Raw genomic sequence first — 72,089 nt, forward strand, 5'->3', positions numbered from 1 at the left:
CCTTACACCGGATGAAGAACCAAAGAGATAATAAATTGAAGCGATCTTTTAGTGGGAGTACGCCCGCCAAAACCTCGAGACTCATGGTATGCGTTGAGGGCATACATCCCAACGCAATACGCAATACGCAATACGCAATACGCAATACGCAATACGCAATACGTAGATAAAGATACTAAATTCGCTCGAGTTTAATGAGGTGTGTTTTGGCAGCTGATTGAAAACAGAAACTGCCATACTCCATCACTGAGAGAATAGTTGTTCGATACAACATTATAAGATCTTCTGGATTGGCTCCCCACCGGGTGCCGGTAATTGTACGGAGAAAGTTTATTCTTTGTTGGCCTTTTTTACTCAGATACCTATTATGGGCCCCCAAGTACATTTGTAGTCGAACCAGATCCCAATATACTTGAATGACATAGCATGAGTGATCGGTTTACCCAAAAGTTGAAGCTTTGGTTTTGCTGGTCTATGCTTCCTAGAAAAAACCACCATCTCTGTTTTCTCCGTGGAGAATTCGATCCCTAGCCCAATGGCCCAGGTTGAAAAATTGTTCAAAGTATCTTGTAAGGGTTCTTGCAGGTCGGATTCGTTTGATCCTACGACAGACACCACTCCATCATCTGCAAGTTGTCTTAGGCTGCAACTTTGTGTAAGGCAGTTGTCGATGTCGCTTACATAGAAGTTGTAAAAAAGGGGGCTTAAACATGAGCCCTGGGGGAGGCCCATGTAAGAGAACCTCACTGCCGATTCGCCATGAGAAAAGTTCAAATGTAAGTTATATAACATATTATTCAATAGAGGCGGCAGACCCCGAGAGTGTAATTTGTCTGACAAAACCTCTTTTGAAACAGAATCAAAGGCCCGCTTTATGTCCAAGAATACTGAAGCCATTTGTTTTTTTTTTTCGGCGTAAGCCATTTGAATTTCTGAAGAAAGCAACGCAAGACAATCATTCGTCCCCTTGCCCCTGCGGAACCGATATTTTGTATCTGAGAGTAAGCCATTCGTTTCAACCCGACGATCAAGGCGAAACAAGATCATTTTCTCCATCAATTTCCGTATACAAGACAGCATTGCTATTGGGCGGTACGAATTGAAGTCGGACGCGGGTTTTCCGGGTTTTTAAATAGCTATAACTCGTACTTGTCTCCAATCATCTGGAACAATATTATGCTCCAGAAGCCGATTGAATAAATTCAACAAGCGATGTTTCGCCACATCAGGGAGGTTTTTCAGCAAGTTGAACTTAATTCGATCCAATCCTGGAGCAGAATTATTACAAGAAAGGAGAGCAAGAGAGAATTCTACCATCGAAAACTCGGAATCAAGATCGCACCTATCTTGTGGTATATCTCGAACAATTTTTTGCACAGGAGCGGAATCGGGACAAACCTTCCGTGCAAAATTAAAAATCCATCGATGTGAATATTCTTCGCTTTCATTCGTTGAAGAGCGATTTCTCATGTTTCGAGCCACTTTCCATATTTTTTTCATTGACGTTTCTCGTGACAAACCTCCCACGAAATTTCGCCAATAAGCACGTTTTTTCCTTTGATCAAATTTTTGAACTGATTCTCAAGGGCTAAATACATTTGAAAATTTTAAGGGGTCCCACGTTTCCGAAAAGCTTTAAATGCATTCGATTTTTCTACATATAACTTGGAAAATTGGCTATCCCACCATAGATTGGGAGGCCTTCGGCGAATGATGGAACCTGGGATGGGTTTCGTTTGAGCGCGAACTGCGCTGTCATAGATCAAACGAGAAAGGAAGTTATACTCCTTCAATGGAGGAAAGTACTCTCTGGAATTGATGGCTAGAGCAATCGCGTCCGAATATTTTTTCCAGTCAATGTGTCTTGTGAGGATATATGCCATGTTTATAAATTCAGAAGAATTCGACCCAATGGTGATGGTAACCTTGATTGGCAAGTGATTACTACCGTTGGGGTCCTGGATTACATTCCACTTGCAATCTAACGATAGTGAATTCGAGCAAAGCGAGAGGTCAAGAGCACTTGGGTTAGCAGGAGGTTTAGGTACACGTGTTGTTTCCCCAGTGCTCAAAACGGTCATATTGAAGCTGTTACAAAGGTCATATATCAACGATGAACGATTGTCGTCATACTGTTCACCCCAGGCAGTTCTGTGGGAGTTGAAGTCTTGCAAGATCAATCGTGGCTCAGGAAGGAGTGAGCACAAGTCAACAAGTTGTTTGCGGCTAACCGCAGCTTTCGGAGGCCAATACAAGCTGACAATACAGAGGTCTTTGCCTCTGATGTTTGCATGACAAGCAACAGCTTCGATCCCTCCAATAGGTGGTAGGACAATTCGAAAAAATGAGTGGCACTTATTGATCCCCAATAGCACCCCTCCGTATCTGTCATCACGGTCCAAGCGTATAATATTGGAATCGTGGAAATTACTCACACTTCACATAATCTTTTTGTGTCTATCATCATTGTCACGGATAGTTGCGTGTAAACTCCGTGAAGTGAAAGTGTTCATTCCCGTCTATAAGAGACATGTCGGTAGCATAGTTTTGGGCGTTTGAACGTTATGTCGGTTGCATAATTTCGAACGGTTGAACGTTATGTAGGTAAAATTAATACAGTATATGAGATTATATTCCATTTAACCACATTTCGCAAAACATTAATAAATAATAAGCAATCACTGAAGGACGATAATTTGACAGATTCATAGGACGAAATCGCATGTTTCCGTAAGTGTGAATGATTTTTGACGTAGAACTACGCCTTTCATTAAGGGTGCCAAATCAGAAAACAGGTCACGTTTTTATGAGATAAAGTTAACGTTAATAACTATTTTTTGCCGCGAACGGATTTTGTCGATTTACTTACCCAACGAATCAGAAATTCCCTAAGATTCGTTTGATGTGCTATACATTACAATCCTCTGATGTGTAAATGGTTAAAATTCATGAAAAGTATAAGCGTGTCCATTTTCCCATACATTTGTTCTGCTGATTTGTGAACTTTTCTACCCGTGCCGCCAATGACGAGCAACTTATCGTCGGGCAACGAAGGGGAAATAGCAAGATATAAAGTTTCCGTGAACAAAGGAAAAGAGGAAGAACGAAGGGGAATGTTTGGCTAGAGTATAAACAGTGGATCTCGTTGAGGCAAGCTGAGTAGAGGCGAATGAACTGCGAAGTTTAAAGCCTCTCAAAAACAAAGAAAGAAAAAGCAAGCTTTCAGTATCGTTCTAGATACGAAGCAATGAATATCGCAAGGAAGAACACTTGTTTTGCGCCATCACATGTCTTCGTTTCGGATTGAGCTGTGGACGCGACCAAATTACTCACTCGCTGATGTCTCTGGCATTGCAATCATTGCATCAAACTGACGCCATTGCATTAATGTTTTGAGCAACACAATTGTGTGGGGAATCATCAAGCTAGTCTATCGTCGGCTCACCAAGAAAATAAATGTTCTGTAATTTAGCCTGTGATTTGGCTAAGTTAATCTAGACCGGCAATATCAACAGAAAGGGCTTTTGTTGAGAAGAGCGCAAAACGGAAATGTTTGAATATTTAGTTTCTTCAAGCCATCGATATATGGATGTTTGTGTGTATATTTGCGTGCTTCATAACCCATACGTATAAATAGTGACTCTTCGCTACGCTAAAACAGAGATTACTGATTGTTGAGATTAACAGAAAGAGTTTGTTTCATTTATTTAGTCACCAAGAAAGTAAATGTCGTTCTAGAATTTTGTATGTGATTGGGTTTCGCTTGCCAGTAGCAAAACTTTCTCCGCTAAGGATAACAGCTGCGCTCAAGATAAGCATGAGAAAGTAATGCAACTTCGAGACCAGTAATATTAACAGAAGCGTTTCTTTTGAGAATAGCGCAAAATTATGAGAAGTGTTTATATTTCTAGTAGCTTCAAACCACCTATGTATGGCTCTGTATGCATGCTATGACGAACGTTTGGTTGACGTTGTACGAACGCTGCCTAAAGGTGCGATTCCACAGAGGCAATACTAAATAAAATGTAGCATGGTAATTGATACCTGCAAGTATTGTCATTGGTGTTGTTTCCATGCGGTGTCAAGAATATATTGATGTAGTTATGAGATGTGGAATAATGGTGTTGATGCAACAAATATACAATCGCTCGTAGCCGAGTGTATGTCAATTGCGAAAAAGGCCACCGGAATAGCGTTCGAGGGAAAATATATATATATATATATAAAATAATAGCGTAGTTCTACGTCAACAATGCGGTTGTATCATGGACACATCATTCTAATAAAAGCTTTATCAGTTTTGAAACAGTTTGAAAGAAAAAACAAAAAATTGACTCCATCCAAAATTGATCAGTTCTGACAATCAATGAACATTTGGAGTGCTTCGGGTGAATTTTTTCTCTGTTTGTGATTGAAAAACAAATACTATCACACAATAAATTGCATTGATATCCGCGAAAAGTTGAGAAGTGTGCTGTTATCAAATTTGATACAGATACACTGGAAGCGTGAGGTCCAAGGAAAGCGCGAATAAACGACCGGTAAACTTTCAGGGATTGAACGAGAGTAATATACACTTGTGCTTCTTCAAATAATTCAAAGCTAATTCTATTTGCAATCATACAGATGTGGCTTATATATCAAAACAAAACAATAGGGAATAAGCAGAAGGCACAGAATTCCAGCAAAGATACAGAAGGGAGAGATAGAGCAAAGATAACAATTTGCCAATTATTATTTTATTGGTGGACACAGTCCATTTCTTCTACTGCTGCTGCGAGTAGGGTAGCGTCGCTCATTCTGGTGCGAACATAATCCGCCCACCAAATTACGAGTAGGAATTTCCGACCCGTTTTGTCCTGGCAAGTACTCGTCACTGTCGAGAGGGATTCGTCGCAACTTCCTGACGTCTCGGCGGAAGGTGTTGTTGCCCGTTTTAATCGAGACAACTCGGACGAGTCCATCGCTCCCGGGGAAAATCTCCAGAATACGTCCCAGGGGCCACTGCTGCGGTTTCTCGTGGTCGTCAACGAGTAGTACGAAGTCACCTACGGCATCATTGTGGGACGATGCTTGCCATTTCACCATCCTTTGGAGCGACAGTACATACTCGGATTGCCATCGTGCTCGGAATTCCTGGGCGAGACGCTGAACATAGTTCCACCTCGAAAGCGCGCTCATCTGCTGCTCGAGATGGTTGACCTCTGGGAGAGCGTCGAGAGGACGCCCGATTAGGAAGTGTGCGGGTATAAGAGGTTGAGGATCGGAAGAGTTGTTCGAAAGGGCACAAATTGGACGAGAATTCATGCAGGCAGCAACCTGGGCGAGAAGAGTGCTTAATTCTTCGAAGGTGTAAATATAGTTACCTCCAGTCTTGCTGAGAAACCCTTTCGCAACCTTGATACCAGCTTCCCATAGCCCGCCGTGGTGGGGAGATCGAGCGGGTATGAAGAGCCATTGTATTCGTTTGTTGGTGAGGAAATCGTTGACCTCATCGCTGTGTTTGACAAAGTCGATCTGCTGGTAGAGTTCTCGAAGTTTCTTCGCCGCTGCTCGGAGATTCGTAGCGTTGTCAGAGTACATTTTGCTTGGTACTTCATACCGACTAGTAAATCGTGTGAAGGCGGCGAGAAAATCTGATGCACTTAGGTCCGAGACTGCCTCCAGATGCACTGCTCTCGTCCCAAAGCAGACGAGGAGCGCAATGTATCCCTTCGATGGTACTGCACCTCGGCGTCGACGTCTTACAAGGTTCACCGGACCGGCGTAATCAACACCAGTGATGGTAAATGGTGGAAATGGTTTCAAACGGTCCACTGGATACTGTCCCATCTGTTGAGTGATACGTGCTGGCAGGGCTCGACTGCAGATCACACAATCACGACACACCTTACGAGCAGCACTAATACCTCGCAGTATCCAGAACCGTGTGCGACAAGCTGCTAACAACGACTGAGGACCACAATGCAGATGCTCTTGGTGCTCGTGTAGCAGGATGAGTGACGTCAAGATCGAATGTCGAGGCAGCAAGATTGGATGTTTGTTGTCGTAACTAAAATCCGATTGCTGTAGCCTTCCGCCCACCCTGGCGACACCGTTTTCGTCCAGAAACGCAATAGTAGCTTCAGATTAGGATAAAATCTTTTCATCATTTCATTTCATCTGAAGAGAGTCGAGAGAAGTTCCGGAACTCAGGGTACCTAAAACGAAGCATTCGGGCGGTCGTACGCAATAGTAGCTTCAGATTAGGATAAAATCTTTTTATCATTTCGTCCATAAATCGATTTTCGTACACTGCGATGCAAGTCATTGCAGTAACTCGCTGCTCTCTTTCTATTTGTCGTTGTTCATCAGTGTCGAGATCGTCGGTTATAGTTGATGATTCACTGTCCATATACGATGGTTCCCAGGCGGGCCCATGCCACCAGAGAGGGTTCACCTGAAGCTGATCAGGAAATGTGCCCCGCGAGATCAGATCTGCGGGATTGAGAAAGGTGCCTATGTGGCACCAATTGATGGACGGCACATGGGTAGAAATCTCCGCCACTCGATTTGCCACAAAGGTCTTCCACCTTGCAGCACCACCGGTCAGCCATGCCAGGACCACTTTTGAATCGGAGAATGCACGAATCTCGTAGAAATCAGTAGGGAAGACAGCTGTTCTCACGTTGGAGATCAAACGAGCGAGAATAACCGCTGCACACAATTCCAGTCGTGGTGTAGTTGTTCTACCGTTACCGATGGGTGCCAGTTTAGAGACGAGACCAGTTCCGTACGCTGATCACTCTTCGGGGAATCTGAAAAGAGTTGAGAGACGAAAACTTTTGCACCAATACAAACCAATCATTGGTTAACTCACCGGGGGGAGTTGCGTCCCAGGCCACCTTCAGTTCCCACATGCGTTGCATCACCTCCTCGATGAGAATTTTCACCTCCAAGTCAGCTTCGGGAACGCCTTCCAAGACTGCTTCGCTGTTCGAGGCCCATTTCCGCAGGTGGAATCCACCGGCTGCAAATATTTCGGTGAGCTGCTCTCGTACTTCTTTGGCTTCTTCTTCGGACTCTGCACCGGTAAGGACGTCATCGACGTAGATGCCCTTCTTCGCCTTGCCAACAGCCACTGGGTATATTTGCTGGTAGGAATCGAGGAGTTGATCGATGCATTTCGTGGGTAAGTAAGAAGCGCTTTTAGTCCCAAAGGTGACTGTATTTAGGCGATACTCCCTCAAGGTCTCGTCCTTAGTCCATCTCCACAAAACTTTGAGAAAGTCACGATCGAGTTCGTTTAACCAGACCATTCGATACATTTGCTTTACATCACCAGCGAGTACGATTGGTGGGAAGCGGAATCTGATCAAAATATTGACCAACGAATCTTGAATAACTGGGCCACACATAAGCACATCGTTCAAAGAGAGACCGCTGGTGGTCTTTGCAGACGCATCGACAACGACTCGATATTTAGTAGTTGAGCTCGTTGTTTTGACCACGCAGTGGTGTGGGAGATACACCGATTTGTTGGAAGTAGAAGTATCATCAACGAGAGACATGTGGCCGAGATCGATGTACTCACGCATGAACGCGTGGTACTCATTTTTGAGTTGTGGGTTGCGGTCAAGTTTTCTTTCGATGTGGTGGAATCTTTTTTCCGCAATTTGCCTTGACTCCCCTAGCTGGTTGGGATCGTGCAAGAAAGGAAGACGGACAACAAACTTGCCTGATTCATTTCGGTAGGTATATTCTGCAAAGTGTTGTTCGCATCGTTGCTCTTCTTCGGTGAGATGTTTAGATGCGACGGCATACTCCTCGAGTTCCCAGAACTTGCGTAGCTGCTGAGAGAGATCGTCTTCGGTAGAAGCCAATAGGCAAGTCGACACTTGAGAACCTCTCGATGTGTTCGGCTCTTGATAACGACCAGCAACCACCCAGCCGAGTTTGGTGTTTTGCAGTGTTGATAAGCTGCCGTCGGCACTGATAGCAATTTTGCCAGGCTCGAGAAGTTGGGAGAAAAGTTCGACACCCAGTAATACTTCTACCTTACCCGGGCGGTGGAAGAGGGGATCGGCCAGGTGTATCGATCCAGGCATAGACCAATCGTCGATATTCGCCGGTTTGCCGGGCAACATTCTGGTGATTTTTTCCAATACCACACATGATACAGAGGTGCGGTAATCCGAGCAACGAGAGGAGATGATGATTTCGGCACACTTGTCAGCGTGCGCGAGAGTGGAAGAAATGCCTTCGAGATCCATGTCGGCTGCTATCGTTTTGAGGCCAAGTTGTTTACAGAAGCTATCACTAATGAAACTGACTTGGGACGCGCAATCCAATACGGCACGGCAGGCGTGTGGGCGTCCGTGGACATCCAAGACGTTGATGGCGACGGTTGCAAGCAGAACGTAGGATGTATCGAGGCAGGATGGTGAGTCGAGGGCCGAAATCAAGGACTGAGCTGATGTCCCTGGATTTGCTTGGGCCGTGACTGAATATGTTGGGAATGATGGTGGGCTTGCTGATGACGACGCCGGGTGTAGCAAGGTGTGGTGAGGTAAGCCACATTTCCTACACGTACCTGATTTGCAGCTCTCACCGGGGTGTACTTTCAGGCAATTATTGCACAGTTTTTTCCTGTTGACGTGCGAAAGTCGTTCATTGTGGCTCATATGAAGGAACTTTCCACATTGGTAAAGATGGTGGTTTTGTTTGCTGCACACGTTGCAATACGGAGGGTTCGTGGCAACGAATGCGGTGCCACCTCTCGATTGAGGATGAGGCTTTGAAGGTTCTTTGAAGGATACACTAGTTTTCGGCTTGGCTGGTTGTGCTGATTGAAGAGCAAAACTGCGTGACTCGACGAATTTCAGGAAACACTCCAGCGTAATTTCTGCCTCTTCCATTTCGGCAATCTTTTGACACCACAACTGTTTCGTATCTTGATCCACCTTTTCGCTTAGGATGAATAGGAGCCACGTGTTGCGGTCTTCTCTGTACATCGCGTTGAGAGCACGAATAACCTCATCTGACACGTCATGTAGCGATCGTAGACCATGTGCAGAGGATGACGTCAGCGTTGGCTGCGCCAAGAATCGCTTGATGTGCTGATTGGCGATCTCACGTGGTTTGTCATACCTGGCTTTCAGTTTTTGCAGCGCCGGTTGGTAATTAGCGTCCTCTATTTTCAGAGGCGAAATCAAGGAAGCAGCTTCACCAGCGAGGTTCGTCTTTAGAAAATACAGTCTTCTTCAGCGTTGGATTTTTGTGAACCAAGCTGTCGAACAGGTCAAAAAACGATTGCCACTCCAGGTAATTACCGCTAAAGACGGGCATATTCATCCGAGGCAACTTCAGGTCCGAAAGTGGGGAGGTAGCAGCAGTGACGCCAGAAGAGATGGATGGGGTGGCCATATTGATCGACATCATGCGGAGAAACTCGGTCTGTTGGTCGGCGAGCTATTTTATGACGTCATGCTGCGAAGATGATGATGTAGCCACGTGCTCTCGATTCTTCACCGCCTTTAGAAGCTTCGACAAAGGGTTCTTAAGCGAAATATAACACCTTTCGAAATCTCCTTGTCGATGCACGGCATCTTCGTAGGCTTTGTCGTCTTCACAATGGTCTAGTCTGCACGTCCACTTCTTCAGCCACTTCTGGCTTAATTTTTGCCACTACGTTGGAAATCCGCTTAATTCGTGGTTCAAGCGACTTACGTTCACGGAATAATTTATCCATCTTTATGGATTTCGCGCACTGTTTGCTCAAAAAGTCACTTATCTTTTAGTTCTCACACTATTGTTCTGCACGGCGATGCCAATCGGCAGAAGCACTCGGGGCCTGTATGGCGGCGACGGGGCCGATTCACGGGCACTCGCGGTCACAGAAGGCACGGATCGCGGCGAAGTTTTCGCAATCCGGTTCGAAGGACCATATGGAAGCGTGAGGTCCAAGAAAAGCGCGAATAAACGACCGGTAAACTTTCAGGGATTGAACGAGAGTAATATACACTTGTGCTTCTTCAAATAATTCAAAGCTAATTCTATTTGCGATCATAAAGTCTGCTTCATTTAATATTGGAAAAAATTCTTTTGCTCATTGTGGCGCTCCTAGTGGACGGATTTGGAAACTTTTTTCACCCACGTGTCGGGAAATTCATTACCTTTCACCATGTATTTATGTCATAACACCAAACGATAGCATTTTGTAAACAACCGCCATGGAAGCCGAACGGAGAGATAAAATTGTGCACAGTTTTCTTGAAAATCCATTGTTGTCGGCTTCTAAGCTAGCTAAACAGCTTGAAATGCCCAGAAATACCGTATGGCGTGTTATCAAGCAGTACAAGGAAACATTGACGACGGCTCGGAAGCCGCATTCGAAGCGTCGGAGTGGAACTGTCGGCCGGAAACTGCGTGGGAAAGTCATCAAGGCCGTCAAGAGGAATCCCAATCTTTCAGACCACGATTTGGCCAATAAGTTCCAGGCCGCTCACAGTACGGTGCGACGAATTCGTCTCCGGGAAGGAATAAGGTCATTCCGAGCCAGCAAACAGCCAAATCGGACGCTGAAGCAGAACAATGTGGCAAGAATCCGTGCACGAAAGCTGTACGACCAAGTGCTGACCAAGTTCGACGGATGTATTCTGATGGACGATGAGACCTACGTGAAGGCGGACTTTGGGCAAATCCCAGGTCAAAAATTTTATTTGGCGACGGCTCGGGGGGATGTACCTGCAAAATTTAAGTTCGTGTTTGCGGATAAATTCGCCCGCAAGTACATGATTTGGCAGGGGATATGCAGTTGTGGACAGAAAACCAAAGTCTTTCTCACTGACAAGACAATGACATCAGAAGTCTACAAAAAAGAGTGCCTACAGAAACGGATTCTGCCGTTTATTCGTGCCCACGACCGTCCAGTAATGTTTTGGCCGGACCTCGCAAGCTGCCATTACAGCAAAACGGTTATGGAATGGTACGCAACGAACGGGGTCAGCGTAATACCGAAGGACCTCAACCCCCCAAACTGCCCCCAGTTCCGGCCGATAGAGAAATACTGGGCAATCACGAAGCGGAGGCTTAAGGCAAAGGGAAAACTTGTTAGGAACATGACTCAAATGAAGAACTGGTGGAATCAAATCGCCAAAACGGTGGACGAAAAGGGTGTGCGCCGCCTAATGTGCCGTATTACGGGAAAAGTACGAGAATTTCTTCGAAACAGCAATGAATAATTTTTTAAATTTTTTTATGAAAGAGTAAAGAAAATGCTACATTTGTATGAAAAACAAATAATGAATTCGTTAATAAATGACTAAAATACACGCAATTGTTTGTGTTCCAATATTAAATGAAGCAGACTTTACAGATGTGGCTTATACAGGGTGGGCCATTTAAAGTGGAAGGATTTGTTTTTGCAATAGCAAAGTAAAGAAGTGGAATTTTAAAATTTTTTTTTTGAAATTCATTTATTTTGGTCCAAGGAGATTTGTTCTAACTACTTTTTGATTATGATATCTCGTAAATGACCGCCTCTGGCCTTGACCGCAAAATGTGCCCTTTTTTCGGCATTTTCCATTACTTTGCCCAATGTTTCGGCCGATATGGCAGCAATTTCTTGTCGGATATTGTCTTTCAGCGCAGCCAGGGTCCTTGGTTTACCAGTGTATACCTTGGATTTTAAATATCCCCATAAAAAAGTCAGGAGGCGTCAAATCAGGTGATCTCGGTGGCCAGTCATAATCGCCGTTTTTCGATATTAATCTTCCGGGGAACATTTCGCGCAATAATTTGGTCGTGGCAGCCGCTGTATGGCATGTAGCGCCGTCCTGTTGGAACCAGTAATTGTCCAATTCATTTTTACGAACAAATGGCAATAAAAAATCGGTTATCATTGTCCGATAACGCTCCCCATTCACGATTACCGTTGCTCCATTTTCGTTTTCAAAGAAGTACGGGCCGATGACTTTATCGGCATAGATGCCACACCACACAGTAACTTTTTGGTCGTAAAGAGGTTGCGTTTCGATGAATTAAGGGTTTTCAGTAGCATAAAACCGACAATTTTGTTTATTCACTCCTCCATTCAAGTTGAAATGCGCCTCATCAGACATTATGATTTTTTGCCAAAAGCCACGTTCATTTTGGCCATTTCGATGGTCCATTTCGCAAAATCAAGTCGACGTGGTAAGTCAGATGGGTTAAGTTGTTGAGCCATTTGAATTTTATACGGAAACATTTTCAAATCAACACGAATTATGCGTCGGAGAGTGGTTCGAGCGATGCCTAACTCTTGCGAACGATGGCGACCTGATGTCGATGGAGTCTCTGCAACACTGGCTCGAACGGCATCAATATTCTCGTCGAAACGTCTTGGTCGTTGTCTGGACAGATGACTGGCATTACCAACACTACCAGACGATATAAATTTGGCATATAATCAACGTATAGTGTTGTCTCCAGGCGATGTTTTAACTTTATTTTTATTTTTCCACGCACGTTTAGTTAACACAATTGAGAAGTTATTTTGAATGTACAGCTGAACAATTTCAGCGCGTTGTTTAGGTGTGTATTGTTTCATGGTTAAAATTGTACTGAAATGACGCTTCCAACGCGGTATGACATTTGTTAATCTGACATCTCTGTCAAAAGTTATGGGGTTGCCAGATGCTTTAAATGGTCCACCCTGTATATCAAAACAAAACAATAGGGAATAAGCAGAAGGCACAGAATTTCAGCAAAGATACGGAAGGGAGAGATAGAGCAAAGATAACAATTTGCCAATTATTCTTTTGTTGGTGGACACAGTCCATTTCTTCTACTGCTGCTGCGAGTAGGGTAGCGTCACTCATTCTGGTGCGAACATACACTATTACATATATTTAAATCGATTGGAAAAATCTGAATGAGCAGGGATTCCCTCCAAATTTAACAACACAAGCGAAACATAACTGCTGAGACTGCTGCACACGGAATCAATAATCCTTGCTATTATCCATTGACCAGTGTGTCTTTTTCCGAGTTTTCCTCCGTTGCTGCGTGTATTTATGCAAATACGGCGCCGAATAGTAATCCAGCCTTTGTGCGTTATCCTTGACAGAACGCCAAATCGGAACTCGAAATTATCTTCTTTCCGTTCTTTTTTGTGTGGTTTGATGTTTTTTCCACGTCCACTCCCGTTTCCACCCGTCCACCGTTGTCGTCTTGCAAGGCCGTATGATATTCATAATTTACTGATACCATGAAAAAGGTAGCGGCTGTTCGGAAAGTATTCAGAACCTTAAAAAAACTTCCGAGCGAAGCAAGGAAACGAGCCACGCGCAAAAAAAAAGAAAGGACAGAATGGAGCTTTCACTACAATTTGCAAAACCAGCATCAAAGCAAACAAAACTGATTTCCGGAAACGAATTTTCCACCGGCCTCCGCAAAATTTGTGGAAACTCTGTGTATTGGTTTTTGTTCCAGGATTCTTATTCTCTGGCGCGGAGCTCATTTCTCATCGCACTTCCTGCAAAGTAAATGGTTTCCAATTTCTGAACGGGCGCAAGAGTAATAGGGTAGGCAATCTCTATAAAATTAAAAACTTTTCCTGCGCGCTCATTGCAAGGGAAGCTAATATAACCGACCCCCCCACCCTTTCTTCCCATTAATCCAAGCCTCAGATGGCACAAAAAAAAGTTTTTCTCTGGTGCTGATGCAGCTCACTCGGTGGTCAATTCTATGGTGTAACATCCGGTGGAATCTATTTGGACCGAACATTCGTTTTGTGGGGGAATGAATTTTCTATGGATGCTACGGAGGCACTTCGGTAGGGTAGTTCCGTTATTGGGAAAACATATTTTAAATCGTTTTTCATGAATTCAATTATTGTGAGTGTTTTGTATCTGTATTTCGTCGTGGTGCATTTGTGCATTTATGCATTTATCACTTCCGTGGAAATTTTCCGTCCACTGAAACGAGTGGTTATAACAGTAATAGTTCCAAAATATTTTCGATTATAGCGCTGAGAGCTTCCAGTCTGATGATCGCTACTGAATAGATAGGTAATGGTATTCTAATGTTCTGCTTTCAGAAGGTTCCAACCACCCTTGTTGCTACTGATTGAATTCTAGCCAATGCTCAAATTATATCTCTCTAGTTTCTTTCAATTTTCAATTGCTTAAACTCAATCGAACTATTTATTCGGTAGTGGAACTTGAATGTTCTAAACTTTCGATATACAGCCTAGATCACTAACAAAGAAATCTCGAAGGCTCTGCATTCCTTCGACTTATTCTTCCAGTTTGAATTGTACAAAGTTATTGGTAACTTTATAATTGCAGGAAAGTAAAGATCAGGATTTTTACAATTGCATTGCACATGCAATTATTTCTCGATTTCAAACACAAGTTCCCTCCAGTGATTTTGAACAAGTCAACAAATTTCACCAACGTAAAAATAATGTTTTGTGTAAAATTAAAAGCCATCTTTATTCTTCTTTTCGGATTACTTTGAATCAATGTCTGAGGAAAACTTGCTGCAATGCCAACAATGCAAAAGTTTGATAAACAAAATGGCAATAATTGCTCTGTGCTTGACAGGCTTGCTCAACTTTTTCTTCTTGTATTTTCTTTTTCATCTTTCGACTTGTCGCTTTAATGAGACGTGCTGTTTTATCAAACTTGTTCGTACATCGAATGTCCATTTAAGATTTTTTTTTTGGGTTCGGTCGGCTCTTTCTCTTACACCCAATCACAAATACACGCAATAATGCTTCCGGAAAATAAATTAAAAGAGATTTTTACAATTTCGTCGGGTTCATACTTGTAACGATGCCCAGCAACACCGATTCATGAGATGCTTTTTTTTAGAGATTTACACTGTGCCAGCTCCAATCTTCGTCCGTGATAAATAATTCATTTAATGGGGGTCTGCTTGAATTGAAAATTCAAATGATCCCATCCAAACGAACGGCGTTGTATTGTACTCGGAACATAATATGGCATTATCTGTGGACAATATGTATGCACTTGTTGTCGTAGAGACACTACTAGAATGGAGTGATGTTTTGCATGTGCGACAGAATGACAACCTAAGTAATGGGGTTTTGTTCCCCCATTATGACATTGTGGCGTACTGCTATGATATTTTCATGGGAGAATTAAAACAGTAAAATTAGATTTTAACACGTTACGTGCCATTTTTTGAAGTTGTACCATTCAGGGCGCGTGGGGCGTATACGTAGTGTTCTCCGATAATCACTCGATTAATCGAATAGTTTCTACAACAATCGATTATTTATCGAACGAATACTGTGCAACCAATAATCGAAGCAAACGAATAATTTACGTCGATTAAATCGATCCAAATTCAGAGAAAAAACACCGGAACGTCTCTGCAGTTTTAACATATTAAGGACCGCTCACGAGTTTTCTCGTGTTTCGCGTTCCGTCTGTTACGGATGGATAACGAAATAACCCGTGTTTTCCACACGCTGTTTTAGATGTCACCTACTTTGATACATTGAGTTCTTATATTTAAATAAAATTTTATGATAATGATTATAAAACATTTTTTTCATAAATAACAAAGTTATTATTGTTTTAGAACGTACAAGTTTGCCTCCAAAACGTGCGGTTTCATGCGTGTGTTTTACAGATTTCTTTGCGGTCCTTAATATGTTAAATGTTTTAGAGGTGTTTTGATTATACAGGTCGGACTCGATTATCCGGAGAGTCGATTATCCGGGATTCGATTATCCGGAATTTTAGACTCGATTATCCGGAGTATTTTATTTTTGACTTTCATATTAAATAGCTAATATGGGTATCAAACGAAAGGGCTCGACTAGTAAAATACAGTTATTTATGAAAAAGTCAAATTCAAGATGGCGGCCACTACAAAATAGCGGATTTCATACTTTCTCAGAACCCCATCAACATAGGTATCAAATGAAAGGGCTTGACTAGTAGAATACAGTTATTAATGAAAAAATGCAAATTCAAGAAGACGGCCACTACAAAATGGCGGATTACATATTTTCTCAGAACCCCATCAATATGGGTATCAAATGAAAGGGCTTGACTAATAGAATACAGTTATTGATGGAAAATGCAAATTGAAGATGGCGGATTTCATATTTTCTCAGAACCCCATCAACATGGGTATCAAATGAAAGGGCTTGACTGGTAGAAAACAGTAGATCTTGAAAAATCCAAATCTAAGATGAGTTCCCAATTAAACAATTACTTTTTAATGGTTCCATTCAGCTTGCCCTCTTTGTATTTATGTTTGAGTGTTTGTAGAATTGTCCCACATTAATAGAAAATTGACCTCGTTCCTGTTGACTGATTGATCCAAAATTTGGAACATACCTTTAATTCTACTGTCATTATAAAACTGCGTATTCCATGATCTTGAAAAATTCATTTTGGCCGCTGCTAAAAATGGCTGAATGACTTGACTTGGGGAATACACTACACTATGAACAACATAAACTCGAAAAAACCGTTCAAAAAATTATTATTTTCAAAATTTTTATTTCTTACCTATTTTTCTTCGGAATATTTTCATGATGTACTGTATTCTATTAGTCAAATCATTTCATTTGATACCGATATTGAGGGGATTGCAAAAAATCCAAAGTAGACCATTTAGTGGCGGCGATCTTTTTGAATTTATGTTGTTTATTATGTTTCGTGTTCTCCAAGACAAGTCATTCAGCCTTCTTTTAGCGACGGCCAAATTACATTTTTCAAGATCATGGAATACGCAGTTTTATAATGACAGTAGAATAAAAAGTGTCTTCCAAATTTCAGATCAATCAGTGAACAAGAACGGGGTCAATTTTCTATTAATGTGGGGCAACCCTACAAACATTCAAACATAAATACAAACAGGGCAAGCTTGGTTTCATACAGAAAAAAGCAATTAGTTGTTTGGGGACTGCGGTCATCTTGGAATTGGGTTTTTCACAAACTGCTATGTTCTACTAGTCGAGAACTTACTTTTGATATCTATATTGATGAGGTTTTGGAAAAAATATATATGGCTCCATTTTGTGATGGCGGCCAATGCATTTTCCATGAATAACTGTATTTTATTAGTCAATCCCTTTCATTTAATATACATATTGATGGGGTTCTAAGAAAATGTGTAATCCACCATTTTTTACATTTTTCATGAATAACTGTGTTCTACTGGTCAAGCCCTTTCATTCGATACCCATACTGATGGGGTTTTGGGAAAACCCATATTGATGGGATTTTGAGAAAATATGTACATAATACGCCATTTTGTAGCGGCCGCCATCTTGTCTTTTCAAGATCATAGAATACGCAGTATTATAATGACACCAGAGAAAAAAATGTGTTCTAAATTTCAGATCAATCGGTAAACAGGAAGGGGGCTACATTTCCATTAATGTGGTACAGCGCTACAGACAAAGCTACAAAGTCACAAACATACAAACGTGTCAACCTTGATAAAACCAGTTTAATAAATAAGTGCAAATCATAATTATATCATGTTAACCGAGAGAAAATTCGTTTTTATGATTCGATTATCCGGAGTGAAAAAAAAATCAATACTCCGGATAATCGAGTCCGACCTGTATTGAATTCACAATGTAATGGTCTACATGTTTTTGTCAGTGGACTTTTGGTTTGTCATTCATAACTTGTGTCATCAACTTTTCAGTTCAGAATGTTCTTTTGGAATGTGGTTAAAAATTAAATGTGAGTGAAAAAAAAAATATTGCTGGGCAGCAAATAAGAAACCGCATTGTTTTACTTTTTTTCAACCATTTGATACATTCTCCCTCTCCCCTATTCTCCTACAACAGGTTAGCTCAGATAAGAAAAAAAAATGAGCAGTGGGGTAGGGCGGGGCTAGTTGTTCATTTTTTTAATAAATTTGGCTATAACTTTATAGTACGAAGTTTTGCGTTAGAATGTTATGTACCACAATGAAGCTTACCTTTCACCCTTTCAACAAAAAATAACCGCAGAATCAGTTATTTGACTTTTTCTTTATGTAACGTCTTTATATTTCAGAAAAAATTGACCAACTAACCTTACACACGGGGTAAGTTGGTCAATAATAGGCATGTTCTTTTGGAGCAAATAAGCAGCGTTTTTCCATTAGAAGTTTCCTTCATTATAAATTAATTAATTAAATCAAAACAAAAACAGTTAACAAATATCATGTAGTCAAGTAAAAAAAAAACAAATTAATAAAAATTTCAAATTCTCATCGTTGTTGGAAATTAGTCAGGCAAACTTTTCTAGCGATTTCGTCTCTCTTCCACTTTGTGGCGCACCAGAGATGCCAGGTTTGGATACATGTCTTCATTTTGAAGACATTTGATTATATGTGAAGACATTTCAGTATGAGAGCGTACGTGTATTTTTAAAAGATCTTATTCCATGAAATTCTAACTATTGGCCGAAAATATCGTCAAAAAAAGTAGGGCTTTAGTCTAAGCGAACGAAGCGGTCTGAATACTTATTGTCTCTAGAAGACATTACTTCATTTGCGCTGGGCCTATACTATCCAATAGATTAACCTAAACCTTTCAAACGATCACTTCACAAATCGAAGGTTTTCCGGTTACATACCTTTTCTACAATTAATTTCATGGATATGGTTTGAGTTACAAGCAAAACTTCAAAGCTGAAATAAACAAATAGTTATCACAGTTCCGTTTTTGTGTGAAGAACTTTGTAACGATTCTGAGAGAGCAGAATCGGTGATGTGATTATTAGCACGTCACTTGCTTGGACTGTTGTATCCTGTCGTTAGGAACACAATGCACGAGGATAACGAGGAAGTAATCATGACGGTGATGGTAAGCCAAATCCCACTGTTCCCGATCCATCTCCTTATCCTTACATTTCATAACTCAAAGTTTACAGTCCTATCCCTACATCAGCTATCATTTGTAAAATGGCTCTCCTCGTCGAAAGCCCGAAAACGACAGCCATGACGGGGCGAAGAGTCCTGATGGTGGATACGCGACGAGTGACTAGTTCTTCTGGATTGAGCCGTAAGGGAGTCAACACGTTAATCGACATCCTCATTTGATTAGTTTGTCGAAATTTACCTTCTCCAATCCAATTAGTTTATTAGAATCATCAATTTTATAATAAATAATCACTGAATTCAACTACGCTTTATATCTGCCGAATAAATCCAGTTACAACTTTTCTCCGATATTATGGTGAAAACATTTGAAGACATTTGGAAAAAATTACCTGGCATCCCTGCTGCGTACAACCGGTTTCTTGCTTGCATTTGTTTTGATGACATTTGCACCGTTAGCCCCAAAGTATATTGAAATAGCCTTCAGGTATGCTACATTACTCGATGCATTATTGTGAGTTCTGATATTCAATGTGAGCGTTTATTATTTTTAATGTAAATTTTAAAGTTTGTACGGTGGATGGTATCAGGCTGTCTCGTATCAAATACTCTGGGTTTAGCAGAAAAACATATGCTTTTTATATTTGTTTACAGCTTGCGTAATGAAACGCGGCATACCTGAAAATTTTATATGCATTGCTCTCAAACGGGCAATTTATGTGACCAACTAACCCCTCTATCGCTTTTCGGCCTAAAGGCTAAGATCAAAGTGTAAAACTAGCCCCTCTATATATGAAAAAGTATATTCATGAGAATTCAATGAAAATAATTTTAAAAGCGATTTCCATGAACATTTAAAACTAATAGGGGAGGTGGGGGTAAAACGAACATGTTATGAAGAACTTCAATTATATCTTTGGAAACTCATGTTTCCCAAAACTTTGATGCAGTTTCTTGCAATTCAATATACTGTTTTTTCAAATGTTCAAATATTTTACAGAAAAGTGTTTTTCAATGTTTTTTACTGAAATTATGATGGACATATAGTGGGGGTAATATGGACAGGTTTGTAATATATGAAGCGTAGAGGGTTATCGATCGCGATAGGAATAATTTTATTCAACCAAGGTCTGAACTCATCACGAATGTCCTAAGAAGTGATATCGTGCATTTCAACAGTATAAACGGACAGACCCTCAACTATTTTGCTTTTGGTTTCAGTCAGCTTCTAAACAGTCCACAGTTGATTTCCATTTATAGACGCAGGAATAGGAATCCTTAGGAATAGATTAAACAGACTTTTCACAGTCCATCTCACTCCCACTGGCAACTGTCCGTTTTACCCCATCAGTACAATTATTTCAATAATTTATCTTTTCCACTCAAAAATGAATTTACTTTTCCGTACATCCATAATATCGCTTCTCTGTTAACTCACAAACCGAAATATAACCATCAGCGAGTTGAATTTTGATAATAAACCACTCAAAATGCTTAATATCGAAAACGCAAAAATTACATTCGCACGCGGAATAATGTATGACTTTCAGTTTTCGTTTCCCTGTTCCACATTTGATTAGTATTCGTTACCATAGGGTGGCTTAAATATTATAGAATAACTTGTAGAAGGTGTTCTCATTAACAGAAATTTGAAATTCAAAATGTAACTATACAAATCAACCACCTGTCCATTTTACCTCCACTGTCCGCATTACTCGCGGTTCCCCTACATACAATAAACTTTTGTTTTACGTTAGAACCGATTTTTTATGACTATTTACCATTTTCAGAACCAATTTTATAATGCGCAAACAGAGAATGATTTTTGGAAAAATTGGTTATGATCAGCAGCACTAAGCGATACTGCGACGTAAAGGTCATCATGTACCTTTATGCTGCTTTGTTCAAATGTAAGAAATTACACATACGGAAGAAATCTGTACCAATCTGTACTTTTTGACGAAAATATGTACTACAGAATACAAAATCAGTACCAAAAATAACGAAAAAATCTGTACCTTCCAGATAAATATGTGTGGCAACACTCTTGTGCTCGTTCGTCAAGATGCCTCCTTCTTTGTTCCTGCACATTTAGTTTTTAATTTTAAATCTTCCCGCTGTACTTTTTTTTTTGTTTTTAAGTAGGTCATCATTAAGACAATTTTAAACGCGAACTTTTTAGTCATTTAGTCTGTCTACAGCGTCATTGAGAACAAGTTAACTTTTTTTGCTCGACGATTTTTGATATGGATTGGGGTTTTGTTGTCGGAATCTGCATTGGGAATTCTTTCCGAAGGAACAAAAGGTCAATAAAGTATACTATCTTGGCGTTATGAGGCGCTCGAAAGAGAAAATTGGTTGGAAACAGTCAGATTTGTGGAAGGGTAACACATAGATTTTGTACCACGATAAGATAATGCGCCAGCTCATCGATCGATAATTGTGAAGAAATTTTCGACCAAAAATAAACACGAATGTGATTGAACAAGCAGCGTACTTCCCCGTGTAACCACTCCGGGGGACCCGTTTTGACAGAATTGAAGACATTAAACGAATGCGCTTCGTGAACAAAAGTAAATTCTTGAATACAACTAAAAAAATGATTCGATTAATGTTTTGTTCGTTGGAAAAACTATATTCGTTCAGAAAGAGCCTGTTCTGGAGGTGATAATACTAATTTTGATGACAAATAAAGCATTTTCTTCAAAAATATAAATTTCCGGTATATATTTGACGATTGTGCCCCATTTACTCGAAAGATATTCACCCGAATTACAATCACCCGAATGTAACAAATACCCGAATGCGACAGGTACCCGAATGGAACATCTACCCGAATGGACATTACAGCTATATTTTATTAGAAGCTTTTTTTCATATTTAATCCTGATGAGCGTTATTAAAATGATAATATTTATACATTGACTGGTATCCAAAAACAAAAACGAGAGAAAGCGGCGTTGTATACTGTATTTTCCAAAGTTATGAAAAAGGTATATATTTTCATAAAATTCTATAAATATAGTCATAAAATTACTGATTTTGTATGTCTTTCAAATTCGAATATACACAATATCCAGCCATTTTGGTCACGTAGCTCATACACGTGGAAGAAAATCATCAGTTTCAAGCAGTCGACATGAAATTCATAGAATGAGATATTGAAATTTGTTAAAAATGAAAAAAAAGACAGATAATTTCATCATGAAATGATAAATTCATGATAAAAATTTCTCTGCGGTGATAAATACGTAGGTACCATTTTTTTCCTGTGAACTCTTTCAAATTTTCATGGCATTTATGCTTTATATTTTTTATGTTAAAATTACCTGCTTAGTTTTCCAAATATTCTATAACCCGTGCTCATTTCCAAATGTTCTCTTACCCTAAAAAGAAATACGGAAAGATGGCGGCATATCAGTTGTGCCTACACTAATTTATAAACATGACACAGTGAAGTCAACATCATTTACAAATTCCCTCATTACAATCTATCATTTTACTTTGCATTTTTGTTGCTCTTTCATGTTGTTTTGATTTAATCTTATTTATCAACAGGAGATTCATAATCTGATCTGTCGGAATTTTTTCTTCCACATTCGGGTAAATGTTGCATTCAGGTATTTGTCGCATTTGGGTAAATGTTCATTCGGGTATTCGTCATATTCGGGTGAATGTCCATTCAGATATATGTTGCATTCGGGTATTTGTCACATTCGGGGTAATGTCATTCGGGCATGTGTTACATTCGGGTAAATGTACTTCGGGTAAACGTGTTTCTGATGAATGATATTCGGGTGAATGGGACACAACCATATTTGACAGAATGTATTAATTCCGAAGGGGAATTTTTCATTTTTACACTTTCCCCTCATTGAATACTACACAAATTCTCTCCTCCGAGGTTCAGTTGTACAATCGACAAACATGAATTTAAACAAACATTGATTAAATACACAACGTAATCTGTTCCCAACGAACTTTGACAATTATAAGGTATGCTATAAAGGTCCTCGCGTTAGTATTAGTAAATAGCATGCAAAACAGCGTACAGTTTAGGAGGAATTCTAAACAATATTTTATTTGACTTTGTCTCCGAGTTTAATTTTGTGAAAAAAAACATACAGAAAACGGGATTATATCAACGAAATTCCTACGAAAATACACATGTGTGAGTAATTTACGTGTACGATACAAAACATCTAGCTCACCTGTAGTATATGTCAAACCACGTTGATATGTACCAGACGAAGAGGATCACATAGTCTCACATGTTGCTCACGTGATCATCATCGTGTCACATGTTTGGTACCAAAGTGCTGCTAACCACGTCCAACCATCCACAAACGAAGACCATGATGACCAGCAGTATGAATAACGAAACCCATATAAAAATGATGAATTGCAGACTCAACACATGCCGTTTCCACACTCTTAATACCTTAACTTGTTCCGTCTAGCATCATTTATGTCACCATAGCAACATCCCCATCAAATGAACGAGGGAGGTAGTTCAACTTGCTTCCACCCAATTTATTGTTCCGTTTCCATGTGAGAAAAAAATCGAAAAAATGTAACACCCTCAAGAGAGCATCAATCTAGGATCGTCTTATGAAAACATTAACAAAAATGCTGTGTGGTTTATGTTTTCAATTGTACTGTGCAACAATTTGCAACAAAACATTAAATTTCTGATCTATACATATTCAATCATAGCATTAATGCCGGTTAACCGGTTGACTTTTAGTTAGTGTGACGATCGGTCAGTATCATTTATCGCGTGATATTAGAAGTATGCATGTTTCTTAAATGCATTGTTGGATTTTCTGCCGAAAATTTATGAATACAAATGCAATCGTGAAATGCATTCTTTCACCGGTTATCACCTTACAACTTTACAGATTTAATGGAAGAACCATTAAACAACAAACTGCGGTGAAAAGCTACCGTTATTGAAGCACAAGCAATCGCATTCCCCGGCAGAGAAAACAGGATTTTGGCTCATTGAAGGACAAAAAAATGCGTTACCACCTTGATAATGGAATATAATTTAAACGCAGTCAAACTGTATATGTGTGCACAGCTTTATATACACATTGTGTATGGTATTTTTAAGTCAGTTCGAATATTACAAAAAAAACCGTTAAACGGTTCAACTGATAGGTGAAATGCGGTTAAAGTGAACAGGGGTGGTAAAATGAACCGGTGCTTGAAGTTCAATAATTTAACTAAAACCAATTGATATTTCTTGATTATTCTATTCTTAGAACACATGAAGCTTTTTAAGACACTCTGTTATACACGAAACTGTCAAATGTTGAAAATGCTAAATAAAGCAAAAATTTCACTCACTGTAGCCATTCGGATGTGCTTTTGCACGCATCGTATTTAAGGAATTATTTTATCCCACCTGATATCTGCGACAAATCATCACTTTGAACGACTGTTCACATATTCCAGAAGTCCAGATTTCAGCGATTAATTTGTATTCGAAATTACTTTGTTGATTGGGGTAAAATGAGCCACCTCTGGATAACGACCTACAATGTTATGTTTTCTAAAGCTGATATCACCATTTGATTTCAATTACATGAAAATTGCAATTGCGACACTGGGTGAATAAGCTTGTTTCATACATTTACCCACTATTTCAATAATGGTTTAAACAAATTTAGATAAAAAGCAACGCACAAATCTATCCCTTTTAACATTATATGTGTAATTTTTTCATTTTACCACCAACATTTTTGATTCTTTCCAATCGCACACAAAACATATGTTCGATTTAACGCATTTTTCTTTTAATAAAAATGTACTTCTTTTTATATTTTTTGTTGTAAAAATCGTTCGATATCTTGAACACACTCAGACTAGAATATTCTTCGAAAAACGGGCATTGTAGTGGTATGTAAACGGTGTAAAAGGGCATATTCCTTAGGGTGTTAATTTTATCACCTTTTCCCCTATACCTATTCAAGTCAAATATTTATTAGCCAAAATCGAATTGCTTACCGCAAAAGGAAGAAAGAGAATATATACGAAATGCGCCAATTCAACGGAACCACTCCCGGTGAAAGGAAGAGATGACAAAATTCATCGAAACCAGTTTTCGTGTTGCACTCACAATCCAATATTATGTATTCCAAGTTCATGAACAACCTTAACATCGTACACCTAAAAAAATATTATGTAGTAAGAGTATCACTGCTTTCACAAAATTGTCCCGTTCTGGATAAGCATATTTCGGTTATTATCGTTCGCGTCGCTGTGCGGGAAAGATCACTGTGAAAATTCGTTGCGATACCGGACTACGAATATTAAGTTTTGACGATGAAAAATTTTCGAATTATTGCACCAAATTTCATCATATTGCTGATATTTCTCCACTGTCGAGCTGTGAGCACCAGAACCACATCAACAAATCATCCGCCTAGTTTTACACCTACAACCGGTAGACCCACTTCAACAAATCCGCGCGATTTCACATCAACACCTAGATGGAAAACTACAACTACGCCGGGTTTCGCAACAACACCTAGATGGAAAACTACAACTACGCCTGGTTTTACATCTACAACTGAAGGAACCACTTCGACCACTCCATTTGAGTTTACATCCACCACTACTGGAGAAATAACTTCAACAACTACACCTGATTTTACATCGACAACTGAAGAAACCACTTCTACAACTCCGTTTGATACTACATCGACTATTGAAGGAACCACTTCTACAACTCCATTTGATACTACATCGACTACTGAAGGAACAACTTCAACAACTCCATTTGATACTACATCTACGACTGAAGGAACTACTTTTACAACTCCATCATCTACGACTGAAGGAACTACTTTTACAACTCCATTTGATACTACATCTACGACTGAAGGAACTACTTCTACAACTCCATTTGATACTACATCGACTACTGAAGGAACCACTTCTACAACTCCATTTGATACTACATCGGCTACTGAAGGAACAACTTCAACAACTCCATTTGAAACTACATCTACGACTGAAGGAACTACTTCTACAACTCCATTTGATACTACATCGACTACTGAAGGAACAACTTCAACAACTCCATTTGATACAACATCTACGACTGAAGGAACCACTTCTACAACTCCATTTGATACTACATCGACTACTGAAGGAACCACTTCTACAACTCCATTTGATACTACATCGACTACTGAAGGAACAACTTCAACAACTCCATTTGACACTACATCTACGACTGAAGGAACTACTTCTACAACTCCATTTGATACTACATCGACTACTGAAGGAACAACTTCAACAACTCCATTTGATACTACATCTACGACTGAAGGAACAACTTCATCAGCTACGCCTGGTACGACATCAACAACCGTCAGCCCATCGTCCTCGAGCACCTTCCCAACGTTATTCCCATCTTTCCCACCTCAGACGACGATTGGCAGTTTACCAAGAACAACAGGTCCATTCACCTTATTTCCAACCGGCTTTGTACGAACCACTACGGTTTCAACATCGTCGCGTCCGTCTCTGGTGTTACAGTCTGTCAGTCTTAATAATATTGGCTACTCAAAGTTTCCACACGCACAAAAAAATGAAAATCCTCTAGGTGAGAACTTCTGGTCCTCATTGGGTATGCAATTGTCCAATCGTTCCCATCATTTGTGATTTGTCTCATAACTAGTAGACTTCAATAAAAGTGATTCAATGAAAGTGATCGAAATAATATTAACATTTAATTATAGAGCATGTTTACAATTATCACTAGCTATCAGAACAATGGTGTTTTGTTTTCAAATGGATTGTACAATCAATCTCAAAATTTAATGAGGAATTGCGATAAAAACAGTCAAAAATAAATCTCCTGCTGAGAAAATAAGAAGGTACTTCTCATTCAAAAAATACTTCCAACAGTAATGCAATTATCAACAACCATGATCGGCATTATCCCGAATAAAACTCATCTCTGCATCTTTTTTTATCTTTTGTTATATTTTGCTGCATTCGAATTTCAAAAGAAAACTCTTGGAAATGTACAGGCTCCTCTCGAGAAAGATAAAGTTTCAGAACAAATTGATTGTATATGTAGATGTGTGTTTGTGATTTCGGAGACGCGAATCGTGGCTGAACGATGTCAGTCTACCGTCGGAAAAAAAAAGTTGCATTCGAAGTGAATAGAATACCAGTTATAATACTTCTCGCTTTTTTCATGTAGTGGTAGGCAAAGAAAAAAATAGCAAAAAATAGTTTTAAGTCATCCGCGATGACAGTTGACCGTGTTTTGAAAATGAGCTTCTTTGTATCGGGGAGCAATATGGCGATGTAATGTACCTGATATTCTATTCACGTTGCGTTGTATACGAGTGTAAATCGCTGTGTAAAAGTCTAAAAGTATTCGTATATACGTGCTCACATGTGTATACATCGATGCGTTTGCGTGGTTATATTGTTATTTATGTAGGGTGTTTGGTGTACATTTTTAAAAATTGACCCGCATATTCTTCCATATTCCGTTTCTTGTTGTATTTTATGTTCCTTGACGAACACGTTTAATGGAATGTAGTGACATCCATGACGAAATTTTTTTCGGAAATTCCGAGTTCTAAACCACACTTAGTGGTAAACGCCACACTCTAATGTGACCTGTACTGATTAGCTCTTCTCAGGCAGTGTTGTAAACGGTCGACATTTTTGGTAATCATCACATACTGCACTTGCGCGAAAGTTACGGCTCAATATGTACTGTAAACGTAACCAAGAATGCATGCAATGCAATGCTCCAACAGTCACATCAGATATAGATGCACAGCCGCAAACACGACCATTAGTTGAACGTCAAGAATTTTCGGTGGAAAGGAAGACGAATCTTGCGCAAAAATTTGAACATTGCCCAACTCAAGACTGAACGAGAATTTCGATCTCTGACAAGAACACACCGATCGCAGATTTTTCGATTGCGTAATGCTTTCTTTCAAAAATCACGGAGCTCTGGATATATATCGGTGATATCCTAATTAACCGCCTCGTGATTCGCCATCCGCAGTGGTTGGCCGTCAATTATACTGTGACACCGATAACTCTTCAGCCTTCGAAGTTTGTTGGGACTGTCTTAATTATGAAACAACGTTAACTGAATACTTTTCTCAAGAAGTCAGGTTCTAGCGTCTAGAGTTTTTCTCTACTCTAAAAACGACTGCATTGTGAGCTACTTTTTCTTGGAATCCAACAACTTTCACAACTACACACAACTGCACTTATCTGAGCCGTGGTTAGATGAGTGCTTATTTTACATCAGACCAGCAGACCCAACAATCTACGTTCCGCCCTAATTGATTGTTTGAAATAAATAATTGCGAATATTCACGTTCTCTTACTAAACGAACGTTCGTGGAATTAATCCCGGGAGTATTATTGTTTAATTTTCATATCGGCCTTTCTCAAGGCTAGATGCAATTTCATTCGCATTCATTTTAAACAGTAGAAGTAGAAGTTGTACAGTAGAAGAAAACAACCCATCAATTAATTCGTAACGACAAAGTTGAACTGTCGACATACACAGTAATGTGAAGGAATTACCTCTATCAGATTAGCAAGCCGGAAACAGTTTAAAATTGTTGAAGATGAAATGAAAACTTTCAAATTATGTTATTTGAATGCTTAAAACACGTAGTCCTCACATCTACGTAATCATTTTCCTGTAAATTTCCTAATACTTTTACCAAAACTCGTTGTTATAATATATTCGTCAATCGCAAAAAACATGTTATTCCATTACATAGAACACATATTTGTTACGGGAGAATGATCTTTCATTCGTAATTTTTATTTCCAACGTGTGTTATTTCATTTGAAAATTCATTACCATTATCCAACGGAACACGAAGTTCAATGTTGTCTAACTGAATTTCAATTACACTAACAACGCCTGAATTCAATTTTTCTGAATTTTCCCCTTTTCCTTTAATTTTTTTTCTCGCTGTAAAATTTTTCTATAGGTGGAGACGAACACAACAAAATAAAAACGGCTCTCATCGAACGATCCGTCCTCGAGTTTTGAACTTAGCAACACATTTGGCGATTCATTTTTATTTATATAGATGACTGAATATAACAAGAACGCGAAGAAAGTCATCGATTGCTGCGATCAAATTAGTTACGTTGCAACTTCAATACTTCTACTCAGCGCTGCTACCGTACAGACATAGAAGTCATTTCGCCAAGAGGCAAGCCAGTATTCTTTCAGTTGGGAAATAAACATAGTTGAATCTGCTTCAGATCATTGCGAAGATGAAAGATTTATTTTCCATTGTGCTTCTCATATCCAGTATCTCTAAAATATTTATTTTTTGCATCTTCCTGGCCGACTAATTTTAACTTTTACTTTGATATAGTTCCGTTAACTGAATATTTGCAATGGTGCTTAGTTCTAAATTTCATTCAAGAGCTTGTTCCAGAGGCTTGACGATTGTCATATGCTTGCTAGTCAGAATGAAGTCATCAACTTAAACTTCTTTTCGTTACAAACAAGAATCTGAGTCACCTTGTTGAGAACCGACTTGCTATAGCGTCCCATAAAGTCGATATCGTTCACGAGCACGATACTTCACGAGCATGTAACATCCTTCATATCATTTGCAGACTTTGTTTTTCATACCCAATTAACTGCGGATCCAGAAAGCAGCCTCATGAAAGGGATTATGCGTGTTGCATGACAGCCATACCTCACTCCGCTGCAATGGACATCAGGATGCAAAAGGTAGTTTGACGATCCAAAGGGCCAAAAACCTCATCATAGTCGATTCTAAATCCTTGAGCGCCTAGCTTCGTCTTGTGACGTATCTTTTCTGGTCCCGTTTCAACTAGAAGACTAACCCTTTCGTCGCCCCGTCACCCAGATATGGGTGACACTTTCCTCGTTCAAATTTAATAGGATTTCCAAAAGGAATTTGACAGCATAGGCTCCTAAATGTAACTATAGAATATGTAGAAAAATAATAAAATCATAATCATATTAATATAATGATTATACTATACTTTTTATCAATTGATAGTACAGAAGGTTTGTATTGGAGTTTTTTGCGAAACCCGTATAATATGACTTTGGCATGTTCTATTGTTGTCAATTTGTCTTCAAATAGAGAAAAATTTCACTAGATCATGTAAAAGTTGTCTACAAACTATATTCGGTCTTCATTTAATAAATCATCCGCATTTGGGCCACGCGAGAAACTCAAAAAGAGCGCGTTGGGCGACGAACGTGCTCACGGGTCTTCAGGAACAACATATTTTTCAACGGAATGATTTATCAGGTTCCACGGCCCGCTTCTTAGCTTTTGGAAATGGGCAATTGCCTCATTGAACATTTTTAATACCTCCAGAATCAGTAAACCAGCAACATTTGCATTTGTAGCATTTGAAAAATCGAACATTTTTCGAGGGTGAAGTAGTCACTCGCACATAGATTTATGCGTTCTTGTCCAAATTTGTTTAAATCATTACTGAAGTAATAGAGTTGTGATTTAAATTTTCTCATAAGTACAAAACCGTAGTGAGAAACACAAAACGTTTCGAATAATTAGACTTACTATTGGTTGAGGTGGCATACTGTTCCAGCGTGTGAGTCACAAACGGGACCCCTTCAAGAGCAGAAGGTGATAAGGTTTATCAGCTCCAGTAAACAGAACATTGTAAGCCACAACCACCATTTTACCACCATACAAAATGTTCCACAATATCGTAGGTGCTATGAATTCGGAACTGTTAACCCATTAACCCATCTGAGACACGATGAGTAATTTTGATAAATTTTCATATTTTTGGAAAGCAACCATATGGTAATGTTTTGCACCAAATGCTTAATTCATTAGCTACCACTCACAATCAATTTCGTTCAACTTTGTTCAACCAATAAGGGCAATCAATTCGGTTTAAAGCGAGTATGTGTGAGAGGTATTTTCAATTTCATAGTTGTTTAGATCGGAAGACGAAATATTTTTTCATTTAGCTTGGCATTCCCAATTGTGAATGTTTGTCAGTAAATTCATTCGAAATTGTACAAAATGCCATCACCTTGAAATTATTGAAAATTGAAAATTAAAAATGTTATTTTTCATAATTCCAAATCGAAAATTTCTTAAATGAAATGAATTTTCCACCTATTACGCTTTACAGTTTCCATGAAACGAACATAATGCAGAAAATTGCAATGGGTATTATTATTGGAGCAAAAGCAATCGCATTCCTTTATTGAACTTATTGAAAGACAAAAAAAATGCGTTGCAAACTGTACATGTATACATAACATAGCTATGGACACACAATGTATTTCTTCTATCATTTCGAATATTAAAACACCATACATCATCTCATCTCATACATCCAATTTAGGTCAAAGTTTCAATAGCCCAAATCGAGTTCCTTGTCGCAAACAGAGAAAAGAGAATGTATGCGAAATGTACCAATCCAATTCAACGGGATATCTGGTGCACTCTGCAACAGAACGTATCATCAGAAGAGCTATACCAAGAACCACTCCCAGTGAAAGGAGAAGATGGTAAAATTCAACAAAACCAGTTTCCGACCTGCACTCGCATTGCAATATTATGTATTCCAAGTTCATGGACTACCTTAACACCGAACACGTAAGGAATTATCATCTTTCGTAAAAGCACATGAATGTGTGAGACTTTCACAAAATTGTCCCGTTCTGAATGAGCATATTTCGGTTATTATCGATCGCGTCGTTGTGCAGGAAAGATCACTGGGAAAATTCGTTGCTACACCGAACTCTGTATATTCAGTTGAGTGCTGAAAAAATTAAGAATGGTGGCACCAAATTTCATCATTTTGCTGATATTTTTCCGTTGGCGAGCAGTGATTAGCAGTTCAGTACCAGCGTATGGCTTTGAGAAATATGAATTGGGATACTACAGGTACGGCCCGGGTGTACACAATGTGTTCACGTACATTCCCAAACCGAGAGGTACAACGACATTGACAACAGTAGCAGGCTCCACATCCACAATCGGTGGAACCACTTCAACAACTGCGAGTGGATCGACATCAACAACCGAAGGAACAACTTCAACAACAGTATCTGGTTCAACATCCACAACTGGACAAACAACTTCAACAACAGTATCTGGTTCAACATCAACAACCGAAGGTACGACTTCAACTACTGTGGCTGGCTCAACAACTTCTACGACAGTATCTGGTTCAACATCCACAACCGGAGGTACAACTTCAACAACTGTGGCTGGTTCAACATCTACAAGCGGAGGAACAACTATTACGACAGTATCCGGTTCAACATCCACAACAGGAGGAATAACTTCTACAACGGTATCTGGTTCGACATCCACAACTGGAGGAATAAGTTCAACAACTCCAGCTGGTGTTACATCTACAACTGGAGGCACAACTTCTACAACATTATCTGGTCCAACAACCACAACTGGAGGAATAACTTCAACCACTCCGTCTGGTTTAACATCTACAACTGGAGGGATAAGTTCAACAACTCCATCTGGTTTTACATCTACAACTGGAGGGATAACCTCAACAACTCCAGCTGGTTTTACATCTACAACTGGAGGCACAACTTCTACAACATTATCTGGTTCAACATCCACAACTGGAGGAACAACTTCAACCACTCCGTCTGGTTTAACAACCACAACTGGAGGGCTAACCTCAACATCTCCAGCTGGTTTTACCTCGACAACGGCAGGAACAACAACTGTAGGAGCTTCTTCAACAACTGTGTCTGGTTCGACATCAACAACTGGAGGAATAAGTTCAACAACTACGCCTGATTTTACATCCACAACTGGAGGAATAACTTCAACAACTCCATCTGGTTTTACATCCACAACTGGAGGATTAACTTCAACAACTCCAGCTGGTTTTACATCTACAACTGGAGGCACAACTTCTACAACGATATCTGGTACAACATCCACAACTGGAGGAATAACTTCAACCACTCCGTCTGGTTTAACATCTACAACTGGAGGGATAAGTTCAACAACTACGCCTGGTTTTACATCCACAACTGAAGGAATAACTTCAACCACTCCGTCTGGTTTAACATCTACAACTGGAGGAATCACTTCAACAACTTCAGCTGGTTTTACATCTACAACTGGAAGCACAACTTCTACGACGATATCTGGTTCAACAACCACAACTGGAGGGATAAGTTCAACAACTCCAGCTGGTTTTACATCAACGACGGCAGGAACCACTTCAACATCTGTGTCTGGTTCGACATCAACAACTGGAGGAATAAGTTCAACAACTACGCCTGATTTTACATCCACAACTGGAGGAATAACTTCAACAACTCCATCTGGTTTTACATCCACAACTGGAGGATTAACTTCAACAACTCCAGCTGGTTTTACATCTACAACTGGAGGCACAACTTCTACAACGATATCTGGTACAACATCCACAACTGGAGGAATAACTTCAACCACTCCGTCTGGTTTAACATCAACAACTGGAGGGTTAACTTCAACAACTCCAGCAGGTTTTACATCTACAACTGGAGGCACAACTTCTACAACGATAACTGGTTCAACATCCACAACTGGAGGAATTACTTCAACCACTCCATCTGGTTTAACATCTACAACTGGAGGAATCACTTCAACAACTCCATCTGGTTTTACATCCACAACTGGAGGATTAACTTCAACAACTCCAGCTGGTTTTACATCTACAACTGGAGGCACAACTTCTACAACGATATCTGGTACAACATCCACAACTGGAGGAATAACTTCAACCACTCCATCTGGTTTAACATCTACAACTGGAGGGATAAGTTCAACAACTACGCCTGGTTTTACATCCACAACTGAAGGAATAACTTCAACCACTCCGTCTGGTTTAACATCTACAACTGGAGGAATCACTTCAACAACTTCAGCTGGTTTTACATCTACAACTGGAAGCACAACTTCTACGACGATATCTGGTTCAACAACCACAACTGGTGGGATAAGTTCAACAACTCAAGCTGGTTTTACATCAACGACGGCAGGAACCACTTCAACAACTCCGTCTGGTTTAACATCTACAACTGGAGGGATAAGTTCAACAACTACGCCTGGTTTTACATCCACAACTGAAGGAATAACTTCAACCACTCCGTCTGGTTTAACATCTACAACTGGAGGGATAAGTTCAACAACTACGCCTGGTTTTACATCCACAACTGAAGGAATAACTTCAACCACTCCGTCTGGTTTAACATCTACAACTGGAGGAATCACTTCAACAACTTCAGATGGTTTTACATCTACAACTGGAAGCACAACTTCTACGACGATATCTGGTTCAACAACCACAACTGGTGGGATAAGTTCAACAACTCAAGCTGGTTTTACATCAACGACGGCAGGAACCACTTCAACAACTCCGTCTGGTTCGACATCAACAACTGGAGGAATAAGTTCAACAACTACGCCTGATTTTACATCCACAACTGGAGGAATAACTTCAACAACTCCATCTGGTTTTACATCCACAACTGGAGGATTAACTTCAACAACTCCAGCTGGTTTTACATCTACAACTGGAGGCACAACTTCTACAACGATATCTGGTACAACATCCACAACTGGAGGAATAACTTCAACCACTCCGTCTGGTTTAACATCTACAACTGGAGGGATAAGTTCAACAACTACGCCTGGTTTTACATCCACAACTGAAGGAATAACTTCAACCACTCCGTCTGGTTTAACATCTACAACTGGAGGAATCACTTCAACAACTTCAGCTGGTTTTACATCTACAACTGGAAGCACAACTTCTACGACGATATCTGGTTCAACAACCACAACTGGTGGGATAAGTTCAACAACTCAAGCTGGTTTTACATCAACGACGGCAGGAACCACTTCAACAACTCCGTCTGGTTTAACATCTACAACTGGAGGGATAAGTTCAACAACTACGCCTGGTTTCACATCCACAACTGGAGGGATAAGTTCAACAACTCCAACTGGTTTTACCTCGACAACGGCAGGAACCACTTTAACAACTGTGTCTGGTTCGACATCCACAACTGGAGGAGTAAGTTCAACAACTTCGCCTGGTTTTATTTCAACAACTGCAGGAGTAAGTTCATCAACTCCAGCTAGTTTTACATCAACAACATCAGGAACCACTTCAACTACTCCAGCTGGTTTCACATCGACAACCACGGCAACCACTTCAACAACTCCCTCTGGCTCAACATCCACAACTGTAGCCACAACTTCAACGACCCCAGCTGGTACGACATCTACAACCGGTTCAACTACCACCGGTGAATTGAGAACTACAGCTGGTACAACCACGACCTCAACGACACTCAGCCCATCGAGTTCGACCATCTTTCCAACGTTATTTCCAACTTTCTCCACTGGGTTGTCGACTGGGAGTACATCGACAGCTCAATTCACCCTATTTCCGACCATCGTTGTGCCAACCACCACGGTTTCAACATCATTGCGTTCATCTCAACTGTTACAGTCTGGGCAGCTTGATAATGTTGGCTACCCAAATTTTCTACAGACATCGAAAATTCGGAATCCCCTAGGTGAAAGCTACTGGCCTTCATTAGGTATGCAATTGTTCAACCGTTCACATCATTTGTGATTCGTCGCAATAGTAGTAGAATACAGTTAGAGTTTTTATTTATTTATAATGATACTACATCCCATTGAGAGATTATATCTTCTTCACAATTTTTCGCCAATAGTCCCGATCCATGGCTGCAGTTCTCCAACTGCCGGCTGCACCGATTCTTGCCAAGTCCTGCTCCACCTGGTCCAACCACCTCGCTCGCTGGGCTCCTCTCCTTCTTGTTCCTACCGGATTCGATGCGAACACCATCTTTGCAGGGCTGCTGTCCGGCAATCTTGCAACATGCCCTGCCCATCGCACTCGTCCAGCCTTGGCGACTTTCTGAATGCTGGGTTCGCCGTAGAGTTGCGCCAGTTCGTGGTTCATTCTCCTTCTCCATACTCCGCTTTCCTGTACACCACCGTATATTGTTCTGAGCACTCGGCGTTCGAAAACTCCAAGCGCTTGTGAGTCCTCTTCAAGCATCGTCCATGCTTCGTACCCATAGAGAACAACCGGTCGAATTAGGGATTTGTACATGGTACACTTCGTACGGGGTCGGAGTTTGTTGGACCTCAAGGAGTTAGAGTGGAGATAATATTAACAATAAGTTATAGAATAAGTTTACAATTATCAGTTGCCCCAATGGAATATTGATGTTTTGTTTGCAAATTAATTACACTCTTGAAATGGTAAAAACAGTCGAAATAAATCCCTTACTTTGAAATAGTAAAGGTACTCGTCATTTCAATCATAATTTCCGACAGCAATGCAATAATCAGCAACCATTACTAGCATTATCCCGAATAAGACACATCTCTACTTCTTAAATGCTTTCCGGTGGGGGTCTCCGTAGCCACATTGGTTACGCGTTCGCTTAGTATGCGGTCGATCGTGAGTCCACGCAACAATCACCAGCGATGGAGATCGATCCACGGTCGAAATAAGATCGATTCATCCATACAATTGCTCTGCTCTGCAAGACACATCGGGCTGCTGTGCTATTAATAACTCAACAATGATCATATCAACTGTCTCCGCTATCCTGGATAATGGAAGAACAGAAAGAATTCTCTTACGCCTAAATGGCTACTTTGTAAATGTACCATATGCAATGGTATAGAGGTAATTCTCTCACGCCCTCTCAGCAACTGTGTAATGTGCTTATTATAGATATGATAACCATGTGACATGTACACGATTAAAATTCGGCTCTGTTACAGCTAATGAGCCTGAAATAAACAAATGGGATAAAAAATGCTTTCCGTTATAAAGGGTCATCCATTAGTGACTTGACAGTTTTGTGTCTTCGTGTGAACGAACCCTCAAAACATTTTAATGATCTGTCAATGCTAAAACGTCCTGTAGGAAATTTCCTTCTTTTTTTAGCTAACTGTTATTATTCGAAATCACTAGAGACGCATCTCTTGATATGAGTGAAAACTGAACAAAGCGATTTTCTAAAGCCTAATGTGAAGAGCAGATTTGTGCTTCATGCACGCTTCTGTTGTTGTCCTGCTCTCTCTTCCAGCGTTGTATTAGAAGCGTTCCCTACGTGTTGTATTAGAAGCGTTTCCTAAGCGTTTTCTACGATGGAAATTTACAAGAACTTAAGAGAGAACTTAATACGTACTCTAAAAGTAAAATTGCTCCTGAAAGGAATCACAGGTTCAGAAAACGAACACGTGAAGGATTGGTGGACAAAAATTAGATGCCTAAATAGAATTGACGGTTCGCTTGCTTTTTCTGTACTTCGATGCCTTGTTTCTAACATTCTCAATATGCCTCACTCCTCGGCAACCGTCAACCGTTTTTTCCTGAATATAATCAAAAACGGAATAAGCCTCGGAACCGGCTCAGTAACGACACGATGAGCGCAATTTTGAGATCATAAGAATTTATTAAACGTAGAGACGCCAGCTTGAAATTTTATTGAATGATAATATGCAATCTCTAATCAGAAAGCAAATGTATGAGGGTTATCAAACACATGAGTGATTCGAGACTTGCATATGTTAATGTACGGAATAAAAAAAACAACTGATACCTTTTGCTACTAGTAACGATTAATCGAATATTAACAATAATGTAGGTGATTTGATCTTCCCTACATAATACCTACCTTGATACCTTGATGCAAAAAATACAACTACACTACTTATTCATGCATATTTACGTGAAGCTCTATCGATTTGCTGTCGGAAGATAAAAAGTTCATTCGATCTCGTCGAAATATAAGCCAAAACATTGTGTTGTTTGTTTGTCAAGGTTCGTTCTCGGTATCGGGAGAAAGGTAGACATTTCCGAACTATGTAAATATTAGATGATGTTAACCATATTTATTAGATACTTAGGCGATGGGCAAAAAGTCGGCGGTAATTCGAAGACTGATCGTTTCCGAAGTGAAAGTGAATGTGTGCAACCAGAAGGAGTTGGGTCTTAACATAACTAGCAGAACTGTGAGCAACCGACTTCGTGAATAAGGTAAAAAAGAGAAAAAAAAAACATTACTACGGAAAGCCAATATCAATAAATGCCCTACTGACTTTTGGAAGAAGTTTGTTTGGAACGATGAGAGCAAGTTTGAGCAAGAAGAAACGTTAACGAAATTGTTGCTCGAAGTCTAAGCGTCTGCTATCCAGATTTATTCAAGCAACAGTAGGACGAAGTAGGATCATTGCTTAGGGGCTGTCCACATACCACGTGGACAACTTTAGGGGGGTAGGGATTACGAAAATATCCACACTTGTCCACGGTGAGGGGGGAGGGGATATAGATAATGTCTACGTGGACAAGTTAAATAAGGTACAGTGGGGCAAGTGGAATTTGGGGGTAAGTGGATCAAATATAATGTAAACAAATAACAATAAATATTTCGCTTTGTTTCCACACAACATCTACCAAACAATCAATAAACATCTACTAAACGTACTTTTCAGTCGTTGTGAACTACCAGACACAACCAAATATTGCTTTGTTTACATTCGTATTTCTGCAGCCGCGATCAGAGTCGATTACACTCTTAGTAAAATTACATTTTCGACCATCGGCAGTTAAGAAAACTGATTACATTTCACTACTAGGTAATTAAAAAATGATAATTTTTTTATTTACCGATACAAAATGTGAAAGATTGCATTTGTACTATAAAAATCGGCATGTTTCCACTTGCCCCACATGTTTTGACGTAGGATTACATCTTTCGGGAACATATTGGGGTACAAATTGAAAATCGAAAATCGAGCGCACCGTGAAAATTGTCCAATTTCAAATGCTCAGTCATTTCATGATGGATTAATGAGATTTTTGCGTCAATCAATTTCGGCACTCCATAACAATTTTTTACATTGAATAAAATAATATATGTCATGAAACTAACTATCGAGCAATTGAAAAATCTCAACCCTTATCTTAACGGAAATACCTACTTCTGATTGGTCGAAATCTACGACACATGCGGCGATTCCCTAACAGAGACATCAAAACCAAGCTGCCTGGGTGATATCGGAATTGCAAACACATGAAAGTAGGGGGAGCTTTTGTTCCCATCGAAATGTGTTCCCTTACAGAGACATGAAAACCAAGCTACCTGGGGGAAATCGACATTGCAGATACATGAAAGTAGGGGGAGCTTTTTCCCACTGACATGTATTCCCTAACAGAGATTTAAAATCCAAGGTGTCTGAGGGTAATCAGCATGTAAATACCCTCGTGGCCGATAGTTTAACTAACGACGCGCACAAATGGATAGTGCTCATTGTAACTAGTGTGGGCATTGCTGATTGCATACGTGCTGGCGAATAAGTTGGGAGCGATGAACGAGTGTTTTTTTGTCATTTTCGTTCCAATAAGAATCTTTCGATGAGTTGATTGAAGAATGATGTTTCAATGAACTGAATAGAATTTATGCTTGATAGAATTAAATAAAATTTAAATTTGGAATTTTTATGTTGGTTGCTTCGTGAAATTTCATATCAATGACCGATCATGTATTGTAAAATTTTTAGCACAACTGTAAGAGTAAAATTGTATATGGTAGCTATTGTGTTAAGATGACTTGAAATATGAAACGATTTTTTGACGTAGGACTACGTCTAACCGGAAGATATAGGGGGTGAAATGGAAATCTAGGCACTGAACAAGTAGGAAAAAATGCAAGATTTGGAACGCTTATAACTCGAGCATTTCTCAATATATCGCAAAGGTTTTTGCATCAATTGATAGGAAATATATCTACGCATCTATCATAATGAATAACATTTCATTTTTCTTGAGATAAATAATTGAATAATTGTGAAATATCAAGCATTGTCAAAATGCACTATGTGCCCATTTTTGATTGGTCCATTTTGTGCTCCTCAAATCGTACCGACCAAAACGGGCAACCAGAGCAGCAGCGAAATAGAATGAAGCACGATTGGAAAGGAAGAAGAAAAAAATGAACGAAACATTGGTCGCAGTCTCACACATGCGTTATTCTCGAGCCAGCCAGTCAGCTTAAAAATCCCCGCTCCGCTGCCGTAACGATCATTCTCATTCAAACCGTACACCACATCGGTTCGCATCACAACACATCAACAAACCAACCCAAGCAGTCATGTCTGGAAATGGTAAAGGAGGAAAAGTGAAGGGAAAGGCAAAATCCCGCTCGAACCGTGTTGATCTGGAGTTCCCCGCAAGGGTAGCTAGGCCGAGCGTGTTAGTACCAGTGCACCAGTCCACCTAGCCGGCGTTATATAGTTTCGGCCGCCGAAGTGATCGAGTTAGCTGGCAAAGCTGCTCGCGACGATAAGAAAACCCGCATTCCGAACAGAACACATTCGGTTCGGTGGACATCAAGACAACAGGCAGTTGCAGCGAGTGGCGAGTGGCAAACGCAATCGCAAAACGGCATCAGGTAGCAGAAGAAAAAAGTTTGTTCTTTATACAAACTGCTTTGGTGGCAAATCCAGAACAAGGCGGCATCGAGGGCGTTCGAAATGGTTTTTTTTCAAAACCACGAGTACTAAGTTTTCTAAATTGGAACCATTCCATAAAACAAGGCGCTTTTCAGGGCCATTAAACCTTCCAAAAAAGAGTTTAGGAAATACAGTTCAATGCTTTCTAAAACAATATCCAAAATAATAATAAAACACAAATTGATTTTTTCATAATTTGTTTGCCAGGATATGATGAGTATGTGAATTTGGCAGTTGTTCTAAGCTTATTGATTTTCACCAATTCTTAAATTGCTTCTAGATTGAAAGTACAGTAATTTACACTTATCACATTTAGCTAATTGGACGGACATGTAATGCGACATATTTAGTTGGACATTTTTGTAAACATAGAGTTCGGGGTCCAAACTATGACCCCACATTGAAAGTCGACACTGTACCACTGTCATCGCAAATGTTCAATTACAGGTTAAAATTACCTCCAATCCGATACTGAGTGGTGGTAATGCGACGTGCCATTGAATGTAATTTACTGTAAAATATGTCACAAGCTGGATGGGAAGAAATTTTCCAACTGTGAAAGCTGTGGCGAATGGCAAATGCAATCGCTAAACAGAAAGGTTTAGCCGAACAAGATGGGGATATCGAGTGATAACAAAACAATAAACTCTTTAGATTGAAGATAATTTTGTGATCCTGAAAAGGACCCTTTTTAGCCTGCATGTGAATCCAACGAGCGAACAAATCGTAATGAATGTATTTTTCTTCTTCTTTCTTTGTTTTTTTGCCATCGCTCCCTTTTAACGCTCATTCGTTCGTCTCGTTGGACTCGCCCCTCTGGCTGAGTCTGCCGATCTGTCTCTATCCTGTAAGTGTGTACCGCTAGAGTATAAAACACGCGGACACCAAAAAAATATCTTATTTTCTTTCAAACCGTTAACCCGTGTGGTTGTACGGCATCGGCATCGTGGACGTAACAAAGGAGGACAAGTTAAGGGAAAGGCAAAGTCTCACTCGAACCGTGCAGGTTTCCAGTTCCTTGTTGGTCGCATTCACTGATTGCTCCGCAAGGGTAACTAGGCCGAACGGATTGGCACCGGAGCACCAGTATACCTAACAGCGATTATAGAGTTTCGTCCGTCGGAGTGCTCGAGTTGGCTTGCAAAACTGCTCACGACAATCAGAAAACCCGCATCAAGAACAGAGCAGCTTCGGTTCGGCGCTCATCAAGGCAACAATTAGTTTCAGTGAGTGGCAAAGTGTTTCTCCGGCACGTCGCATTAAATGTAATTTACTGAACAACATGTCACAAGCTGGATGGGAAGAAATTTTCCAACTGTGAAAGCTGTGGCGAGTGGCAAACGCAATAGCTAAACAGGAAGGTTTAACCGAACAAGATGAGAATATCGAGTGATAACAAAAACACAACACCAAAGGTTTTTTTCAGAACCATCAACATATTCATAAAGAGTAAACAGTAAACTAATCCATTTTTCAGGTAGATAGGTAGGTATTCACGTAGGAGAAGAAAATAAAACAATATATTCAAAATACATATTTAACAAAAGCTGTCTCCTTTGTATAGTCCTACGTCACTCCGGTTATGTCCCCGACATTACCCACCCGTCTTTTTTTTCTCCCAAGGAAAGTTCATGCGACGAGCAAAATTGGAAAAATTAATGAATATTCGAAAAAGTGATTTCACATATGCTCTACATATCGTATTGGGTGCTGTTAGCCTAATTGAAATTTGCATTGAGGCAAGTAGCGTCGTGTTCCGTTGGGTTTAAAGAGAAAAGGAAATGGGTTGTATAAACACTCAGAAAATAAAAAAAATATAAATGAAATTACCTTTTCCATAAATATATTTTCTCTATACTAAAGTAACACTTCATTTCTGGTGAGAAAACTTGATTTTCGATAATGATAATTATCTTATATTACATTGATGAGCTTTCTTTTTTCTTAATTCCATCTATACATAACATAGGAGCCATCTCGTCCAGGACCACAGAGGGCGGCTTTAGTACGTGATACGCATCATCTACTGATTAATCACCATCTTTCTAGCATTATCATGAACACTGGTGGTGTGAACAAACAATACCTAACAACCAGATAAAACGGACCCAAATCATTATCGAAGAGTTTAACAATGTAATTCTTCAAACATATCAAAAATCAGCATGCAGCAGATAGCCTAACGGAATCCTATGTCAACTATTTATTTATTTATTTATTTCATCTTTATTTCATCTGACTATATATTGTCATATTGAAAAATTGGCGGGGAAAAGCCAAAATGGCGTAAAAACCCCACATCTTTACATCATACATTGAAAGGAGCACATAAAAACATATCATGGTCAAAATATAAACATTAATATAAACATAATCAATTAGCAATCATCGTTGGAAGCGTCTTTTATTATTATTATTATTAGTCTTCGTCCAGTATTCATTATTGATTCAGTGGTCCATGTTGAATCCGGCAACGGAAAGCTTCGGCAGATTGGTTGAAGTCGAAGAATTCATAAAACACATTGAATCGTGCTGACATAAAGCGAATAGGGTCGTGTAAGCTGTAGTTCGCGAAACGTGGTCCAAGATGAAGGAAGCTTCTTGTGCGAAGGGCTCTCTCAGGTGCATAGATGTATATCTCCGCAAGAATACCAGGACTATCAATTTCTCCCAAAAGCACTTTGGCTGCAAACAATGCCTGGCTTACCTTCCTTCTATTCTGGAGTGTATCGAGTCCCAGTAATTGGCAGCGAGCCTCGTAGGGTGGGAGATTAATTGGATCATTCCATGGAAGAGTACGTAGAGCATGACGGACGAATTTTCTTTGAATTGATTCGATTCTTTCCACCCACAATGTTTGATAGGGGCACCAAACCACCACGCCGAATTCCAGAACCGATCGAACAAGCGTACAGAATAATGCTTTCAGGCAAGTGGGATCGCGAAATTGATCCGAAATTTTGAAGATGAATCCGAGAAGCTTATTGGCCTTGGATATTATGTCCGAGTAGTGCGGCTTGAAGTTTAAAGCTGAGTCAAGCGTAATTCCGAGATCACGTATTTTTTCTACACGTAGCAAAGGATGATGATCGATCATGTATGTAAACGTTATTGGCTTGAGTTTTCGATGAAATGTAATGACGTTGCATTTTTGAACATTTAGTGAAAGGAAGTTTCTTAAGCACCACTCATCGAAAGTGTTTAGCAGGTGCTGCAGTCTCAAGCAGTCAGCCGTTTCCCGAACTGTCATAAAAATTTTGACGTCATCCGCATAGAACAATCGACTACCTATTGGGAGGATCAACCCAATCTCGTTCAAAAATATAGAAAACAGCATCGGTCCGAGGTTGCTGCCTTGAGGTACTCCTGAGCTATTGGTGAACTTTTCCGAGAGATCCGTACCAATTTTCACACACAGTTTTCGGTTCGTAAGATACGACCTGAACCAACGAGTGAGCCTTGGAGATACTCCAAGCTTCTCAAGTTTGGCAAGCAGCATGTTATGATCAACCCTATCAAAAGCAGCCTTGAGGTCGGTGTACACAACATCCACCTGCGCTCCAACTTCCATATTCCTGAGGCAAAGCGAAACGAAAGGAACAAGATTCGTTGAAACGGACCTCTTAGGGTAGAAACCGTGTTGATCAGCAGTATTATAATTTTTGCAGCAAGAAAATAATGCGTCGTTGATTATGATTTCGAATATCTTAGAACAGGCGTTAAGCGATGTGATTCCTCGATAGTTTACGACGTTCTGCTTGTCTCCTTTCTTGTAAACCGGGAACATAAATGAATATTTCCAACGTGTTGGAAACACACCCTGCTGTATCGAGATATTGAACAGTTTCGACAGCGGTATTATAAATTCAGAAGAGCAATTCTTCAGTACGCAGGAAGGAATTCCGTCGGGACCAGCAGTGTTGGAGAATTTCAGTTTTTTTATAGCAGATTCAACACAAGCTGATGAAATCGTAGCGATATCAAAATCAAAAATGTCTCTGGGAGTATCTCTTATCGCATCTCCAATCTGGATCGATGAAGCGAAGCGATCGTTAAAAACACTTCTGAAGTGCTCAGCCAGGAGCTTGCATTTTTCAAATGAGCTGCAGGCAATTCTGTTGCCCAGGTGAATTTCCAATGGTAGCCCATCCTCCTTCCGTTTTGTTTTCACAAACGACCAGAACTGTCTTGGATTACGCCGTAGATTGTTCTGAATGCGCCGTGTATACCTTTTGTAAAGGAAACGATTGTACGTTCGGTATTCCTAACTGGCTACTGACAGCAAATATTTGGCAATAGAATTACGGGTGTTACAATACTTGCGAAGCGCTCTTGATCTCAATCGCTTCAAATGACGTAGTCGAGCATTGGACCAGGCAGGCTTCGGAGCAGGTCTGCTCAACGGTACACAGTCAGAAATTACTCGGCTCACGACTTCCTCAAAGTAGTTAACGGCTTCATCTATCGATGGACAGGTATCCAGGAACTGCCAATCTGCCTGGGCGAGTGAAAGCCTTAATGCAACAAAGTCGGTTCTTCGGAAGTCGAGCTCGCGCACTTCAGTGGTATTGTCGAAGCGGACGGGTATCGACAGATTAATATGAATTTCCAAAGCAGGATGGTAGTTGTCAAGACCGATTAAGGGTTCGAGAGCTTCTATAACAGAACATTCCGTAACTGCCGCTTCATTCACCAGCACAAAATCGAGGATCCGTGAGTTGCTATGCGGTCGTGTCTTGGACACAACCCTCCTGTGACTTTTTGTAGTTGGGTTAAGTGGAATACGTGAAAGTAAACATTGCTTATTGAATGTTATTAATCTTTTACAGCTACCGGAAGAATGGTTCGAAAATACATTCGCAAGCGTTCTCCTGCTAAATACAGTGGACAGGACTTGACAGATGCGATGTATGCTGTAAAAAACGGCAAGACGAAGATAAAAGCGGCAGCAAAGCACTTCCGGATTCCATATGCAACACTCTTCAAGCGAGTGAATGGTCTGAGAGGCATTAAAAGTATAACGGGAGGCCGGCTCACTGCTTTGCCGTTGAATGTGAAACTCAGATCGCCGACTGTATCAAGAAAATGGATAAGTGGGGCTTTTGACTATCCAAAGAGGAAACAATTTTGGCAATAGCAGAGTACGTAAAAGTTAACAAGCTTCCAACGCCGTTTGTAAACGGTATTCCGGGAGACGATTTTTTCCGGAATTTTAAGCGCCGGCATCATCTATCGCAAAAAAGCCCCAAGCCATTGGGGTTGCACGGAAACGAGGAGCTGATCCATTCGTGATGACGGAATACTTCAAGCTCCTACAACAGGTGACCACGAACGTTCCTCCGGAGCAGATATATAACATCGACGACACTAGCTTCCCAGTTGGGTTAAGACCGTTGGAGAAACTGGAACAGCTGCTCATCGTGTCACGGGCGGTTCAGGAAAAGAAAATTTTACTGTATTGATGGGAGGAAACGCGGCTGGTGACAAATTACCACCACTTATTATTTTCAAAGGATCCAATGTATGGAACAGCTGGATGGCTAGTAAATGTGATGAATTTCCTGGAATAGTTTATGCTGCAACCAAAAACGACTGGATGGAGACGGATGTTTTCGCCAACTGTTTCGAGCGGTCCTTTCTAAGTGATACCGCTGAGGGACAATTGGTCCTACTTCACGATGGCCATGTATCACATGTTTCTCTTGCTCTCATCCAAAAAGCAATCGAGAATAATGTTGTGATACTCAAACTTCCGCCCCACACAAGTCATCTCTTGCAGCCTATGGACCTGGCAGTGTTTAAACCCATTGAACCATTGAAGCAAGAGTATGACAAGTGCGTTATCCAGTGGCAGCGGAATCACTATGGGACGAAACTGTCTAAATCAGTTTTTTCAAACATTATCTCCAAAATTTGGAGATCATTTTATTCACAAAAAAAATTAGTGGGTTATATCTATGATATAACCGCAAGGTTCACGTGGAACTACCTTAGCTTAGCAATCATTCGTTTGTATTGATTAAATTCTTGATTGAATGAAACAGTTTCCAAATTCAATTGAGTTCAATATATTTGCTCTGTGAGTGAAAAAAATGAACAAATGCCGTGTAAAGTCAATTCATTTATTGTGATTGATTGTTCTTCGTTACAAGTAAATTTAATGACGGACCTTTTACGTTTGGTATGATGACTAGAACAAAATATATGTACGGAAGAATTATCAAACGTTTGATGAACCAGCCTAAGGCTGAAAATCTTTCCAATAAAGACAAAAAAAAATTATCAAACGATTATTTTATTTTACATTTCCCTCTGAAGTTTACATCCCAAAAGTGTACATACTTCTCGAATCTCGAATTTGCTTGAAACTGGGAAGTTCATTCGCTTCTAGTGTCTGCACGATTTTCCCAGGTTCCTAAGTTTAGAAGATCATGTTAGGACAGACATATTCCACTCTGCACAAAGGCAAGCGAGGACAAAAGTACTCGCAGTTTGCATTTATTTGCAGAGCCGATTTCCCCAGAAACCTCGGTTTTGAAGTCTGTGTTAGGGAAACACATTTCAATCGGAACAAAAATACCCCCGATTTGTATGAATTTGCAATTCCGATTTCCCCTAGGCTGCTTGGTTTTGATGGCTGTGTTAGGGAAACCGTAAATCGGGCCAATCAAAACGATGCAGTTAGGGCGTTTAGATAACGCCTAATATTTTACAGTTATTCAATTGTTTATCTAACGAAAAACAACATTTTGTTAGTTGCGATCTAGGTAGTGCGGACTGAATCAAAACGGCTGTCAAAAAAGATCCAATTGAAATGTCAAAAGAGATCCAACGATCAGGAGTGTTATTTTTCTTATGATAATCAACACTATAAAAGAGGTATTGTTGTTAAGGGCAAAAATAATTAAAATTATAAAATGAACGAACTACATTTTCCCGTTAATTGTTTAATTAACCATTGCATCTCTGAAAGAGCATCTCAGTCTTTCACTAAGCAACGCATTTTTAATGTCCCCTCTCTTTGACATAACGTTTTTCCGAACGAAATAAAAACAAACGAAGTCAAAGTCACGTAAATGTTTACTCCTGCGATTTGAAAATATTCGATAAAAAGTGGAAGGAAGAGATGCCAGATGATTTTAAAAAAAAGTCTGTAAAAATATGTGAATGTCTGTTAAAAATGTGGAAAAGTCTGTAAAAGTGTGCAGATCTATAGAAATGTCTTTTAACGTTAATTTTCACATATTCATTAATACTTTGTACATCGCGATGCACGTAAGATTGTATTTTGTATACATATACAGCCATTCCATGCCAAACCAATATAGTGGTTCTCAGATCTTCGTCAAAGGTGGTAATTTTGTTCTTTATCGCAAAACATTAAACTCGTGTTTTTTTATTTTTTTCATTCGGGTGCCCATTTCCATTTTAGGGTGATCCAAAAAATTATTTTTTCCACTTTTCCCAAAATGACTTTCTTCAAAAATTTATAACTTTCGAACCACTTAAATCGGTTAAGTGGTTCGAAAGTTATAAATTTGATCGACATATCAAACACATATCAAATGTGATTGACATATCAAATTGAAGCCAATGAGCTTTAATTGAAAAATATTGAACTTGCAGATAATATGGATCCTATTTTCGTAATTATTGATTGTAGTCGTTTTTTAATGTTTTCATGGCTTTGGACTTGGGGGCGCTATATTTTTTTATATGTTTTCTTGAAAGCTGAGAGTTTTTTACATAAAATATCTCAATATCAGAGATGCTATTTTTTTCGTTTTTGAAATATTCAGAACTAATCGATGGTTCGAAAAACAATTTTCCCCATTTTTCCCACTACAAAAAGTCATAACTTATGAACTATTGGACCGATTCATATCATCGACATATAAAATTGAAGCTGACGAGTTATTTTTCTTTGAAAAAATATTACTTTTGAGAAAAAATTAATTTTTGTTTTTGTAATTATTGATTGAGTTAGTTTTTCATAGTTTTCTCGGTTAAAGATAGGAGCGCTCTATTTTTTCTTATATTTTTTTATGGAAAGCTGAGGATTATTTACCAAACATATCTCGACATCCGAGATGCTGCAATTATCGTTTTTAAGTTATAATTTTGTAAATTTAACATGTTTTAAGTCTTCGATCAATATTCATATGTGACTAAACTAGACCTATGCTACTAGAATCCAATCTTCCCTCAAGTGTGATATTTTTCAAATTATGCTTATTAGCTTCAATTTAATATATCGATCATCTAAATCGGTTCAGTAGTTCAGATGTTATGATTTTTTGCGGAAAGTTATTTTTGGACAAAGGGGGAAAAATGATTTTTCGAACCACCGGTTAACTTTGAAAAAATCATATCTAAAAAACGAAAAAATAGCATCTCTGATATCGAGATATGATATGTAAAAAATCCTCAGCTTTCAAGAAAAAATATAAAAAAATATAGCGCCCTCTAGTCCAGAGTCATAAAAAAATAAAAAACGACTACAATCAATAATTACTAAAATATAATAATTTTTTCGCAAGTTAAATATTTTCCAATAAAAGGCTTTGTCATTAGTTTCAATTTTATATGTCGATCATCTAAATCGGTTCAGTGATTCAAAAGTTAATAATTTTCATTTGTCATTTTTGGGAAAATGTGAAAAGAAATTGATTTTTCGGACCACTTAATAACTTATGTGTTGTAAGTGTGTTTAAATATTTCAACGATCTACACATACATACGCGCTGTTAATTTTTATAAAAATCAGTATTTCTTCGTTGATATATTGGACATCCACCAAGGCTTGCGGTCTTATCGTTGATGAAATTTATAAGAAAATGCAGTGTATATTTTCCATCCGCCATGCAAGGCTATACAAGTTTTAGATCACCACACGGCCATGAATCATGTCTGTGGTTACAATATCGAACAGTAACCCATATTTCGTCATAAGCAGACCCGAAAGCGAATGTAAGTTGTTGAAAATAGAATGAAAATGTTTATTCGATGTTGTTAAAATACTCAGAAGACATAGTACTGACCCTAACTTAACTATTTTTCAATAAATCTCCTTGCATTTCAGCAAAACAATCTTATCTAGAACAGAATATAATTATCAGAGACAATTTTCGTTCAAGATTTTTCCTTACCTGCAGAGAATGAAATTTTTCATTAATTGTGAATAACCGTATACTCTCTTTCGTCTGTAATGATGTCAGGGCAAAAGTACTTATGTGTGTGAGTTCCAAACTAAACTATGGAAAAATGTCATATGGTGAGTGAAATATCTTTGATGTGATGAATAGAGCCTCTTATTTTTTCAAAAACCTGTGAAATATTGTTATATCCAAAAAGTCTACAACAAAAATAAGTGTTTTACAGATATGTCTGTAAATTTACAAACATGTTTGTAAATCTGGCATCCCTGGTGGTCTGAAAATTTATTGCAAGAAATCGCTTGAAAACATGCATGAATTTGCTTGAAAATGAAGTGGATTGAGTCCGCACCACTTAGGTTGCGATAGATGCGTAGAAATATTCCCTATCAAGTGATGCAAACATCTCTCCTATCCAGTACGAAATGTTCGAGCTATAAGCATTCGAAATCTTTCATTTTTTCTTGCATGTTCTGTGTTTAGGTTTTCATTTTACCCTCCATATATTCCGGTTAGACGTAGTCCCACGTCAAAAATCAAAAAAGGGTTCCGCAAGGCCGGCGTATACCCGTTTTCCGATAGGGTGATTCCGGAAGACAAATATGAACCGAGGGCATGGGCACGTTTCATCGCATCACAGCAAGCAGCTCAAACGTTAGATGACAACACTGTTGAGATCAGTGTTGTAAACGGTCGACATTTCTCTCAACCATCACCTACTGCCCTTGCTCAAGAGTTACGGCTCAATATGTATTGCGAATGTAACCAAGAATGCATTGCTCGGTTCTAACAGTCACATCAGAAATAAACGCACAGCCGCAAACATGACTATCAATTAAACGTTTATATGTTTTCTCTTTCTGTCGACCGTACCCAGAAGAGCGATGAAAATATGCTATTTCCATTCTACCATTCGTGCTCATAACCATCCCTCAATTCCGGCTAATATGACTGTAGTTTTAATGTCATTTGACATTAAAACTGCAGTGGTGTGCATTCTTTTTCTCCCTTTATTCTGCATTCAAGCGTAGCTGCACATATACATCCACCTGCTCACTCACACATCCATACACGATGGATGGTATTCAGACGGATTGCTATATCAAAGCAACCGTCGAACTCTCCCCTATCAAGTGCGAATGTGTTGAATGAACGTTTTCAGCGGTAACGTTCCCCAACACTGTTGTTTAATTACGGGGCGATGGATATCTAATGTATAGGACGAAAAAAAGCCGAAATGTCATATGACATTTTTAGTTCGACGGTTGTTTGACTGTTCATTTTATGATGTTCATTAATGACACAGCACATACGTCTCCATGAACAGTCATACGATGGTGACCATTAGCAACACTGGTTGAGATCGTCGAAGGATCGAAGAAGGCGCTTCCGACAGTAACAAACACCAGAGATGCAGCGACAGCAACTTGCAATTGCATTGCCTCCTCAACAGGTGATGACCAAATGGAAAATGATAATCCACAAAATAATTCTTTTGAAGCGATTCTCCTCGACCATGTGAAACAGATTCCTGTTTCCAAAGCGCAGCGAAAAAAAGTTTGTCCTAGGGCAGAAGTTATAACATCAGCTGATGCCGTTGTGAAGCTGGAAACGATCAAATCGGTTAAAGAGGCGACACAGAAAGCAAAACGCAAGAGAGCTTCGAAAAAGTCATAACTGTGGTTAGCGATGTACCTGCTATTTTTATCTATTGACCTGATTTTGAAGACTTGCGATGCAATAAATATCGTTTTCATTTTTGTTGATTTCCGTAAATGAATTGATTAATTTATTTTGCATTATCAAAGAATAAAAGAAAGTGAATATAGTTTGTTTTATTCAATCTCAAACACCTTTTTAACAGGCTTGTTGTAAACAAAAAATTCCACCCCTTAATACGGGGGTAAGTAGACTTTCGGGGTTTAGGAATTATTCTTGGCCAAACATAAAATCTTGTTCACGAATTCATTTTTCGGTTCCATATATTAATAGCTAATTGGCTATAGTAGTGATGTGTGTAATTCTTTTTGAAAAATAATCAAAAACAGGAAAAATAGGGCACTTTATTTTTGAAATAATGGTTTTTGGGGTTCCACTTGCCCCAGTGTACCTTACATATTTTGAAAAAAAAAATCACATCTTTTTTCAGCAGTAAATGAAATTTATTCTGCATTCCTAAGACACAACCATACATAACCTAACAAAAAAGTCACAGGAGGGTTGTGTCTGAGACACGACCGCATAGTTGACGTAGGATTACGTTAGGATCAGGTTAGGAGTATGAACTAGTTTTCTTCGCAAGGGCCCTTCTCAGGGCTAGAGACGAATGAACGTAAAGTTTAAAGTCTCTATAATTCAAAAGAAGAAAAATATTGCTACCGGATGTCACGAACTTCGACAATTTTTGCTTTGCATTTTGGTGCTACTCGCCCGTGTAGATGGCGCAAAGGCACCGCAAAAATATTATTTTATAGAATTCCTTCATGCATTTGTCTGATACGGGCTGTGTATCGTTCGTTCTTGTTTTTGAAGGGACTTTAACCCAAAGGTCATTCGTCCCTAACGGGCTGTGTATGACTGGAGCGTTCCGTTATATACATGCATGCATATGTCCTTCGCTTCTTTTGCCAAATCCAGTAAAAGGTGGTTGATGAAACGTATGTTTCTGAAGTGATACCTTCCATGTTAGTTGTTAGTAGAAAATGTAAAAATAAACAGTATTTTTGATCATAGTTTTATATAGTTTTTGTGGTAAGAGGAAAACAGTAAAATAAACTCTTTTGTTTCAAAACAAATTGATAGTCCTGAGAAGGACTGGAACGATTTATTGGGTTGTACGGAATCTGCTGCGTTTCAGTCGGATGTAGCAGTTAAGTTTCGGGAGCGGTAGCTTTTACGGATTCGCTGATGTTTCCATGACTTTGGCGCCATCGGCTTCTGTGCATCGGTTTGCGAGCGAGCTAAACGACGGATAGCGGGTGTGATACGATGCGTTGCAATGCACTTCGCTCCTCTGCCTCCTTTGCCGCATCAAATTGTTGATGTGAAGAGAAGCGCACCAGCAATGCACACTAGATTTAATTCGATGCTCGCCGCTGCTTCCTCTTCTTTGCTCCCTTTGCCGCACCGCATCCATCGTTGGTTGCCGATGGCTTCCTCTCCTTTGCCGCACCGTATGGTGTTGGTTGATTTGTAGAGCACTGCACACTAGAAGCCCAGATGTTTGCCGATCTGAGCGTTGAACGAGAATGAGAAATCCAAAAATGCTACCGTCCTTTTATATCAGTTGGTATGTGAGAAATATGCGCCCCCCACTCGCTCGCCATGCAAATATTTGACTTATCGGGGAACGAAAGAAGCGAAGCAGGCGAAAAAGAAATGACGTCAATTTCGACCAATCAGTACCGTTTGGATAGGGGTTGAGATTTTTCAATTGTTTGATAGTTAATTACATGATATATATTATTTTATTCAAGGTGAAAACTTGTTATAGAGTGCCGCAATGTTTTGGTGTAAAAATCTCATCAATCCGTCATGAAATGACTGAGCAATAAGCGTTTGAAATTGGACATTTTTCACGATGCGATCGATATTCGTTTTTCAATTTGTACCTCAATATGTTCCCGAAAGACGTAATCCTACGTCAAAAACAAAACCTTATAAATTTGAATAATATGTAAATTTTTTTTAGTGTTGCTTTGATAAAAGATCACACATCACACAAAATCATTGGACTGAACCTCCAACAGGAATAAATGTAGGATTTAGCCAATGTTTTTGTTTGACGGTTTTCCGATTTTTTGTCATTTTTCGAAAAACGGAAGGACGGAAAAAAATAATTCTTAAGAATTGGGGTTTCTGTACAAATAACTTCACGGGCAATGTTGGAAAACAAATAAAAAATGAGCACAAACTGCTACTATTGATAAACCGTCAATAAACTTTTTTATCAATGTAAAAACATAGCATAGAAAATAGAAACAAACTAGAAATTGAATTTACACGCAATTCTATTACTTTCCCGATTTCTTTTCAAAAAAATGGAGAAATGTCCACGTGGGGAACAGGGGGAGGGGTATAGAGAATGTCCACGCTTGTCCACGGAGGGGGAGGGGGGTGTCTAGAATCTTTTCTGCTCACGTGGTATGTGGATAGCCCCTTATGTGGGGTCGTTTTTCTTAGAATAAGGTGAGCAATCTTGTCAAGATCGACGTAAAGATGACTGGCGAATCCTACGTCAAAGTTATGGAGAAAAAACTCAAGCCGTCACTCAGGAAAATGCCTATAATTTCCAACAGGACAGCGCTATTTCCAGCCCAAAAAGATTGAAAAGCTTGAGTGGCCACCCCAGTCCCTCAACCCTACTGAGCATCTATGGACAATACTGGATGTTTACTGTTTTATTTCCTAAGCTGAATCACTGATATTTAAAACAAAAATGAATTGGAGTAAAATAAATTTGTAAATGAATACAAACAATGAGTTGTCTACATTATATGAAATTTGCATACAAATTGCTGTGAATTTTCCAAAAAAAAAATATAAAAAAACTATTTTCCATAATACTGTTTACTTTTTTCCAACACTGTACATTCACAATAAATGTAATAATAATAAGTAAATGTTGATAGAATGTTAGTAAGTAAATATGATACATTGAAGTAAGGTACAATCATTGGTACAAATTAAAATGTGGCAACACTGGTTGCAACTTTAAGAGCGCTTACTCCAATTTTTGGCCGTAATAATCGTGCCATCCGGCAGGCTGTGCATAGTTAAGTGACCAAATTTGGGTCTACATTTTTGCTATTGGATGTTCCCGTGCCAACGGGAAGCCGTATCACACGAAGCAACGAAAATATCGCAGCCGCAAGAGAATCCATCCGATATGATCCAAATCAGTCGATTGCATGGCATTCTCTAGAATTGGGCATCTTTCAAACTTCATGGTGGCGTTTGATGCGAAAAGATCTTGGGCTACGTTAAGGTGCCAATGAATCTATGGGAACAAATCGACCCTAAAATTTCAAAAAGTTACCCTATACAAAATGTTTACCACTTCGAAAAAACACCCTATGCCAAATTTTAGCTCAATCGGACTTAAGGGAGAGTGGCGCAAAGCGGTCAAAGTTTGAGTTTTTTGAAAATCGAAAAATCACCCAAGGGGGGAGTCTTGGAGAAAAAATGATGATTTTCATCAAAAAATCATCTTCAGCGGTGAGGCTCTTTTCTGGCTAAATGCACATACTCAAGAACAAATCAGAAGCCCTGAAGGTACTAGAAGAGTACATGAAGATGACGATTACGCAGTTCAATGAGAAGCTTAAAATGTTGCGGCCTGACAATTGAAGTTAGTACACCGGAAAGCATATGAAGGCATATCCGAACTGTTGTCCAGTTCACAGCTCCATACATCTCCAACTAAACGACGTTGTCGAGCGTAAATATTGAACTAAATGCAAAGTCGCCTGCCGTCTCGCCTAATCTATGATACACTGTATGAGCGATGGTTTAGGCAGACGGCGAATTCAGATCAATCGGTCAACAGTAAAGGAGGCCAAATTTGGATTATTGTAGGACAGCGCTACAGACAAAGTTACAAAGTTATCCACGTACAAAAGGGTAGATGAGATGAGATGAAATTAAATGCTGGTAGAGAAATCCTTAGGAGAGACGGTCAAAGTGAGAGAACTCATTAGAAGAAATCATGGTCGAATAGAGGAATCTGGGCAAGATTACAACAGAAGCCAAGCTGCGAGAAGTCCTGAATCAGTGTTGAAGGTTTTTAACATGGAGGTAGGGGGATGTTTAAGCTCCCTCAGAATTACCCAATAAATCTTAAGGTGTTTTGAGCAAATGCGCTTCGGTAATCATGCGATAAATTGCAATGTCCCCGATAGATCGGAGCTCTGTCTAAGATGCGGCTAAAAGAGACACTCTCAAATGACACTAACATTCCTAGAAGAACTTCGTCGTCTCAACTTGCGTCATTTTTATTAGTACTTAGTTGAGATTTCTATGCCAAATAACACGCCTTGAATGCATTCTGAGTGGCAAGCTCTACAGAATACGCGTGACTACAGTGCAAGGAAAATTCTTTGACGAAAAATTCTTCCGACCATAACGGGAATCGAACCCGAACCCCCGGCATGTTAGGTGTGACGCTAACCACTCGGCCACTGAAGCACAATGAACCGGAATTCACCGTCTTCTTTTCCAAGATGACATTGGAACACGATATTTGACTTCCGCTATTATGGCCCAATACCCATATCGTAGAAGGTATCCATCATTGATGCAAATCGGAAGTCAAAACAAGATTATATTTGTTTTCCGCTTCCTATATAATTGGGTGTGTTTTGCATTTCCGGTCAATTGGAAGTAGATTCGCTGCAAAAAGCCAAGGAGAACGGTTCAGAAGCAAGAAGAGATCGGCTTAGGACCACAATTTTTGAAAGTGTCGAAAAAAGAGACTTTCGATTTGGCATCTGTTTTCCTGTTTTTTAACACTCATAAACCACATCGACCTGTATAAAACATAGTTTAAGAGTTATAGTATTCATTTAAGTACCGAAGTCGCCCAAAAATTAGAGTCAGAGCCACCTTCCCCTGTCTATTTTCAATTCCTGACGATCACTTGATAGATACAATCAAATCTAAAAATATGTGAAAAAAGGATTGGTTTTGCTCTTATTAACTTCCCATTCCCCGTAAAAAGACTGCTTTGAAAATTGTGAAGTCAGATCTTCGAGCCGCCATAAAGGAAGATTTGGTTGAAGCAATTTGGTGCTTATTTTAATTGTCTAACACAGTAACACCCTAAAACCTCCAGATGCCTAATTTGGTTTCATTTGCTTGATTAATTCTCGAGTTATGTAGAAATTTGTGTTTCATTTGTATGGCAGTCTCCCCTAAAAGAGGGGGGAGGAGTATCTAATCACCACAGAAACATTTACTGCACTCTAAAACCTTCATATGCCTAATTTAGTTTCATTTACTTGATTAATTCTTGAGTAATGCAGAATTTGTGTTTCATTTGTATGGTAGCCCCCCCCCTAAGAAGGGGGGAGGAGTATCTAACCACCGTAAAAACATTTATTGTTCCCTAAAACCTTCACATGCCAAAAATTTGATTTCGGTTGCTTGATTAATTCTCGAAAAATGTAGAAATTTGTGTTCTACATTCCCCGGCCCCAAAAACCCATATCAATTTTAATGTCGATCGGTTCAGTAGTTTCCGAGTCCATAAGAATCAGACAGACAAACAGACAGACAGACAGAAATCCATTTCTATGTATATAGATAATATTTATACAAATTTCGATGCATTCAAAAACAGTATCCAAAGTGATAAACAAGCGAATTGAATTAAATAATGTCTACATCAAAAATGTGATCGTGTCTTTGTTAATTTTTTTCAAAGAGATCCGCAATGTGAACTTCCACGTCTTCGGTTTCTCCAGTTTTCGGCCCATACATCACGGATACGATGGGCTTCGTTCTTAACGTAAACCAACGATCAAATAAGCTCCGTTGCAACTGTGCGCATAGGGGGTCTTCGTAGCCACATTGGTTGCGCGTTCGCTTAGTAAGCGATCGATCGTGAGTTCAAAACTCAGGGCCCTCATTGACCATCTTTGTGTTGTTACAGAATAGCTACGTCCACGCAACAATCATCAGCGATGGAGATCGATCCACGGTCGAAATAAGATCGATTCATCCATACAACTGCTCTGCTCTGCAAGACACATCGGACTGCTGTTCTATAAATAACTCAACAATGATCAATCAACTGTCTCCGCTGTCCGGTGGTCCAACTGGATAATGGAAGAACATAAAGAATACTATTACGCCTAAATGGCTACTGTGTGAATGTACCATATGTAATGGTATAGAAGGAATACTGGCGAATGACAACTGTGTAATGTGCTAATTATAGATAGATAATCATGTGACATGTACACGATTAAAATTCGGCTCTGTTACAGCTAGATTGCTAATGAGCCTTAAAAAAAATAAATAAATGGGATAAAAAAAAAAAAACTGTGCGCATATCGTAGGACGAACTCTCGAAGCCCTAATAGAATTGCAGACCATGAATTTCTCGCTGATGCACTCAATACAGCTTCCGTTTCTTTCGTTCGAGAACATCCTTTTTCATCTTGCATTTACCTTGCATTTAAGAAATTTCAAATGCATGTTACGCAAAATCGATGTTACGATATATGTTATAATATATAGCATTAGACGACAAATTTATCCAGCATTTTTTCACCTGAGATGTCAAGAGTGAAAATAGTAAAACAAGTGAGCAATTTAACGATTTAACGTATGATTTGCTAGCGAACGCAAAACAAAATTATGTATTTTGCATTCATTCTTCCATCTTCTTCTTCTTCTTCTTCAATGGCACTAACGTTCCTAGAGGAACTTCGCCGTCTCAACGTAGTATTACTTGCGTCATTTTTATTAGTACTTAGTTGAGATTTCTATGCCAAATAACACGCCTTGAATGCATTTTGAGTGGCAAGCTCTAGAATACGCGTGATCACAGTGCAAGTCGGAGGAAATTTCTTTGACGAAAAATTCCCCCGACCAGAACGGGAATCGAACCCGAACACCCGGCATGTTAGTTATGACGCTAACCACTCGGCCAAGGGAGCACTTCTTCCATCTTGGTTCCCGTGAATGTTTGTATGCAACACAAAATCGTGTACAATAATTCGTTCTATCCAACAAATTAGACATTCAGTGAATGTGTAGGAATAACGGTGATGTAGATGGTGGAGTGGGTTAGTAAGTTGGTTAGTAAGATAGGAAACAATTATTTCAGCGATGGCAAGGTGATATTGCCATGGTCCATAGGGTCAGTTTGTGGAACGTGAAATATTTTTTTTTGTTTACCGATCCAATATACTACTATTCCACCCTGTTATGTGTCACACTGATAATCATTCATCATTTTCAGTTAGGCAGTTGAACCTCCTGTCAAAAGCTCACAGTCCTACGTCGAACTTACGTCCGTGCCCCTAGGCTCAGACCCTTCTACTTTTTCTTTTTTTAGAACGGGTTTAACTTATAGTTTACCAGGTATAAAAAAATGAAACCGGAATTTCCCAACAAATGTCACATACTGTGAATGTAATACTTTTCATAATACATTATTGGCAACCTGATTTGAACATGTCGATTTTAGTGTCTGGAAATTACGCCCTGCCAAATTGCTTCAATTTTTACAATTCTTTGCATAAAGTAAAGTTGTTCATTTGAATGCAATAAATATGTGTTTAAAAAACTATTCCACACTTGCACTCCTAGTATGTTTGTCTCGCAGGTGTCAAATACGATTTTTGAGATAGAATGCGTGAATGTTTCTAAATTACTACGTCCTGCTTCCTTTTGTATTACAGCCATTGTCACTTTCCTGTCATTTAAGATTGAATTTACCAAATGAAGCATAAGATCTGCAGCTTCCAGATGCTCATATAACCGATCCACAGCACAGCACGAATTTTGGAAGCACTTATTATACATGATAAAATATGTGTTCTTTCTTAATGAGTCGTTTGCAGCCTTTTCTGCTAGAAAAACAAACATATTTTTTGGGCCATCCACTACAATTTTCTATTGTTAAAAAGTGCACCGGTTTATTTCTCACAAATATCGAGAAGGCTGATGCTTATGCATCATTTTTTTTTTGCAGATTTTTTGCGAAAATCATGAATATACTAAAAGACTTCCAAAACTTCAATATGTTACTCACCGGGAAATGAACATTTCACACCTTTTAAGGTGACTTTGAATGAATTGGAGTGGGTGATGATCCACCGCGCAGAGCAAGCCTCAATATTATGATAACTTATTATATTTTAAAATTTTTAATTTAAAAAATCAAAATGAAAAATAATCGATCGGTTGATGTCTGTATCGAGAATTCGATTGTCTACGAGGAAGTAACTGAAACAATAACAAGACAATCAAACATCAAACAACATACAGCATCTAAATGCCTGTGTAGAAAGGAATATGTTCGGCTATACAAATGGTAACGAAAAGTAAACATAAAAAAGCAAGTAGCAAAGCTCAAAAACCAATGAAATTTAATTGCTTTCACACGTATTGCTGCATTTTTGCCATAAAAATCTCCAAATTGAATCCAATCATTTTGTTTTTTCACCGACAATCAACTCGATGCATATGTCTTTCGATTTACAGTCTCCGTGAAATGAACGAACAATATACAGCTAATAGCTTAAAGCAGATAAAATCGCATTTTCAAGCAGGATAAACTTAAATTTGATTTGCTCATAAAAATGCATTATTTGAATAAATTGTTGAAGCCTTCTATATTATCCGCGTTTTTTTAATAATACCCGAGTAGACAAAATTTTCTGCACACTTTTGAGAGCAAATAACGGCTTTACTTATCAGAGTAGATTCGATCTTCAGCCCAATCGGAAAACAGTTCTCTAGCTATGAAATAATATTCAATTGCCGTTGATAAACATTTATAGCATTTCTAGGATAACATCATGATTGTTTTGTATTTTTACTTCAGCCAGAGTACTGGAATAACCAGATCAAAGACAGATTGAGCACCAGAAATTAGTTCCCGTTACGCGGTTCTTCTGGTACATACAATCCAGGTCAACATTCAATATCCAAAATCGACTTTACTGTCGCAAACAGAGAAAAGAGAATGTATGCGAAATGTATAAAATTAACGGAAAACTCGGCGCACCTTACAAGAGAACAAATCCCTAAAAAGCCATACCAAGAATAACTCCCGGTGAAAGGAAGCAATGATAGGAAATATCAAAACCAGTTCTCGAGCTGCACTCGCAACTCAATTTTTTGTATTCCATGTTCATGGACTACCTTAATACTGAACACGCAAAGAATTATCCTGTCGCAAAAGTAAATGAATGTACCGATCACTACTTTCACAACATTGCCCGTTCTCGAGAAGCAAATTTCGTTTATTCTCATTTGTATCGTTGTGCGAGAAGGAACACTCTGGATATTCTTCGCGTTTCTCTAGTTTCTAGGACAAAAACATCAAAATGATGATAATTAATACCATCATTTTTCTAGTGATCTTTCGATATGGTACAGTGAGTAGTGGAGCAATACGTTCACATGGTTTTGAAAAAAATAGATTGGGTTACTTCAAATACGGCCCGGGTGTTCACAATCTGTTTACGTACATTCCCAAACCAAAAAGCCCAGGTAGTTCAACGACGCTGACAACAGTAACTGGTTCCACATCTACGTCCGTAGCATTGACTACAACAAAGGAATCTATTCCGACATCCACAACCGCAGTAACACCAACGTCGGTCAGCACAACATCATCAACAGGAAGTGCAACAACATCAACAACAGTAGCAGGTACAACATCAACAACAGAAGGTCCAACGACTTCGACAACAGTAGCCGGTACAACATCAACAACAGTGGCAGGTACAACATCAACTACAGGCAGTGATACAACATCGACAACAGTGGCAGGTACATCGTCAACGACAGAAAGTCCAACGACTTCGACAACAGTAGCAGGTACGACATCAACTACAGACAGTGGAACAACATCGACAACAGTAGCAGGTACAACATCAACTACAGAGAGTGGAACAACATCGACAACAGTAGCAGGTACAACATCAACAACAGGCAGTGGTACAACATCAACAACCATGGGAGATACAACGTCAACGACAGAAGGTCCAACGACTTCGACAACAGCAGCAGGTACAACATCAACAACAGGCAGTGGTACAACATCAACAACAGTGGCAGGTATAACATCAACAACAGAAGGTCCAACGACTTCGACAACAGTGACTGGCTCAACATCTACGACAGAAGGTCCGACGACTTCGACAACAGTGGTCGGCTCAACATTTACGACAGAAAGTGGTACAACATCGACAACAGTGGAAGGTACAACGTCAACGACAGAAAGTGCAACGACTTCGACAACAGTAGCAGGTACAACATCAACGACAGAAGGCCCGACGACTTCGACAACAGTAGCAGGTGCAACATCAACAACAGTGGCTGGGTCAACATCAACAACAGAAAGTGGAACAACGTCGACAACAGTGGCTGGGTCAACATCAACAACAGAAAGTGGAACAACGTCGACAACAGTGGCTGGCTCAACATCAACAACAGAAAGTGGAACAACGTCGACAACAGTGGCTGGCTCAACATCAACAACAGAAACTGGAACAACGTCGACAACAGTAGCAGATACAACATCAACGACAGAAGGTCCGACGACTTCAACAACAGTAGCAGTTACAACGTCAACAACAGAAGGGGCAACGACATCGACAACAGTAGGAGGTACAACATCAACTGTAGAGAGTGGAACAACATCGACAACAGTAGCAGGTACAACATCAACAACAGAAGGTCCAACGACATCGACAACAGTGGCCAGCTCAACATCTACGACAGAAAGTGGTACAACATCGACAACAGTGGCAGGTACAACATCAACACCAGCAAGTGGAACAACGTCGACAACAGTAGCAGGTACAACGTCAACGACAGAAGGAGCAACGACATCGACAACAGTAGGAGGTACAACATCATCGACAGAAGGCCCGACGACTTCGACAACAGTAGCAGGTGCAACATCAACAACAGAAAGTGGAACAACGTCGACAACAGTAGCAGGTATAACATCAACAACAGAAGGTCCAACGACATCGACAACAGTGGCTGGCTCAATATCAACAACAGAAAGTGGAACAACGTCAACAACAGTGGCAGGTACAACATCATCGACAGAAGGCCCGACGACTTCGACAACAGTAGCAGGTGCAACATCAACAACAGTAAGTGGAACAACGTCGACAACAGTGGCAGGTACAACGTCAACGACAGAAGGGGCAACGACATCGACAACAGTAGGAGGTACAACATCAACTACAGAGAGTGGAACAACATCGACAACAGTAGCAGGTACAACATCAACAACAGGCAGCGGTACAACATCCACAACAGTGGCAGGTACAACGTCAACAACAGAAGGTCCAACGACATCGACAACAGTGGCCGGCTCAACATCTACGACAGAAAGTGGTACAACACCGACAACAGAAAGTGGATCAACGTCGACAACAGTGGCTGGCTCCACATCAACTACAGAAAGTGGTACAACATCGACAACAGTGGCAGGTACCACATCAACAACAGAAAGTGGAACAACGTCGACAACAGTGGCTGGCTCAACATCAACAACAGTAAGTGGAACAACGTCGACAACAGTAGCAGATACAACATCAACGACAGAAGGTCCGACGACTTCAACAACAGTAGCCGGCTCAACATCAACAACAGAAAGTGGATCAACGTCGACAACAGTGGCTGGCTCCACATCAACTACAGAAAGTGGTACAACATCGACAACAGTGGCAGGTACAACATCAACAACAGCAAGTGGAACAACGTCGACAACAGTAGCAGATACAACATCAACGACAGAAGGTCCAACGACTTCAACAACAGTGGCTGGCTCAACATCAACTACAGAAAGTGGTACAACATCGACAACAGTGGCAGATACAACATCAACGACAGAAGGTCCGACGACTTCGACAACAGTAGCAGGTGCAACATCAACAACAGTAAGTGGAACAACGTCGACAACAGTGGAAGGTACAACGTCAACGACAGAAGGGGCAACGACATCGACAACAGTAGGAGGTACAACATCAACTACAGAGAGTGGAACAACATCGACAACAGTAGCGGGTACAACATCAACGACAGAAGGTCCAACGACATCGACAACAGTAGGAGGTACAACATCATCGACAGAAGGCCCGACGACTTCGACAACAGTAGCAGGTGCAACATCAACAACAGAAAGTGGAACAACGTCGACAACAGTAGCAGGTATAACATCAACAACAGAAGGTCCAACGACATCGACAACAGTGGCTGGCTCAATATCAACAACAGAAAGTGGAACAACGTCAACAACAGTGGCAGGTACAACATCATCGACAGAAGGCTCGACGACTTCGACAACAGTAGCAGGTGCAACATCAACAACAGTAAGTGGAACAACGTCGACAACAGTGGCAGGTACAACGTCAACGACAGAAGGAGCAACGACATCGACAACAGTAGGAGGTACAACATCATCGACAGAAGGCCCGACGACTTCGACAACAGTAGCAGGTGCAACATCAACAACAGAAAGTGGAACAACGTCGACAACAGTAGCAGGTACAACATCAACAACAGAAGGTCCAACGACATCGACAACAGTGGCTGGCTCAATATCAACAACAGAAAGTGGAACAACGTCAACAACAGTGGCAGGTACAACATCATCGACAGAAGGCCCGACGACTTCGACAACAGTAGCAGGTGCAACATCAACAACAGTAAGTGGAACAACGTCGACAACAGTGGCAGGTACAACGTCAACGACAGAAGGGGCAACGACATCGCCAACAGTAGGAGGTACAACATCAACTACAGAGAGTGGAACAACATCGACAACAGTAGCAGGTACAACATCAACAACAGGCAGCGGTACAACATCCACAACAGTGGCAGGTACAACGTCAACAACAGAAGGTCCAACGACATCGACAACAGTGGCCGGCTCAACATCTACGACAGAAAGTGGTACAACACCGACAACAGAAAGTGGATCAACGTCGACAACAGTGGCTGGCTCCACATCAACTACAGAAAGTGGTGCAACATCGACAACAGTGGCAGGTACCACATCAACAACAGCAAGTGGAACAACGTCGACAACAGTAGCAAGTACAACATCAACGATAGAAGGCCCGACGACTTCGACAACAGTAGCAGGTACAACATCAACGACAGAAGGTCCGACGCCTTCGACAACAGTAGCAGGTGCAACATCAACAACAGTAAGTGGAACAACGTCGACAACAGTGGCAGGTACAACGTCAACGACAGAAGGGGCAACGACATCGACAACAGTAGGAGGTACAACATCAACTACAGAGAGTGGAACAACATCGACAACAGTAGCAGGTACAACATCAACGACAGAAGGTCCAACGACATCGACAACAGTAGGAGGTACAACATCATCGACAGAAGGCCCGACGACTTCGACAACAGTAGCAGGTGCAACATCAACAACAGAAAGTGGAACAACGTCGACAACAGTAGCAGGTACAACATCAACAACAGAAGGTCCAACGACATCGACAACAGTGGCTGGCTCAATATCAACAACAGAAAGTGGAACAACGTCAACAACAGTGGCAGGTACAACATCATCGACAGAAGGCCCGACGACTTCGACAACAGTAGCAGGTGCAACATCAACAACAGTAAGTGGAACAACGTCGACAACAGTGGCAGGTACAACGTCAACGACAGAAGGGGCAACGACATCGCCAACAGTAGGAGGTACAACATCAACTACAGAGAGTGGAACAACATCGACAACAGTAGCAGGTACAACATCAACAACAGGCAGCGGTACAACATCCACAACAGTGGCAGGTACAACGTCAACAACAGAAGGTCCAACGACATCGACAACAGTGGCCGGCTCAACATCTACGACAGAAAGTGGTACAACACCGACAACAGAAAGTGGATCAACGTCGACAACAGTGGCTGGCTCCACATCAACTACAGAAAGTGGTACAACATCGACAACAGTGGCAGGTACCACATCAACAACAGAAAGTGGAACAACGTCGACAACAGTGGCTGGCTCAACATCAACAACAGAAAGTGGAACAACGTCGACAACAGTAGCAGATACAACATCAACGACAGAAGGTCCGACGACTTCAACAACAGTAGCCGGCTCAACATCAACAACAGAAAGTGTATCAACGTCGACAACAGTGGCAGGTACAACTACACCAACAGAAGGGGCAACGACATCGACAACAGTAGGAGGTACAACATCAACTACAGAGAGTGGAACAACATCAACAACAGTAGCAGGTACAACATCAACAACAGAAGGTCCAACGACATCGACAACAGTGGCCGGCTCAACATCTACGACAGAAATTGGATCAACGTCGACAACAGTGGCTGGCTCCACATCAACTACAGAAAGTGGTACAACATCGACAACAGTGGCAGATACAACATCAACAACGGAGAGTCCAACGACTTCGACAACAGTAGCCGACTCAACATCAACAACAGAAAGTGGATCAACGTCGACAACAGTGGCTGGCTCAACATCAACTACAGAAAGTGGTACAACATCGACAACAGTGGCAGGTACAACATCAACAACAGAAAGTCCCACGACTTCAACAACAGTAGCCGGCTCAACATCAACAACAGAAAGTGTATCAACGCCGACAACAGTGGCAGGTACAACATCAACAACAGAAGGTCCAACGACTTCAACGACAGTGGTCGGCTCAACATCTACGACAGAAGGAACAACAACGACAACAGAGGCAGGTTCAACTTCCACTACAGGAGGTGTAACGACGTCGACAACAATAACCGGTTCGTAATCGACAAGAAAAGGTACGATATTGTCAACACAAGCAGGTTTAACTTCCATTACAGAAAACCCAACGACTTCAACAACAGTAGCCGGTTCAACATCAACAACAGGCGGGACAACATCGACAACAGAAGCAGGTTCAGCATCTACAACAGTAGGGCCAACTACGCCAATCGACACTACATCCACATCAGAAAGTGCAACGATGCCTGATTCCACATCCACAACGGAAGCAACAACTATCACAGTCGACGTCACGTCCACTACAGAGAGCGCAACGATTTTGCCGACAATGACAACAACATTAGCATCAACAATAGTCGACACCACTGCCGATTCTGGTTTAACATCCACAACTGAATTCACAACTACAACAATCGTCGCCACATCTTCAACGGAAGGAGCAGTTGATTCCACAACAGAAACGACAACGGCATCGACGACAATCACCACAACACCAACAACTACACCGGTCGATACAACAGCGGATTCTGGTTTGACGTCCACAACTGAATCTACTAGTACGACAATCGATACCACAGCAACAACTTCAACAACGGAAGCTGATTCAACTTCTTCGTCCACTTCAACAACTACACCAGTTGATTCCACAACAGAAACGACAACGGCTTCGACGACAATTACCACAACACCAACAACGACAACGATCGATGTCACTTCCTCATCAACTTCAACAACGGAAGCTGATTCAACTTCTTCCTCCACTTCAACAACTACACCAGTTGACTCCACAACAGAAACGACAACGGCTTCAACAACAATCACCACAACACCAACAACGACAACGATCGATGTCACTTCCTCATCAACTTCAACAACGGAAGCTGATTCAACTTCTTCATCCACTTCAACAACTACACCAGTTGACTCCACAACAGAAACTACAACGGCTTCGACGACAATCACCACAACTCCAACAACTACATCGGTCGACACAACAGCGGATTCTGGTTTGACGTCCACAACTGAATCTACTAGTACGACAATCGATACCACAGCAACAATTTCAACAACGGAAATTGATTCAATTTCTTCATCCACTTCAACAACTACACCAGTTGATTCCACAACAGAAACGACAACGGCTTCATCGACAATCACCACAACACCAACAACAACAACAATCGATGTCACTTCCTCATCAACTTCAACAACGGAAGCTGATTCAACTTCTTCCTCCACTTCAACAACTACACCAGTTGACTCCACAACAGAAACGACAACGGCTTCGACGACAATCACCACAACACCAACAACTACACCGGTCGATACAACAGCGGATTCTGGTTTGACGTCCACAACTGAATCTACTAGTACGACAATCGATACCACAGCAACAACTTCAACAACGGAAGCTGATTCAACTTCTTCATCCACTTCAACAACTACACCAGTTGATTCCACAACAGAAACTTCAACGGTTTCAACGACAATCACCACAACACCAACAACGACAACGATCGATGTCACTTCCTCATCAACTTCAACAACGGAAACTGATTCAACTTCTTCATCCACTTCAACAACTACACCAGTTGATTCCACAACAGAAACTACAACGGTTTCAACGACAATCACCACAACACCAACAACGACAACGATCGATGTCACTTCCTCATCAACTTCAACAACGGAAACTGATTCAACTTCTTCCTCCACTTCAACAACTACACCAGTTGACTCCACAACAGAAACGACAACGGCTTCGACGACAATCACCACAACACCAACAACTACACCGGTCGACACAACAGCGGATTCTGGTTTAACGTCCATAACTGAATCTACTAGTACGACAATCGATACCTCAGCAACAACTTCAATAACGGAAATTGATTCAATTTCTTCATCCACTTCAACAACTTCACCAGTTGACTCCACAACAGAAACGATAACGGCTTCGACGACAATCACCACAATACCAACAACTACACCGGTCGACACAACAGCGGATTCTGGTTTGACGTCCACAACTGAATCTACTAGTACGACAATCGATACCACAGCAACAACTTCAACAACGGAAGCTGATTCAACTTCTTCTTCCACCTCAACAACCGCACCAGTTGATTCCACAACAGAAACTACAACGTTTTCAACGACAATCACCACAACACCAACAACGACAACGATCGATGTCACTTCCTCATCAACTTCAACAACGGAAACTGATTCAACTTCTTCATCCACTTCAACAACTACACCAGTTGACTCCACAACAGAAACGACAACGGCTTCGACGACAATCACCACAACACCAACAACTACACCGGTCGACACAACAGCGGATTCTGGTTTGGCGTCCACAACTGAATCTACTAGTACGACAATCGATACCACAGCAACAACTTCAACAACGGAAGCTGATTCAACTTCTTCTTCCACTTCAACAACCACACCAGTTGATTCCACAACAGAAACGACATAGGCTTCATCGACAATCACCACAACACCAACAACGACAACGATCGATGTCACTTCCTCATCAACTTCAACAGAGGAAACTGATTCAACTTCTTCATCCACTTCAACAACTACACCAGTTGACTCCACAACAGAAACTACAACGGTTTCGACGACAATCACCACAACACCAACAACTACACCGGTCGACACAACAGCGGATTCTGGTTTGACATCCGCAACCGAATCGACAACAGAAGGTACGACTACCTCGACAACAGAAGCAGACTCAACATCAGTGACTGTGATTGAGGCCCGACACTGAAATTTTCGTCCATAGGGACTGGGGTGGACTAGACAAAAACTTTAATATCGATCCCCTGCTCAGGCGGAACTCAACATATTAATATAGTTAGTTGAACTAGAATATGTCACTAATTGTAATTTATTTATTTATTTAACTATTTATCAACAGGTTGACATTGAACCCTAATGATACAAACTACTTAACTAATTGTCTTAACCTAATAACGTTTGAGCTTGTCTAAGACGATCTTTTATTCTGTTCCTTGATATATGAAAATCGATGTTTTCAAAATGGCGATTGAATGTTCGAGCCATGCTAGCAACAGGCTCATGGTGAGAGTAATTAGTTCGTGCAGTTGGAAGGCGGAGAAATTCGTGGTTACGCAGATTTCTCCTTCTGACGTTGAAATTAATGCAACTTAACAATCCAGAACAGTCGATGTTGGCTTGGATGAGATCGTAAACGAAAACAACTCTAGCTGTGTAACGTCGTACGCATAACTGATCCAAACCCAGGAGCTTACAACGATCTTCATATCTTGGAAGGTTTTGAGGGTCATTCCAATGGAGACGACGCAGTGCATAACGGACAAATTTACGCTGCACAGACTCCACTCTTTGTATGTTATTGTGGTAATATGGAGCCCAGACGACCGAAGCGTACTCCAAAATCGAGCGAACCAGAGAGCAGTATAAAACCTTAAGGCATTGTATGTCCGTTTAAGTGTTTAGTAGTGCGGAAAATGAATCCAAGAGCCTTGGAAGCTTTTGAGACTGCGTATGCGATATGTTCGCTGAACGTGATCTTCGAATCTAAAATAGTTCCCAGGTCTTTTATACATGTGACTCTGTTGAGTACCGATCCGAAAAGCTCATAATCGTACTGTATCGTTGTGTGTTTGCGAGAAAAAGAGATGACAGAGCATTTTGATGAGTTCAGCAACATACAATTTGCTTCACACCAGCTGGCAAAGATTTCTAACTGTCGCTGTAGAAAAGTCGCATCATCACGGTTATTTACACGCACGAAGAGTTTGAAGTCATCAGCATATGAAAGCTTCATACATTTGAGAACAGAACTGACATCGTTCAAATATAGTACGAAAATCAATGGTCCTAGATGACTTCCTTGTGGAACGCCTGATGTTACGTCGAAAGGGGAGGATATGAAGTCACCTATTTTGACGCTCATTGTTCGACCAGTCAAATATGATTCCAACCAATGCAGTAGTGGTCCATTGAACCCGATGCGATGCAGCTTAGCAATTGTAATTTGGTGATTGATCTTGTCAAAAGCAGCTGAGAAGTCCGTGTATATAGCGTCGACTTGCGATCTGGATTCTAGCGTTTTTGAAATGAATGATGTATAAAGCAACAAATTCGTGGACGTGGAACGTTTAGGTACGAATCCATAATAATCATATTATGCTTCAAAGAATCCTTACTGGTCTATGGTTCGATTGGGATCTATATTGAGTTCAGATAACATATTTGATTTAAAAATAATGTTCTTTGTTTCCATAACAATGTTTAAACATATATCAATATTGACACTATTTACAGGTACCACAACAACGGACGGATCAATCACAACGATTTCCAGCATTTCATCATCCAGCACTTCGCCAACGCTGTTTCCAATTTTTACAACTGGGTCGTCGATTGGGAGTACCTCAAGCTCGATCGCTCAAATTACTCTGTTTCCAACAGTCTTAGCAACAACCACGCCTTCAACATCATTGCGATCATCGCAACTGTTACAGCCTGCCCTAACATGTTTGCACACCCAAACTTCGTATTTCCATCGAAAATTTTAAATCCTCTACGTGGAAGCCGCTGTCCCTCATTAGGTGCACTACTATTCAACCGTATACATAACAGAAATCATTTGAGATTTGTGGCATAGGTTGTAGATTCTGGTAGGATTAATGATCGAAATTGATTACATAATACGAAGCATCACGAATTTATAGAGATTAGTATCAAGAAGAATATCATAATATTTGATATTCAAATCATGCCCACAATGCCCAGTATTCTGTTTCATGTTACGAAATGATTACTTTTTAAATATAAGCTATTTTTATCTAATATAGCAAAATTCAATAAAAATAAAAGTTTCCGAGTTTCATTCCTTGTTTTTATGGTGATTACATAGCATGTGAATTAAAATGGAGACAAATTGTGCCTAATCAACTATAAACAACTCCCTAAGCCCCTTCAAGTTCGATGGATGCAAGAAAATATTATTTTCGCCGATTGTGTAAATTGTACCCTTTTGTTCTTTGTTTTGAAGCCTTGTAAAAGGTCAATTGAAAGACCAATCCAATGTGATGCTGTAGTAAAGCATTAGTACACTTTTAATTTACAAAAAAATTGCAATATCTAAAATACATATTTTTTAACATTTTTTAAATTTTTCCATATAAAAAAGGAGTCATGTAAATTTAAAAAAAATTTAAAAAAATTTAAAAAATCAGTCCAAGATGGTAAAACCATTTTTGACGAACATTGTAGAACATCGATTTTTATGAATTTTCGAAACTCTTCGAATTTTTGTATGTAAAATAGAAGTCATGTAGAGAATTAAAAAAATGAGTCGAGAATGGTAAAACTGTTTTTGACGAACTTTGAGGAACATCGAATTTTATATGAGTTTTCGAAACTTATTTGTATGTTGACAATAATTTTTAGTCACAAATTATGAATCCTGATGTGAATTAAAACAAAAATGCTCTTTATCAATCTCCTTCTAAATGCAGCCATTCTCAAGATATTTAAAAAAATATTTCTATTTTATTGTCTTTTTATAGTAAATAGGTTCTTTTAATATTTCTGTCGAGTTATACCGTCATGTTCATGAATTCTTATGAACTTGCTTATAATTTTGAACATTTTTTCCAAATACATTATTATGATAAAATTATGGTATAACACGACAAACATGTTGAAAATTTTTAAATTTTGATTTACTATAAAAAAGACAATAAATTAGAAATATTTTTTAGAATATCTCGAGGATGGATACATTTAGAAGGAGATTGATAATGAGCTTTTTTGTTTCAAATCACATCAGAATTCATAATTTGTGGCTAAAAACGATTGTTAACATACAAAAATTCGAAGTTTCGAAAACTCATGAAAATTCGATGTTCCACAAAATTCTTCAAAAACAGTTTTACCATCTTGGACTAATTTTTTTTATTTTCTATATGACTTCTATTTCATATAAAAAAGATATTCTTTAATATATAAATTCATATATAAATTTAAAAAACCGAAATT

General features: G+C 39.9%; 4 protein-coding genes across 4 annotated transcripts; 3 read left to right on the forward strand and 1 right to left on the reverse strand.

The window, feature by feature from the left end:
- Nucleotides 1–4,734: 4,734 nt before the first annotated feature.
- On the reverse strand, nt 4,735–9,417 carry LOC129773646 (uncharacterized). The gene is made up of 5 exons (XM_055777288.1): nt 9,265–9,417; nt 6,860–9,221; nt 6,777–6,797; nt 6,229–6,696; nt 4,735–6,122 (listed from the first exon to the last, which is right to left on the reverse strand). The coding sequence occupies exons 1-5, from the start codon at nt 9,415–9,417 to the stop codon at nt 4,735–4,737; spliced, it is 4,392 nt and encodes a 1,463-aa protein (XP_055633263.1).
- A 15,674-nt stretch (nt 9,418–25,091) lies between these two features.
- LOC129779864 (mucin-2-like) lies at nt 25,092–26,813 on the forward strand. Its single transcript, XM_055787607.1, has one exon. It carries the CDS (start codon nt 25,159–25,161, stop codon nt 26,503–26,505), a length of 1,347 nt encoding a protein of 448 aa, XP_055643582.1. The 5' UTR covers nt 25,092–25,158; the 3' UTR covers nt 26,506–26,813.
- Nucleotides 26,814–31,580: 4,767 nt separating this feature from the next.
- On the forward strand, nt 31,581–36,187 carry LOC129779863 (mucin-2-like). The gene is made up of 2 exons (XM_055787606.1): nt 31,581–35,458; nt 35,597–36,187. Exons 1-2 carry the CDS (start codon nt 31,660–31,662, stop codon nt 35,929–35,931), a joined length of 4,134 nt encoding a protein of 1,377 aa, XP_055643581.1. The 5' UTR covers nt 31,581–31,659; the 3' UTR covers nt 35,932–36,187.
- A 9,522-nt stretch (nt 36,188–45,709) lies between these two features.
- On the forward strand, nt 45,710–70,875 carry LOC129773647 (putative uncharacterized protein DDB_G0282133). The gene is made up of 5 exons (XM_055777289.1): nt 45,710–45,873; nt 45,951–46,253; nt 60,854–61,012; nt 61,061–66,094; nt 70,368–70,875. The coding sequence occupies exons 1-5, from the start codon at nt 45,710–45,712 to the stop codon at nt 70,708–70,710; spliced, it is 6,003 nt and encodes a 2,000-aa protein (XP_055633264.1). The 3' UTR covers nt 70,711–70,875.
- The last annotated feature ends 1,214 nt before the right edge of the window (nt 70,876–72,089 follow it).

The sequence above is a fragment of the Toxorhynchites rutilus genome, chromosome 3, assembly GCF_029784135.1.
Source record: "Toxorhynchites rutilus septentrionalis strain SRP chromosome 3, ASM2978413v1, whole genome shotgun sequence".
Lineage (NCBI taxonomy): Eukaryota > Metazoa > Arthropoda > Insecta > Diptera > Culicidae > Toxorhynchites > Toxorhynchites rutilus.

Bases quoted from the DNA above. Each gene is read 5' to 3' on its own strand.
- LOC129773646 (XM_055777288.1), bottom strand. From the start codon at position 9,417: ATGTCGATCAATATGGCCACCCCATCCATCTCTTCTGGCGTCACTGCT. The intron at 9,222-9,264 runs GTTCACAAAAAT...TATTTTCTAAAG, and splicing joins TTGACCTGTTCGACAGCTTG to ACGAACCTCGCTGGTGAAGC. The intron at 6,123-6,228 runs GTACGACCGCCC...CCTAATCTGAAG, and splicing joins TAATCTGAAGCTACTATTGC to CTACTATTGCGTTTCTGGAC.
- LOC129779863 (XM_055787606.1), top strand. From the start codon at position 31,660: ATGGTGGCACCAAATTTCATCATTTTGCTGATATTTTTCCGTTGGCGA. The intron at 35,459-35,596 runs GTATGCAATTGT...TTTCGCCAATAG, and splicing joins AAGCTACTGGCCTTCATTAG to TCCCGATCCATGGCTGCAGT.
- LOC129779864 (XM_055787607.1), top strand. From the start codon at position 25,159: ATGAAAAATTTTCGAATTATTGCACCAAATTTCATCATATTGCTGATA.
- LOC129773647 (XM_055777289.1), top strand. From the start codon at position 45,710: ATGACGGAATACTTCAAGCTCCTACAACAGGTGACCACGAACGTTCCT. The intron at 46,254-60,853 runs GTGCGTTATCCA...CTACGTCCGTAG, and splicing joins TTGAAGCAAGAGTATGACAA to CATTGACTACAACAAAGGAA. The intron at 61,013-61,060 runs GTACAACATCAA...CTACAGGCAGTG, and splicing joins GACTTCGACAACAGTAGCCG to ATACAACATCGACAACAGTG.